Here is a 72,089-nt window from a genome sequence, read left to right as displayed (position 1 = left end):
AAAGATTAGACAGCCTGTCCTTTCCTCTTGCATGAACCACAAGGGGTTTGACCAGGCTGAACTAAGCACTCACAACCCATCTTCAAAATGGGGTTTTTCCACAAGTTTGCCAGCTTGTCCTGTTCCAGTCCCAGCTGCTGCTGCTGACTGTAGAACTGCAAAACTGATCTCTATCTCCCTCTCTCTCTCTCTCTCTCTCTCTCTTTCAGAGAAAAAGTTGTTCAACTCTCTCTGCTTGCAAAATCCACATACAAATCCACATCCACTTAGAACAGCAACCTGCACTCCCAGACAGCCTACAGCTCCCAACTACTCCTCTGATCTCTTTCATCTGTTGCTTTTCAAAACAACAATCCATTAGTGAAGACTCTTGGGCACTCCCCGAAGCTTTTGCAAAGGTCCCCAGGTGCCGCCCTGTCTGGCTTGAGCAGAGTTCCAGTATTTTAAATGAGATTTGTTTTGAAGTGTTTATATGTGACCTACTCCAACAAATATTTCCCAATTTATCTCCCAAAAACATATCTATATACAATACAAACACAACATAATCTGTTGCAATACTTTCTCTGGCACATCTGGAAGCCTTGTTGAGAAACCATGGGGACATGCCTAATTTCCTTCAGCTTCTGAGAAAGTGAAATCTTGGATGTGGTTGGACTAGGAAACTTGCAACATGCAAATTTGGTCAGATTCAGATGTCTTCGACGTTTGTTTCTATAGTAAGACAGACTTTTGTCTTTATTCTTGGATAATGGGCCATTGTCTTGTCCTGCAACTGAGAAAAATATAAGACACAAAAGGTTATACACACATAATTAGGGTGATTTACAATTTGTTTCATTGAAGTGTTAAACCATCTTGTCCTAATGCTGGTGGCTTCGTACAGGCTGTAAATGGCCTATTAGAGGAGCTGATGGTGCTTTTAAACTAAAATCCTGTGCCTAGAATGGTGGAACCCTGTTCTGGGCAGCAGCCACGGGGAGTTGCGGACTCCAGGGGAGCAGCAGGCAGCAACAGGGCACCATTACTGGGGAGAACACCCTCCATTGAAAAGAAGCATGGGAGATGACTGTACAGGATGGTGACTGCGGCATCAGGCCAATGGCTGAGGAACCCACATGGGCTGCAGGCAACTTGTGGCGGGAGGACCGCACAGCCTGCGGTCTGCTGGAGACTGGCTCATGTTGATCAGGCACCGGAGCTGGGATTTGAGAAGATGCTGAGGGCAATAGGGGCTTCGGGCACTGAAGGATTGCCGATCATGTTGGAGGTTTGCATCTGGAGTTCAAGTTGCCGACGGATCGAAGGGGTCTTTGCAGCTATAGAGGCTGTGGGTATGCTAGAGGTGAATGCATGGGCACACAGTGAATTGGAAAGTACTCTCACTTGCTTTTCTTTTGCCCGGAGCTTATGGGTCGCTGAGCGACTCTAATGGTGACTTCGCCTTACAGCCGGCAGAAGGCAATTTCAGGTAATATTAGGCATTCTGTATTTTTACGTGACAATAAAGGAATCTTCAAAGCAAGTCACAATATATAGTCAACATTCTCACCACTGGGGGCAGACCATGACCTGTGAATTGGATATTCGGCACAAAGTCTGAAGGAAGCATAAAGATGGGATTGATCTATGAAGAAAGGTAACCGATGCAAGGCTTATAAAGATTGGATGGAAGTGAAAGAGGACCGATCATATGGAGTTAAGTGATTAATAAGTAGAATAGAAAATTAAACCTGGAGCAATATTTCAACTCAAAATAGGATTTATTTTTCCCTGGTGACTTCACGATTCCATTGCTCTACAAGTCAACTTTTCATCATCCATCTTCCGTATACCTTCCAAATAAATGCTCACATTGGAAACAGTGTTCCTGACTTTGCTCTGTTCCTGATTCACCCTGCACTCATTGGGCTGACCTGATTCCTGGTGTAAAAACACTGCATTTTAAAACTTCCCATCATGGTTTCAGTAACATTCATTTCTGTCCTAATACTCCCTCTACCAGTGGGCAAGTGGTGTATTCAATTATATCACATACAACCCTGAAATTCTGTTTTCCTGCGGGCCAGGTAGAATTACTACTTATTGGTCGTGCAAAAAAAAAAAACAACTGTACACATGTTGGTTGTGATATACTATATATACTGATTCTCAAGCAATCGGCAAATACACATATCTGGCATATTCCAATACCCAAAGGAGCTGGATAATGGGCTTTTGCTGTAAATGCTTTAGGCAAAAAATATAAGTGAAATGATTGCAGACAACACAAAGGTGACAATAGTTTCCCTTCCTCAAAGCCTCACAAACCCCTACAACTCCCGCAAGGGTTGCGAAGGTTAGGCTTTCATCTGGCTGACTGGGGAGAAGGCTTGTTAGGTTCTGAGAAGCAGCTTAGCATTTGAAATAATTTGTACACCCATCAGCCAGTGCACAGACTCAAACCAAACGGTGGGGGGGGGGGGGGGGGTGGGAAGTAACTCAGCAGGAAACAGAGAATATGAGAATATATATCTTGGAGATCAACGGCCACACACAAAGCGTGCTCATGAAAGGTTAGTTTCAACAACTATTTATACAGGATGATGTAAGGCTGGTGCTCTGCACTCCTGTTATGAGTGTAACTCCATCTTCAGATTGTTATTATGCCCTTTACCTTAAGTTTATATTTAATAGAAGAGGAGAAGGAATCGTCAAAAAATATTTCTCACTGACAATCTGGTTTCCATTTTAAAACTTCACGAAGCAAACTTTGAAAAATGGTTTTCCTTTTAGATAATAATGCAAACATCACTTTGAACTGGGATCTTTATTGAGATGGTTATTTTTATTAATGTGCAATAGTTCACACTGTGTCCATACCCCGTACTATCTGGCTGCATCACACTGTGGGTAGGGTTGATGTAGAGCATCAATCCACAAGGCCATAAGAGCGGCAGAGAGGATCACTGGGGTCTCCCTCCTCATCCCCCCCCCCTCCAGGCCATCATTTGAAGAGGGCACACAAAATCATTGAGGACCCCTACCACCCTGCACGCAGCATCTTCCAGCTACTCCCATCGGGCTGTCTGAGAAACAGCTTCTTCCCACAGGCAGGGAGACGGATGAACGATTGATGAACTGCTCAGACTAACCCTCCAAAGCTCTACTATTTATTTTACAATATTTATTTATTTCACATAAGTATATTCATACTGCATATATATTGCCCATCTGCATGTGTGTTATGTCTGTATGTATGTTTGCATGCTTTTGCACCAAGGACCGAAGAACACGGTCTCATCGGGTTGTAATTGTACAATTGGATGATAATAAATTTGAACTTGATACCAAGTTGCGTTGCTTGGAATATACAATAAACTGGATGTATGTAGAGAACCTTTCAATGTTGCAATGTGAGGTTAGCGCAACTCTGTTACAGAGCCAGTAACTGGGGTTAGAATCTGGTGCTATCTCTAAAGAGTTTATAGATTCTTCCCGAGTCTGTGTGGGTTTCCTCCCACCCTTCAAAAATGCTCCAGGTTATAGGTCAATGGGGTGTAGGTCAATTGGGTGCAATTGGCAGCATGGGCTCAAGGGCTAAAATGGCCTGATACCGTGCCGTATATCTAAATTTAAATTTGATTTAAGATATAATTCTGCTCTGTGTGGTTGAGAGATATTATTTGTTGCTGCAACTAGGAGAGCATGTGTCAAAGCATCTAGATGCAAAATAATGGAAAGAGTAATGGAAGGAAAGATTGGGCCAACTGTTTGCATCCAGATGTCAATGGTGTCGGAAGGTATCTGTTGTATGTGAAGTACTCTGGTAGGCAATGAGAATCAGGCTCTGGGGATTGGTTTCAGTAAAGTACATACCTTCATTTATTTCCTAGTTGCAAAAGTTAAGATAATATAACACCTATGGCCTTGACACAGCTCAATATGTATCAGGGGAAGTGGTTCTCAACCATTTTTCTCCAACAGACCACCTTAAGTATTCCTTGCTTGCTATAAACCACCCACCATAGATCCATGGACCACAGGTTGAGAAATATTGTGTTTGAGCAATGAAGATATTGTAATAAAGCGTGAATAATAAACAATCACAGCAGGATCTCACAAGGAGTTGTGGAATATTGATTATATCATCAACTCCTATGATATTGATTGAGGCATAAAAACTGGAAATTGGTGATAACACCCTTGCATTTGCGTCATGAGAAATTTCACGTTCACCTGCAACATCTGAAACATAGCATTCTCCTAATTCAGCATCCAATTAATTACCAGCTTGGATATTTGAGCTCAAAAAGAACGCAATTTCGACCCATTCAGGCAATGCTCTTCAACGCCAGTGAAGTTCAAGAATGCATTTAGGTAGCTTTCAAAAATGCTGGCTAGACACTGCAAGGGCAGCATGGTTAGTGCTGGGCTAATGATCTGGGATCAAATCTGGTGCTGTACGTAAGGAGTTTGAATGTTCTCTACCTTGGTTTCCTTCCGGGTTCTCCAGTTTCCTTCCACATTTCAAAGAAGTCCAAGGCAAGTAGGAAGTCAAGTCAAGTTGATTTTCAGATGATTGTACAAGTACAACCCGACAAAACATCATTCTCTGGTCCTCGCTCAAATGGGTGTAACTAGGCAGCGCTGGCTCATGGGCTGAAAGGACCTGTTAATGTGCTTTATCTATAAATGAAAACAAAATCTTTCCTTTTAGCTCAGTGAGAGCTGTGAAGCATCATGGTGGAGAAATAGCAAGATACACAGAACAGGAGGAACTCATTAGAATACATGAACTTGCTTTGGCTTGTTAGATGTCAGGTCTGAAAACCAGTTGGTGCTGAAGATCTTTGAAGGTGGTCCTGAATAATTAGGGACTAGCCATGATTGGAGAAGGGGAATGGAGGTCATGGTATGGAGGGCATGAGCAATTGGAAATGGAGAAGTGACACCTTACCACTCAAAATGCTCGACACCATCTTGGACAACGCATCCAGTGTAATGACACTCCATTTAGCAAATTAAGCATTTACCTCCCCCCCGCCTAAATTCATAGGGGTTACAGAGCAGGGAAAACATCTACAACATCTCCCAAACCTGCAACCTGGAGAGACATGGGCAGCAAGTGCATGGAAAGACCACCAATCTCTTAGAACATAGAACCTAGTACATTCCAACACAGTACAGGCTTTTCAGCCCATTGTGTTGTGCTGACCTATGTATACCTACCCCCGAAAATAAACCCTCCCAACCTCACAAGCCTCTATTTTTCTTTCATCCATGCACCTGACTAAGATATCTTAAATCCCCTTATTGTTCCAGCCTCCACCACCATCTTGGTAATGATTCCAGACACACACAACTCTCTGTGTAAAAACTTACCCCTGATGTCTCCCTTAAATTTTCCTCCCCTCACTTTGTGCAGATATCCTCTGGTGTTTGCTGTTCCTGCTCTGGGAAAAAGGTACTGGCTGTCTGCCCTATCTTGGAATCTTGCAGACCTAAATAAAGTCACCTCTCATCCTTCTTTGCTCCAGAGAGAAAAGTCCCAGCCTCATAAGACATATTTTCCTATCCAGGCAACATCCTGGTAAATCTCCTCTGCAGCCATATCCTTTCTGCAATGAGGTGATCAGAGTTGAACACACTATTCATTAACATGAATTGAAATCTATCAGCATTCCTTCATTAATGTCCTAGACTGGTGCGGTTAGGGTAGTGGTTAGTACAATGCTACTCAAGCACCAGCAACTCGGGTTTTGATCCACCACTGTCTGTAAGGAGTTTGTTCGTTCTCGATGAGTGATCCAGTTCCTCCCACCCTCCAAAATGTACAGGATTGCTAGGTAAATTGGGTGGCACGGATTTCATGGGCAGAAGGTCCTTTACAATGCTGTATCATTAAAGTTAAATTTTAAATGTTTTAAAATCACAGATCTCTACAGCATGGAAACAGACACTTTGACTCAACTCGTCCATGCTGACCCAGATGGCCATCGAAGTGTGGTGATGCAAGTATGTGTATATGTGACTGTCAATGGGTAGCTGACCTGTCCCCCACTGGTGACTCACTCCCTGGTAACTCCTCCCCTTGTGACCCTGGAATAAAGGTCGACCTCCCTCTCCCTGTCCTCGGTTGAGCATTTGGAATCGGGCCAGCCCCCAGACTAAAGGGTAATAAAGCCTATTGTTCCTCACTCAACAACTTTCGTGCCATTGATAGAGCATATCACTGAGCTAATCCCAATTGTTTGTGTCCACGTTTAACCCATATCACTTTAAACCTTCCTATGCCTGTCCCAATGTATTTTACCTGCATCTTCCACTTCCTCTGCAGCTCATCCATATTCCTACCACCTCTCTCTTTTACATTTTTTCCTCAACTTAAACTTATGCCTTCTGGTTTTAAACTCTCCTTCTCAGGAAAAGACTGTGACCATCCACAGCCTCCATTACTCCAGGGAAAGGTCCCAGCCTTTCCAGTCTCCCCTGATAACTCTCACCTTACAGTCCCAATAATATCCTTGTGCATCTTCCCCACATCCTCTCTGGCTTAATGATATCCTTCTCGAAGTGTTCTCGGAAACTGCACACAATAGACCAGGTGCAGCATGACATCCCAACTATCGCTTCATCTGATGAAGGCATGCGTGCCATACGCCTCGTAGACCATCCTGCCTAACTATGTGCCTGTTTCCCTTTCTACAGATATTGCTGAGGGTGTCCAACATTTTCTATTTTTATTTTTTCTCGGGTCAGACATCATCGAAAGAGAAATTTCACGGTTGTGTTCTTTCACCACAATTGTCCTCTGGCCGCCCCATCTATTTTCTTTCTTGATTTGTCAGGTGAATGCTTCATGTTACTGTACTTTGAGGCAAAGGGCATTTCCTCCTTTCACGACACTGCATCAGTCCCCTCCTGTTCACGTTACTGACCCACAACTACATGGCCAGGTCCAGCTCCAACAGTGTCATCAAGTTTGCAGATGACACTACAGTCGTCGGCCTCATCAGCAACAATGATGAGTCATATGACAGAGAAGAGGTGGAAAATCTCGGGATACAACAAGAGTTTCAACATGGGCAAGACGGAGATGATTGTGGATGTCAGGAGCACCAGGAACGACCATCCTCCTGTACACATCAACGACAGAGAATGCTGAAGGATCAAAGGAACTGCTCACATTAACCAACTGAGACTCTATTCACAAAATAATTATTTATTTGTATATATGAATGCTTGCCCTACCTGTGTATTGTTTGTCTGTACGTGTGTTATGTCTGGTTGTGTGTCTGCATGTTTTGCACTGAGGACTGGAGAACGCTGTTTGGTCAGGTTGTAGTCATGCAATCAGAAGACAATAAACTTGAGTTGACTTGTAACACTGCTTTCTCTGTGCTGCCATATTCGCTGGTTCTGTGCATGATCTTTAATACAATGCTTGGCAGTGTAGGTTCAGTAACTGGAACCATGGATCCCCGAGGGCAGTAATCACCAAGAGTGGAGATTAGATCGTGTCCAGCCCAGTATTATTTGGCCTTCAGTCATCAGCAGGGAACAATTAATATGCCCCTCTGATATTCAAATTAGTGCATCACTTCAAGACCCGCTGGTCAGCAGATGCTTGGATCGTGGCATTTATGGGATTCAGTTCCTTTTTTTGTAATTCAGTCATTTCCCTCCTTCATCTACAACAGTTTGTTCATTTGAAACTGGGGCTTATTAGTAGGAAGTCTTGGGTCAATGAGGTAGTCTTAAGTGTTTCTTAGACAGCAATGTTGGAAAAAACTGTGAAACTTTTAACATAAATAAACATAATTACTCACCTTGTGGTCGTTCACACTGCACCATTTAATTTTCTGTGCGGGTTAGTCCCGGTGCTTTTACATGGAGCCACGTGGGCCGAATCATCAGCTGGACGTCGAATTCATGAGCTGAGTTTTGCGGTGCAATTTAGGTTTCCCCTGAAAAGTAAAAGGGGTCCTGCAGGATAAATCGCGGTGCAGGAATTGACTTAAAATTCCTGTACTTTCCTTTTTAGACATAGAAACATAGAAACGGAAACATAGAAGATAGGAGCAGGAGTAGGTCATTCGACCCTTTGAACCTGCTCCGCCATTCAACGAGATCATGGCTGATCTTAAAGTTCAGTACCCCGTCCCCACCTTCTCTCCGTAACCTTTAATACCCTTATACTGAAGAAATATATCTAATTCCCTCTTAATGAACCTGCCTCTACTGCCCTCTGTGGCAATGAATTCCACAGATTCACCACCCTCTGGGTAAAGAAATTCCTCCTCATCTCGGTCCTAAATGGTTTGCCTATTATCCTCAAACCATGGACCCGGGTTCTGGATTTTCCCATCATCGGAAACATCCCATCTGCATGCATTCTGTCCAGTCCTGCCAGAATTTTATACGTCTCTATGAGATCCCCTCTCAATCTTCTAAACTCCAGCGAGTACAATCCCAATTTGCGCAATCTTTCCTCATAAGTCATTCCTGCCATTCCAGGTATCAGCCTGGTGAATCGCCTCTGCACTCCCACCATTGCAAGAACATGCTTCCTTAGATAAGGTGACTAAAACTGCACACAATACTCCAGGTGGGGTCTCACCAAGACCCTGTACAGCTGCAGTAAGGTATCCTTGTTCCTAGACTCAAACCCTCTTGATATGAAGGCCATTTGCCTTTTTAACCGCCTGCTGTACCTGCATGCTCGCCTTCAGAGACTGGTGTACAAGTACCCCTAGGTCTCTCTGCACTTCCCCATCTCTTAATCTATTGCCATTCAAATATTAATCTGCCCTCCGGTTTGTATTACCAAAGTGGATAACCTCACATTTATCCACATTGTATTGCATTTGCCATGTATCTGCCCAGTCCCTCAATTTATCCAAATCACACTGGAGCTTCCTGACCCCCTCTTCCGTGCACACAACCCCTCCTAGCTTAGTGTCATCTGCAAATTTGGAGATATTACATCCAATCCCCTCATCCAGATCATTAATGTAAATTGTGAACAGCTGGGGTCCCAGTACAGATCCCTGTGGCACCCCACTGGTCACCGCCTGCCACTCAGAAAATGAGCCATTTATCCCAACTCTCTGCCTTCTACCTGCCAGCCAGTTCTCAATCCACATCAATACTTTGCCCCCAATCCCATGAGCCTTGATTTTGGAAGCCAGTCATTTATGCGGGACCTTATCGAAAGCCTTTTGGAAGTCCAGGTACACCACATCCACTGGCTCTCCCACATCTATTTTACCTGTCACCATCTCAGACTGCCCATGTAGCAGCAGATTTTGCTGAATGTGTCGTTACGTGCCTGCAGTCTTAAAACCCTAATAGCGACAGAGTTGGCCAGCAATAAAACACGACTTTCATGCTGACCTGTTGCACTCATCCAGACTCCCCAGTTGTCCCTGTTAGAATTCTCTCCTCCTATACTTTGGAAATATAAGGGTAGTCTCGACACTTCATAAGATCTCAAGATCACAAGATAAAGGAACAGGAGCAGGCCACTAGGCCCATCAGGTCTGTTCCATGACTCTGCACTAAGCTAAACTAAACTCACCCCTAGTTCTAATTACCAGCCTTTTCCCCACATCCCTTGATACCTTTACTAATGAGATACCTATCCATTTCCTGTTTAAATACTCCCAGTGATCTGGCCTCCACTGCTTTGTGCGGCAGTGAGTTCCACAGATCCACAACCCTCGACTATAGAAGTTCTTCCTCCTCTCTGTTTTAATTGGATAACTTCTAATTGTAAGACTATGACCCCTTGTCCTTGACTCACCCATTAAGGTAAACATCTTATCCGCATTCACTCTATCAAAGCCTTTCAATATTTAAAATGTCTCCATGAGATCCCCCGTCATTCTCCTATACTCCAACGAGTACAACCCAAGAGCTGCCAAATGCTCCCCATACGACAGCCTTTGTATTCCAGGAATCATCCTGCTAAATCTCCTCTGCACCCTCTCCAGCAACATCACATCTTTTCTAAGATAGGGGGCCCAAAATTTCACACACTTCTCCAAATGGGGTCTCACCAGTGCCACATAGAATCTCATTAACACCTCTCTAATCATTATTCCTCTCAAAATGAATGCTAGCGTAGCATTCACCTTCTTCACGACCAATTCTACCTGGGCATTAACTTTTAGATTATTCTGCACAAGGACGCCCAGGTCTCTTTGCACCTCCAAGGAGTGAATATTCTCCCCATCCTGTTCATTTCCATGGCCAAAATGTAGAACCGAACACTTCTCCACATTGTACTTCATCTGCCATATTTTTGCCCCGTCTCCCAATCTGTCTAAATCCCTCTGCGATTTTACGGTTTCTTCAACAGTTCCTGCTCCACCACCTTTCTTATTGTCATTTGCAAATTTGGCCACAAAACTACTTAGTCCACAATCAAAATCATGAATATAAATTGTAAATGGCAGCAGTGACCACTGCAGAACACCAATCATTACTGAACGGGATCCCTTAATTTCAACCCTTTGCTTTCTTCCTATCAGCCAATTTTCTATCCAGTCTAATAGCGTCCCTGTAATTCCATGGTCCTTCACTTTATTTATCAGCCTAACATGCGGTATCTTATTGAAAGCCTTTTGAAAATCCAAGTAAATAACATTCACAGCCTCACCTTTGTCTATCCTACCTGAGATTTCTTCAAAAAAAGTCTTCCATGTTGTGAGAATCTCTTCTTCCACCTCAGGCAGACTCCCATTCTCTGGGTGAAAACAATTCCTCATCAGATCGCCTCTAAAGCTCCGACATCTATCTTAAGCAAAACACTGAAATGCTGGAGGAACTCAGCTGGTCTCATATCGTCCATAGGAGGTAAAGATAGATTCCCGAAGTTTCAAGCCTGAGCCCTTCCTCAAGGTGTGAGTGAAAGTAGACAAGTGTCTAAATTAAAGACTGGGGAAAGAAAGGGGGAAGATGGGGAAGGGGAGAAATCCATACCAACAGGCAAAAGATGTTAATTGGATATGATAAGAGGAAAGGTGAGAATTAAATATGGCTCCGTGAAAGGAGACAGAGGAAAAAGGGAAGAGAGAGAGAGAGATAGAGAGAGACAGATAGACAGATAGACAGAGACAGAGAGAGAGGGAGAGAGAGCTAAACGAAAGGAGATATGGGGAAGAAGGTGACGAGGGGGGTGGGTTTCAACAGAAACCAGAGAATTCGACGTTAATGCCATCCGGTTCCAACATGCCTCCAGCATGTTAGGCACTCTAGCATGGGAAAGAAAAAGATTCTTACTATCCATCTCTCCATAAGGAGAAGAAAGGGTTAGAGAGGCAGCCGTTTAGGATTTCAGGGTTGATGGAGTACAATATGGGGAAACATTAGTTGATTCACTTTGGCAGGAAGAACTGAAATGCAGAATATTGTTTAGGTGGAGAAATTCTGCAGGATGCCTTCTTACATGAATCACGGGAAGTTCAGCAAGTAATTAGGGAGACGAATGGAATGTTGAACATTTCTTTAGATATACAGCACAGTAACAGGTCCTTCAAGCCCATATAGCTGTGCTGCCCGATTACACACAATTGACATACACCCCCTGCACATTTTGAAGGGTGGGAGAAAAATGGAGCACCTGGAGGAAACCCACACAGGCATGGGGAGAACATTCAAACGCCTTACAGACAGCACCGGATTCGGACCCTGGCACTGTTACAGCATTGCGCTAGCAGTCTCGCTAAACATGCTGCCCCTACACTAAATCTGCCTCCCCCTATGGTATCCATGCTGCCCCATAATTGCAAGACGGAGGGAGTACCTGCATGGAATAGCCATCCCATAACTGTACAGGGTGTGGCTGATGACTTACTGTATCTGGAGTACCATATCTATTCAATCTCAATGCTTCAGAAAGGATGCCCTTACATTATAGTTGTTTGAAACAGCTTCCCCAAGAAAGAGAATTGTCTTATGAGGAAAGATTAGACAGGCTGAGGTGATGTTCTTCATGATCTGGCAGAGTGACCTTATTGAAACATATCCTACTCTAAGCAGAGTTGGCCAGGTGGGTGTTCACATCATGAGGGACATTAACACTGGAGCTGTAGTTTGAAATAGGACGTTGCTCATCTCAGACAGGGATGAGGATGAATTTCCTCTTTCTTATTAACCCATGGAGTCTGAATCATTAAATCTATTCAAGGCTAAGGACGACAGATTATTGGACTGTAAAAGGACTAAGGATTTCAGGGAACAGGCATGAAGGATCAGTCCTGGTCCAGTTGAATGACAGGAAGACTAGAGTGGATTGAATTGCCAGCAATAGAAAGATAAAATGCAGGAATATCACTGAACAATTTTATTTCAAAATGCTTTTATCCTGAAAAAAAAATTGGGGATTATGATAGACAACTTCAAGTTGAACACAAAAATAATTTCAGATTTGCTGTATCGTGTAGAAACACTACATGAACCTTCATCGAATGTTTAATCGCATAATGATTCTGATACATCGCATTAGTTCAACCCACCTAAAAATGTTTTGTCACTGATTTTCATTTGTACTCAGCATCTGATGCCTCGCGTGTTAGCGTCCAACAATAGCCGGCCAGCACTGATGGATTCCATTCGCCCTGATACCCCATTACCATTGTTGAAATGACCTGGTGAAAACTTCATCACCGACTGCACCAAGATCAGCAGGGAAGAAGTCCAAATGCGAATGCAGAACACAAATTTTCAACGACATGTTGCCCTTCATGGTTTTGTATCCACAATGTAGACTTAAAATATGGCAGTAAAATCACAAAAATAGTTTAGATCTAAACCACAGTACTGATAGGAAAATGTTAAGGTACTTTTTGTGATCAGCAGCCCAAAATCCATAAAATGCACTCAATAGTGTTCAGAAAGAAAAATCTTTGTTGTCCAGTGTAATTAAAGCATTAGAATTGGAGGAACTCAGTAATTTATGAGGATCGAAGAGATGGAAAAAGATGAGGCCATAAGTGAAATGAGCGTGATCATGGTTGCATTTGCTACTAGCAAGGTCTTAAGGATATATTTCCTGTTTGATTATACTTGGCTGCCAGCAGGGGCAGAGGAGAGATGTAATGGAGACTTGCTGCCTCATGGCCTCATGGGCTGTTTACAACAACTTTAAAGTAAAGAAGCTTTTCCTTCATCCTTGTGTTGCCTAAGAGCTCACACATATGAATACAAGATGAAACATGGTGTCATAAGTGGGATGAAGGAAATTAAAAGGAAATACTTTAAAGGGAAAATCTAAAGTCAGCAACTGACCAGTGAAGAGAAGTTAACAAAGTGAAAAATGGAAGGATTACACCCAGCAGCGAAACTTTGGCTGACAGGTAATGTGGCTGAAAATTGGAACAGATTTTAACAATGTTTTGGATTGTATTAAGTGGCAGTCAGAGCTAATGAGAAAAGTGATAAAGTGAAAATGTCAGTTTTCTTACATGTCATGTGTGATGAAGCCCTGTACATGTATAATAACTTTACATTTGCTGCTGAAGGAGACAAAATGAAAATGGAAAAAATAATGGAAAATTTGAGGCATACTGCATACCTAAATGTAACATGACATTTGAGAGGCACAGATTTTTCACATGCACAGAAAATGGAAGAAAGTATTGATCAGTATGAGACTGAATTGAGAAACAAAAGCAGAACATGTGAATTTGGTGGACTGAATGACTCACTGATAAAAGACAGAAGTGTGTGGTATTCAAGGTAATTGTCTAAGGGAAAGATTGCTAAGAGAGCAAATTCTAGACTCGAAAAAGCCATAGCACTCTGTAGGGCTACAGAAACTGCAAAATTGCAGGCAAAAGAACTGTTCAGTGAAACTATCTGCAATGTAGATTCAATGAGCAAGAACAGATATCAAAAAGAGTGTCAAAGTGGAAAGAGGGGCATGGCCAGTGAACAAAATTGAAAGGGACAGTCAAAACCCATATCATCGATGCAGAATAGAACAACTAACAAAAAAGTGTCCAGCATATGGTTAAAGCATGCTATATGTGCAACAAAAGCAATCATTATGCCCATTGCTGTCGGAACCAGTACAACAAAGCAAGGTTCATGCAGTAGATGAAAGGGAGATAGAAGAATTCTATGTAGAGGTTGTGACTGAAAACAAGAAAGAAAATAGAGACTGGTTGTTAAATTAAAAGTGAATGAAGTATAGTGTAACCTTGTTAGGATGCAGAATCGAATACAGGGTAGGTGTCTGTGGACCGCAAACTGCTAAGGGATGGACTGATGACTATCAGCAGGTGACCCAACTCACCGTGCTTGACAGACCCCTCTCCACTGCCTGACAGCCCACCTCCCCATGCATGACAGCCCCCTCTCCACTTCCCCTGCTCCCTACTCTGGGACGGTGAGGCAGGGGCTGCTGGCACAGGACATCAGGACAGGGGCGGCCAGCACGGGATTTCAGGGTGGGGTGGTTGGCATGGGACGTCGGGTCAGGGGTAGCCATTGCAGGATGTCGAGGCAGGGGCGTCCCGCACTGGGAGCCCCTACCCCAACGTCCTGCGCTGGCAGCCCCGGACTCTGACATATATGCATCTGTTCTGTGACTTGGCTGTAACGTGGTATGAAATCTTGGACCCCAACTTCCACATTCTAACGAGGTTTTACCATATACATTTCAGTTAAGTTGGATATTGGAGCACACATTAATGTAATATCAGGTACTGATTTGAAGATTAGACCCAGACCAAAGATGTAATGAATGTAAGTAAAGGTGACAGGATATTCAGGTACCAATATACCAGTGCAAGGAGAATCCAAGGTCAAAGTGAAACACAACAAAACAAGAGTACGTACTAGCATTCATCGTGGTACCAAAGGATGTACAGGCCATACTAGGTTTAACAGCCTGTGAGAAACTGAACCTTGTAAAAAGAGTCTTCATTGTGGAAAGTGAAGAAGAGACAGTCTATGATGAACTCATGGAAGAGTACCTTCATGGAAGGCTACCTCATGGAAGGCTACCTTCCAGGAGAACACTCGATCAGAGTGGATAAACATGCCACTGATAATGCATCCATGCAGAAAAATTCCATTTGCATTTCAAAAGCAACTAAAAGCAGAGTTGGACAGGTTGAAAAGCCTGAACATAATTCAAAAGTTAGATGAGCCAACGGATTGGGTGAGTTCGCATGTCATTATGGACAAAAAGAATGGAAAGCTTAAAATTTGCCTGGATCCAAGAGATCTAAACAGAGCGATAAGGAGAGAACACTTCAAGCTTCTGACGCATGAAGAAATCATGTCATAGTTTGAAAATTCAAAGTTTTTCAGCAAGTTAAATGCATCATCAGGATTTGGGGAGTTAAAATTGGATGAAACAAGTTCAAGACTGTGCATGTTCAATAGTCCACTTAGCAGATACAGATTCCTCGGTTTACCATTCGGAATTTCCTCAGCTCCTGAAGTGTATCACAAAACTATCCATATGGTCTATCAGCAACTGGATGGAGTTGATATCTTAATGGATGACATCATAGTATAGGGACCACAAGAATGGAGCACAATGAGAGACTAAGGAAAGTGCTGGAAGCAAAAAGGACAGCAAACCTGAAGCTGAATAGAGAGAAATGCCAGCTCAGGGGTGACAGAAGTAACATTTGAGGGAGATATTATTGGCAGTGAGGGCATCAGACCAGATCCCAGAAAGGTTTCTGCTATTGGGAAGATGCCAAGGCCGCAATGCAAAAAGGACGTACAGAGGTTTAATGGAATGGTCAACTATATGGGTAAATTCATATCCAACCTCTCAGAAAAGACGGCTCCATTGAGAAGACTAACAGAAAAGAACATTGAATGAGAGTAGGATCATGAGTATGAAAAGTCACAGAGGGAACTAAAGAAACTGCTCACAGAGGAACCAGTTCTGAGGATTTACGACCCAGCGAAACCCATCATGGTATCATCTGATGCATTGCCTCGTGGGCTCTGTGCAGTTCTTCTGTAAAAATATGATGACTGGCGACCCATTGCATATGCATCACACTCAATGAGAGACGCGGAGACGTGATGTGCTCAAATTGAAAAGGAGCTGCTCAGCATCACATATGCCTGTGAAAGATTTCATCAGTTGGTGTCAGGACAAGCAATCAGTGCAGAGACTGACCATAAGCCCTTGGTTGCATTGTTACAAAAGCCATTAAATGAATGTCCACTTAGAATACTAAGAATGATGATTAGGCTGCAATGCTATACACTGAATGTGCCGTACACTCCAGGTAAGCTAATGTACACAGCAGACACGTTGTCTACTGTTGACACGAGAGAGCCCCAAACACCAAAATAGATGAAGACGTGAACATCTTTGTGGACCTGATCACAAGCGCACTGTCCATGTGAGAAGCAAAATGGAGTTCATAAAGTCAGAGACAAATAAAGAAGAAACACAGACCACTGAGAAAAAAACATCTTGGATGGATGGCCCAACATGAAGCAGGACAGTTCAGATGACATTTCAGAGTACTCGAACTGCAGGGCGGAATGACCAGAGGTTAAAGACATCAGCTACAAAGGACGCAAAGTCCTTATCCTATAGAGTCTGAGAAAAGAGATGCTAAATTGGATCAATGGAGGACATCTCGGAATCGAAAAGTGTAAGAAAAGTCCTGCGCCTGCCGCCCCAGCCCCACCATCCCGCAGTGAGGGGCAGCAGAGAGAGGGGCAGTCAGGTGTGGGGAGGAGGTCTGTCAGGCAGTGGGGAGGGGTCCATCAGGCACGGGAAGTTGGGTCGCTGGCTGATAGTCACTAACTTCTACTGTAAAAAATGAGAGGTGATGTACTGGCCAAGAATCAACAATAATATAACAAATGATGTGTAAAACTGTACAATATGCCAGAAATATTCAACAAGCAATCCTGAAGAACCACCAAAGCCACACCCAATACCATACAGATCTTACCAGAAGGTAGGGGCTGGCCTATTCTAATGTCAAGGGAAGAACTATCTGGTAGTCACAGAATATTACTCCTTGTATCTAGAGGGGTGTAAACTGACAACCCCACTGCAGATGCTCTAATAACAAGTATGAAAGCCATATTCTCCATACATGGTGTGGCAAGCAAGGTCTTCACAGACAATGGACCCCAGTTTTGCAATTCAGTTAGCAAAAGAGTGAGACTTTGTACACACCACGTCAAGTCCTCATTTTGCACAGTCCAATGGACTAGTGGAAAAATCAGTACAGACAGTGAAAAGACTGATGAACAAGGCAAAAGACAGTGGAACAGTCTTCTACCAGAGCATGCTAATATACTGCAAAATGCCACTCAAGTGTGGTATGTCACCAGCACCGCTCCTTATGGGACGTAGGCTAAGATCAAGCCAACCCATTCAGGAGAACCTCCTAAAAACAAAAGAGAGGGGAAAACTGAGGAACTTCAAAGAACAACAGAATGAAAAGCAAAAGTATTACTTTGACAGAGGAACAAAAAACCTATTGGAACTCCACACTGGTGACCAAGTAAGGCTAAAAGACAAAATAAACTTATGGATTCAGAAGGGAACTGTCCTTAGTAAAGTCCAACCAGGATCATACACAATTCAGACAGATGAAAGTGCTGTTCTGTGAAGAAATTGTCAAGATCTTCAAATGGGGCCAGCCACAGTAGATGGGAAGATGGATACTGTTGAACAACCTGAATACACAGCTGAGAAGACAAAGTCTGAGGCAACAACTCAGATTCAAGGACAATCAATCAGGAGATCATCAAGACACATGAATCCTCCTAAGAGACTCACTGAGAAAGTTTAAAGACACCTGTTATAGAATGAAGTAGTGCTATTTTCAAGTTTTAGTGTATGTAAATGTGAACACACAAAACAAGTTTTAAAAATGTTAACAATGTTGATAATAATGAAAATGTAACTTTCTGCTGTTAAAGTTAAAATTGCAGTTATACAAAGAAAACATGTTAGTTAAAAATAAGCTACTTTTGTTTTAAAAAAGATGTAATGATACTGATCGTGGTTCCATTTGCTACTAGCAAGGTCTTAAGGATCATAGTTCCTGTTTGATTGTACTTGGCTGCCAGCAGGGGCTGACACTGAGAAGAGACTGCTGTATGAAAGATCGGTAATGGAGGCTTGCAGCCTCATGGCATGCCTCATGGACTGTTTATATTGACTTTAAAGTAAAGAATATTTTCCATCATCCAGGTGTTGCCTAAGAACTCACACATGCGAATACAAGATGAAACAATAAGGATATGAATATAATTTGAGAATTGAGATCAAAGTAGGTCAGTGTTGCCCAATCCTATCAGGTACATAGAACCATAGAGCCATAGCTAATTCCCCCACAGATAATTTTGAAATGAGTCACGATTTCATCCTCTGTAAAAAGATAGATGACAATTTGGACCCTGTGATAAAAGGCTATTAGTTGCTAGAAAAACTGCTTCTTTACACTTGGTAGGTTGACATGTCTCTTGTTACATGATTAGGAGCAGGCTGACAAATCAGTTAAAAGATGACCATTACAATTAAAGGCTGTTTCTTGCTGATGCTCTGGGTATATTTGAGCAAATGAGTGAGTGACATTTCACCCCATTTCAAAAGAACCCACGTGGATTGCAGATCCATGATATTAGGTACTGTTTCCAACTATTCAGCAATCCCTAACACAGGTTACCTTTTGATTATTGGCTTTCTTGGATAATACTTTCGTTCCCTTACTTCAAGGGCAGGCATACCTTGAAAGCAAGGACTCAGTATAATCCTAATCCTCCTTGTCTGGTAATTAAAGGCTGAGTACGTTTCTCATTCAGAATCGAGGAGCTTTGAGTCGTGATTTTTCCTGAACTCGATTAGCTTTCTTTTTGATGTTTCTCTTATTGGGGGTGGGTTTTGGTGTCTGCTTATTCAGAGAATAAAAATGAATCCTGGGCATTTGAAATTAGTATCAGAACACAGTGTCATAAGAATGGCCCATTGGATGTAGGTTAAACTTTGCTGCTCATCTGACAGAGGAGATTAATGACAGGAGCAACTAATCCTTAAAGCCCACAGTCAAGATAAATGGAAGGTTTGGGTATTAATACAAGCTGAATGACAGGTTGACATTGGTAGAGTTATTAAGAGTCCTGTGAACAGACCACTCTGAGCCATGTGCTTCCAATCATGTTGAAAGTGTGTGAACTTCAGTTCACAATTCCCCTGTGGTGGAAATGTCTTCTCTAAATCTACGCTGCCTTGTCTGGAAGTTCATAGGCAATGACACAAACTGTACTCAAGACAATGAAATTTCTTATTTCAAGGGAATTCCATTTTGCAGTCAGTAGCCTTGAGGATAGATGCTTGTTTTTCGCAAAGTAATCCAATTAACTCCAACATATTAATTTTGTTGAACTTGCTCTGAAATATTTGAGGTGCATCTTCAGACATGCAATTTCATCTTTGAGATCGGCATTGTACTTAACTCCGGAGATTTAAACCCAGAGCTTTACAAAGCTAACTCCTGTCTCAAGTTCACTTCATAAAGTCAATTCCCCAATAGCCAAATGTCTTGGAGAAAGGAACCTGTCTCAATAATAAAACTGCAGTTGGAAGCAATGACAGAATGTACCAATAACCCAGAATTGGTCCAGTATTTTGAAGCTGATGAGCTTCTTCTGCAGTCCATGAAATGAGTGAAAGAATTGTAAACTAATCTGCCATTTTATTACTTCAGATTAGGAGATCATTTTGTTGAGCACCTTCGCTCCATCCACCCCAATGTCAAGGACCTCCCAGTGCCCAGCTACTTTAATTCTACTTTCCATTCCCACACTGACATCTCTCAAGTCCTACTCTACTCTCATGTTGAGGCCACACACAAATTGGAGGAACAACACCTTGTATCATCATGGCAGTTTCCAAACAGACAGCATCATCATTTACTTCTCTAATTTCTGGTTACCTCTCCTCTTGCTTTCAAAACCACCCCCCATTGCTTTGCTTAATCTTTCACCTTCCATTCCTCCTTTTCCTTTGCTTTTCTTTCCCTTTCCCCACCCCTTCTACTTCCCCGTCACCCACACCTTCCTTCCTTCAGCTCCCCACCCTCCCCTTCCCATCCTTCCGTCCTTCCATCCGAGTGCATCTCCCTCTGTCCCTTCCTCCTACCACCTCCGAGTGTTTATTTTTCCCATTTCTTCCCCCTCCCACCTATATGCACCTATCAGCCCTTTCCCCTCTCCCTCTGCCCCCAACCCTTGTATTCAGGCCTCTGGCCTTTTCTTGCTCTTTGTGACAAAGCGTCCATGGAACCTGCCTGACTTGTTGAGTTCCTCCACCATTTTGGTCAGGTCTGGTCTTTGATGCAATGCTATGTGTGATGGTCCATGACTTTGAAACTTTTACTCAATAAAATGCTGATCTTTGTCTTAAAAATCTCCGCTGAATGTGCATCTATAGCCTTCTAAGGGAGATAACAACAGATTTCCATTAATATTTGTCTGAGAGAGAGCTTCCTGATTTGGTTGTTCAACATGCCAGCTACTAATGTTACATTTCCTGAGATTTAGTGGGGAAATTGTACTCTCGATCAGTGGTTCTCAACCTTTTACTTTCCACTCACATCCCACTTGAAGTAATCCCTATACCATTGGTGCTCAGTGATTAGTAAGGATTGCTTCAGATGGGATGTGAGTGGGAAGGGAAGTTGAGAATCACCGCTCTAGACTCCAATTGTTACTGAAATATTTTGCTTGAGAAAAATTGTCGTTGGCCCATTTCCTTTTTGAGTTATGAACCCGTGCACATAACGAGTACGATTAATTCCACCCACATCCCACCTTCAGCAATCCCTTTCTAATCACAGAGCACCTGTGGCATAAGGAATACTTAAAGTGGTAGGTTAGTGGAAAGAAAAAGGTCTAAATGAAATCTAATCAATGTTCTTGACGACCAAAGAATTGTCAAGCCAATTGTGTTATTGATTTGGTAATAGAACACAGAACAGTACAGCACCTAAGCAGGCCCTTCAGCCCATGATGTCTGTGCTGAACATTATGCCCTAATTATTCTAAGAATCTGCTGCTTGCATGTGATATGTACCCTTCTTTTGCCTGCATATCCATGAGCCTGTCAATAAGCCCCTTAAATGCTCCACAGCCCCAATCGAAATTTGAAAATGCACCTACCTCTCCCGCTGCTTTTGAACTAATTTTAAACTGTTTGCTGTTTCTCACACTCAGCCCTGTTCCCACATCTTTGTCACCTCCTCAAAAAATAACTCAAATTAAATTTGTAAGACCTGACCAGGCCCCTCACAAAGCCATGTTGACTGTCCCTAATCTGACTATGCCTTTCCAAATATGTAGCCTCCCCAGTAGTTTCTGTTTTTTATATCCTGGATTATATTCCTTTTTCCCCTCTTCAACAAATGAACATTGGCAACCTTGCAGACCTCCAGTGGTGAGCGACTGCCTCACACCATCAGTGATCTGGTTCAGTCCTCCCCTCTGATACTGACCTTCCATTAATTGTGTGGGGATGCCCCATATCCTCCAACCAATATGGTTGGCCTAGTGGTTGACGCAATCCTAAAACTGCTCCAGTTACCCAGGCACGAACCCACCTCTGTCTGTAAGGAGTTCTCCCCATGTCTGTGTGGGTTTCCTCCGGGTGCTCTGGCTTCCTCCCACATTTCAAAATGTACGCTAATTAGTGGTCACGGGATCATAGGAACGAAGGGCCTGTTACCATGCTGAATGTAAAATTCCTTTCACGTCCTAAAAATGTGCAGGTTGGTATAGCAATTGGCTCTGTAAAAGTGTGGGCAGATGAGTGTTGGAATCTGGGGGAATTGATGAGAATGTGGGAAAAATAAAAAAAACACAATGAATGTGGGATTACAGTAAAAGGACTGGAGATGGTCAGCACAGACTCAATGAGCCAAATGGACTGTTTCCTCCCTGTGACTCCATGCCTATAACTGTAAACAACACCCTGTTATTGTAACTGTATGCAACACTCAACGACTCCCACCCAGTCGCACTAACTTCTACGGTAACAAAATGCTCTGAGAGGCTGGTCATGGCCAGAATTAACACGTACCTAAGCAAAGGTCTGGACCCACTGCAATTCGCCTACCGTCACAATCGCAATATCGCTGGCTATCCACTCAGCTCTGGATCACCTACAGCTCAGCCTTCAACACCATTATTCCTTCAGTGCTGGTTAAGAAGCTACAAACTCTGAGTCTCTGTAACCCCCACCCCCACAACTGGATCGTTGACATTCTCATCAGAAGACCAGTCAGTATTGATTGGAGACAACATCTCCTCCTCACTGATTATCAACACAGGTACACCTCAAAGATGCATACTTAGCCCACTGCTCTACTCATTATACATCCATGACTGTGTGACCAGGCACAATTCCAATGCTATCTACAAGATGACACCACAGTTGTTGGCAGAATCTCAAACGACAATGAGGAAGCGTACAGGAGGGAGATAGATCAGCTCGTTGAATGGTGTAACGACAACAATCTTGTGCTCAACATTAGCAAAACCAAGATGATTGTGAACTTCAGCAGGAAGTCAGGGGTATACAACCCAGTCCTTATTGAGGGCTCAGTAGTGGAGAGGGTCAAGAACTTCAAATTCCTTGGTGCAACATCTCCGAGGAGCCTCCATCTTGATGCAATCATGAAGATGGCTCGCCAGTGGCTATTCTTTGTGGGGTGTTTGAGGAGATTTGGTACATCACCGAAGACTCTCAAAAACTTCTACAGGTGAACTGTGGAGAGCATTTTGGCTGGTAGCATCACTGCCTGGTATGGAGGCGCCAGCTCTCAGGGAAAGAATAAACTCCAGAATGTTGTTAACTCGGCCTACGACATCACAGGCACCAGGCCTCACTCGATTGAGGACATCTACATGAGGTGGTGTCTTAAAAAAGCAGCATCTATCCTCAAAGACACCCACCACCCAGGCTATGTCCTCTTCACTCTGATACCATCTGGAAAAAGGTACAGGAGCTTAAAGACAGCACAAGGACGGCTTCTTCCCCGCAGCCATCAGATTCCTGAATAATCAATGAACAAAAGACACTGCCTTACTTTTCATGCACTTTTTAAAAAAATATTGTTGTAAAATGGTTTATATTATGAATGTTTGCACGATGACACTGCCACAAAACTCCAAATTTTGTGTCTTGTTCATGACAATAAATTCTGATTCTGATTCTGTCTCTCATAATCTCCTCTCCAATTGGATCCAGAAGGTGCTGTTTTAAGAATCCTTCCTAAAAACTCACAATAAACTCTTAATCAGGGCTACCTCTGACATCTGATGTTTCCACTTAATGGGTAGATATCGCAATTATAGCTGAACTTTTCTAATAAACCCCACATCCCTCCCCAAAACTATTTTTGGGATCCTGCATATCATTCCCTTATGTAGTAAGGGTTTATTAGATTTAAAGTTCAAGGATCCTTTTATTGTCATGCAATAATCCAAAAAATGTAAAGGGGAATTATATATGTAAATATTTGCCTGGCGTAAAGGCAAAGAAGTCGCCCTAATAATAAGAGCAGGAGAAGCAAATCAGAGTCCCTCCAGAACAGAGTGTCTGTGGATTCACCTCCGCAGCTCCCGCAGCTTCTGCGGCCTCACAGACTCCTCTTAAATCCATTGGCAACCCAGCACCAGATCCAAACCTCTCATACGATGAGGAAGTTTATAAAACTGAAGGCTTCTCAAGAACCTTTCAGGCCCTCAGCACCCTCTCATATCTTGGTTCCAATACCTGGTTCCTATGAGCGGTCCACAGCCTGTACGAGTCCTTCAACAGTAAGTCACCCACACCCCGCAGCTTGTGTGGGTCCTTCAACCACAAGTTGCTAACAGCCCACAGCCCATGTGGATCCTTCAGCCGCTGAGCCCCTCACTGGTCTGCAGCCATCGTCATCTTCCCTGCAGGGTTGACTCCCATGCTTCTCCTTCTCAAAGGGTGGGGGATTGTTCCTCCATTTCTGGTGCCCTGAGCCAGTCCACTGCTCCCCCGAAGTCTGCAACCCCTCCTGGTATTGATGGCATTCATGGGAAAATGAATCATTGGATTTTAATTATCTTCGGTTCAACAGGAGAACTGTGACCTTGGAATGAGAAAGTTGTGGGTCTAAGTAATATGTCTATGGTCTTGTAGACAAAACCTGGGCTGATAGTTTAGTATAATACTAAAAGAGTGTGGCATTGTCATTAGCTTTCTTTAAAAATTATTTTTACTGAGTTTTATCAGAAAAACAAACAGAAAAGCAATAAATCAATTGCAATGAAACCTTTGCAGATTTACAAATAATAACATATGGTACAGTAGCAATACGACTTAATTCTAAATCCAATAAAATGATAATACATGCAATATTGTGAGCGATAAGTAAGGAAAAATGAAAATAAAAAAAGAAAAAAAAATCAAACCCACAGCAATCCAGGTTAAATTCATATTAGTGATAAATTCGAACAAGCAGCCTCAGGGGATCCAACAAGCAGGCCCAGAAACATTCATCATTGCACCTCATTAGTCCAATTATGGGAGTGAGCTCTAAATGGGCCCCAAGTCTCACCAAAAGAGATCTTGATTTTTGTGACAATATGCCTAATTTTCTCCAGATTTAAAAAGGATATAATATCTTATCACCTTTGATTATGTGTAGGTGGGAACTCATCTTTCCATTTTAACAGAATTTCTCTTCTTGCTAATCAAGTGGAAATGCTCCAACCTGTCTTTGATTAGAAGATAAAATAATATTTATATCTTTAGAAAAAACAAATAGTACAATTACTGGACATGGATCTAAAGCGACCCTAAGAGGGTTGAAAAAGGTCTAAAAATGTCGGTCCGATATTTTTGCTAATTAGGGCAAGTCCAAAACATGTGTAACAAACAGGTGTCGAATATTTTGGACGTGTCACAAAGTGAACTAATATCAAAATAAATTTGAGCAAGTTTGACTTTAGAGAAATGGACATGATGTAGCACTTTGAATTGAATAAGGCTCTGCCCAGCGCACAATGAGGAATCGTAAATCAGGCCCAAAATTGAAGTCCAATCTTCCTCTGAGAAAGTGAGATTCAGATCATTCTCCCGTTCAGTTTTAATTCCACTTAAGGAAATTGCTTTCATATTCAATCATTTATGATATGAAGCAGATATAATGCCTATGAGTAAATTGTAACTCAAAGTTCATCAATAAAATTTGGGTCAGGAAGAATTGGAAATGTTAAAAGCTTAGAGCAAATAAAAATGTAAAATTTGATAGCATCTGAAATAATGTCTATTTGATAGGTTAAATATCGTCCACAATTGTTAGAGATATAAAATGTTGTATAAAAAGATCTATATAATTATTAATACCTAACAAATTCCATTCTTGAAAACCATGTTGAAATAAATAATAAGATATTATAGGACTTTTAACTATAAATCCCGTAAGTCCAAAATATTTTCTGAATTGATTCCAGATCTTCAATCTATGGGTCATTATTAAATTCTTCATCAATTTTTGAATAGAGATAGGTAAAGATGACCCCAATACCACCCATAGGGAGGTATTTCTGAGGGATTTCAACTCCATCTCATTCCAATTACGATATTCATCTGTCTTTTCACATTGCAACAATAGTAACATATTTCTTATGTTTATAGCCCAGTAGTAAAACGGGAAATTAGGTAGGGACAATCCCCCATTACTACTAGGGTTCTGAACATAACTTTTATTCAACCTAGGTTTCTTGTTTTGACATAATAATTGATTCAAAATTGCCAAAAAGAAGGATTTAGGAATAAATATCGACAGCGATTGAAAGAGGTATGAACATTTTGGTAGAATATTCATTTTAACTGAATTAATACAACCTAGCAATGAGAGTGGTGACCATGCTGTAAGATTGATTTGGTTTGGTTGACTAAAAGTACAAAGTTTTCTTTAAAAAGATTTTTAAAATTCTTAGTTAAAATAATGCCTAAGCATTTAAATTGTTCATTCAATATTTTGAATGGATATTTAGAATAAAATTCCGGTGCACTCTTCAGTGGTAGTAATTCAGTCTTAGGAAGATTGATCTTATAACCAGCAAATCTACTAAAATGAGAAAGTAATGACAGTATTTTTGGATAACTTGGGGTTGGAAATTAACAATAAAAGGATATCCACTTAAAGAGATGACCTATGTTCAGTAGTTCCACTAAACCAGTGGTTCTCAACCTTTTTCTTTACACTCCCATATCACTTTAAGTAACACCTATGCCATCAGTGCTCTGTGATTATTAAGGGATTGCTTAAGGTGGTATGGGAGTGCAAAGGGAAGGTTGAGAATCACTGCTCTAGAGCCAATTGTTACTGAAATATTTTGCTTGAGAAAAATTGTCAATGGCCCACTTCCTTTGGAGTTCTGAGTCAATTAGGTACAATTAAAACAGTGGTTTTCAAACTTTTTCTTTCCACCCACATGCCTCCTTAAGTAATCCCTTACTAATCACAGAGCACCTGTGGCATAGGGAATACTTAAAGTGGAATGTGAATGGAAAGAAAAAGGTTAAGGACCACTGCTCTAAACAAATCAGTAAAATCAGGATTAGCAAAGGGTTCTAGTACTAAGTCCAAAAGCAATGGGCTCAGAGGACAGCCTTGTCTCCTGCCTTGATGTAATTTATAAAAGCTTGGGTTGCTGGGAATTGGTACAAATTGAGGCCATTGAAGATGTATATAAAAATTTTATCCAATGTGTAAAAGCTGGGCCAAAATTAAATTTTACTCGGGTGGCAAATAAATATTACCATTGTACTCTATTGAACACTTTTTCAGCTTCTAAGGATAAAATACATTAATTAATATGTGTCAAAGGTGTTTCCATTATATTCAGTAATCTATGGATATTATAATAAGAATGACTATTTTTAATGAAATCTTTTTGATCCAAGTTTATTATACCTTGTAAGACATTCTCCAATTGATACACTAAAATGTTAGATAAAATCTTAACATTCACATTTAGTAAGGGGATTGGTCTGTAAGATGCACAATCCTCTGAGACTTTGCCCTTCTATTAAGATCACCAAAGTAGCTGCTTCATTAAAAGAAGGAGGTAATTTTCTATTTCAGAAAGAGTCATTTAATACCAGTTTAAATGTGGAAGTAAATGTTCAGAAAATGTTTTGTAAAACTCAACCGGATAACCATCTGACTCTGGAGCTTTACTTGATTGTAATGAAAATACTGTATTATGCAATTCTTCTTGTGAAATTGGAGCTTCTAGACATTCTTTATTTTCCTGGGAAATTATTGGTATGTTTCAATGGTTTAAAAACTCATTAATTCAATTGTGCTCGTTATTAAATTCAGAGGAATATAAATTAGTATAGAAATCTTTTAAAATATTATTTATTTTGGATTGATTGGTAGTGGTAGCACCATCAGGAAGATGTATCTTATTAATTTCCTTATTAGCTGACAAGGCTTCCAATTGGTTAGCCAACAGTTTTCCTGGACTTCTCTCCATGAATATAAAATTGCCCTTTATTTCTTAAAATCCGTTATTCAATTGGGTGTGTAGAAAGAAAGTCAAATTTAGATTTTAGTTCAGTTCTTCTTCTGAATAGTTCCAAGTCTCTATTTTGGGCAAGGTTTAAATCAATTTGCTTAATCTGATTAATTGAATCTAATCTTTCTTCCTTAGCCTTTTTGTTTTATTGGCTGCATAAGAAATAATTTGGCCACGTAGGTAGGCTATCATAATATCCCAGACCACTAAATTTGAAACATCTGGGGTTGAATTGACATCAAAGAAAAATTGAATTTGGTTCTCTAAAAAAGTTTTTAAAAACTTTATTATTAAATAATAGAGTATTAAGAAGCCATTGTTTTTAAATACTCAGAGTTTTTGGGAATTCCAAATGTAAATAAACTGGAGTGTGATCTGAGATGACTAAACTTTGATACTGACGAGCTTTAACCAAGGTAATTAACTGGTTGTCTATTAAAAAATGATCAATCCTGGTATAGGCTTTATGAATGGTTGAGAAAAAAGAGTAATCCCTAGAGATAGGATTCAAAGATCTCTATACCTCAGACACTCCCATATTACATAAGAAAGAGTGTATTGTTAAATTTGTTTTCAAGAGATTAATCTTTTTTTTTCGAAGAACCATCTAAAATTGTGTTCAAACCACAATTAAAATCTCCACCTAAAATTAGTGAGTATTTGGAAAGGTCGGGTAAAAGATCATAAACCATTTCAAAAAAATGTTGGATCATTCACATTTGGAGCATAAATATTGGCTAAAACCACCAGTTTATTCTGTAGTGTCCCAGTAAGAATAATATTTATCCATTGTACTATTATGCACTATAAATGGTACATTTTGTTGTATTAAAATGGAGATGCCCCTAGTTTTGGCTTCAGAAGTTGAGTGATAACATTGACCCTTCCATTTAAACATTGGTCTGTCTTTTGAATATGTGTTTCTTGGAAATATGTAATATCTGCCTTTACATGTTTATAATGCTTGAAAATCCTTCTCTGCTTTATGGGTCTGTCATTGTCAACGTAAGCCAAGGGCTCTTATCAGGTGCATATATCCCATAGCACCATCTGAATGACCTTCCTGTCTTCTCAGAATTTTGGGTTCTTGCATATCTTGAGACAAGCGTTGGATGCAAGTGGCAGTAATGGATAATGATTCAGACTTTCCAATCCCTGATTAATTGCAAAATGAAACTCCTGATTTGGGAGTGTCTGTAATATTCAAAATATGGTGTAGTGTAACATAATTATGAGAGTAATAGATCGGGTGAATGAATAGCCATTCGCCCGGAGGAGGGGAATCGGTAACCAGAGGTTTAAGGGGTAGGGAGACACTTAACAAGAATCTGAGGGGTAACATTTTTACACAGAGGGCGGGGGATATAGGAAACAGGCTGTCGGAGGAGGTGGTTGAGGCAGGTACTGTTGCAATGTATAAGAAATATTTGGACAGATACATGGATGGGATAGGTTTAGAAGGATATGGACCAAATGCTGGCAGGTGTTTAGGAGGTCTGATGGTGGAGAGGTAGCAGACTGGGAGATCACTTCATTGAGCATCCCGGCTCTGTCTGCCGCAATTGCTGGAATCTTCCAGTGGCTACCCATTTCAATTCCCCGCCCCATTCTCTCACCGATGTCTGCCTGTGGTCTCCTCCACTGGCAGACTGAGACCACCCTCAAGTTGGAGGAATAACACTTCATATTCCATCTGAGCACCCTTCAACCAGATGGCATTAACATTGACTTCTCCGTTTCTGTTAGCCACCTCCTCCCTCACCCAGGTCTCATTTCCTGTAGGTCTTTCTTTCTTCCTTTATCGCTCTGTCTCCTTTATCCCTGTTCTGCATTCACAGAGCCATCCAGCCCCTCCCCAAATCAATTCTCACCTTTCCTCTCTCCAAGCCTCTTATCTTTAACTCCTGTGGATGCTGCCAGTCCTGTTGAGTTCTTCCAGCGTTTCTGTGACTTTTGTCTCTAACTAAGATAGCCTATTCCATTGTTATACACCAGGCTCATTGAATTCATGGCATAAATTTAGAGGCTATGGCTTCCAGTTTTGAAATTATAAGAAAAAATAAAATGATTGGCTTCAGAATAGCCCTGATTCTCACTAACACCATTGCAGGTTTGACTGCTGTATGTAGTCATATACAAAGGATGCAATCAGAGATGCAAACTGAGGACAATAGCAGGTTGACCATTCTGAGCTTGGGTTTCAGTACTAGAACTTGGCTGAATGGTGCACAAACAACCTTGCATTCAATGTCACCAAAATTAAGGAGCTGATTGTTGACTTCAGGAAAAGCAAACCAGAGGTTTACAATCCAGTGATCATTGGGGGATCAGAGGTGGAGAGGGTGAGCAAATTTAAATTCTTGGGAGTCACTATTTCGGAGGATCTTTCCTGGATCCAACACACCAATGACACCATGACGAAAGCGCGTCAGCGCCTCTACTTCCTCAGGAGTTTGCAGAGGTACGGTATGACACCAGAAACCATGGCCAATTTCTACAAAGGTGTGGTGGAAAATGTGCTGATCGTCTGCATCACAGTCTGGTATGGGGACATCCTGAATGTAAGGCCCTCCAAAAGGTAATGGACACAGCCCAGGACATCCCACTATTGAATACATCTTCAGGGAACGCTTCAGCAGCAATCATAAAAGACCCTCACTACCCAGCACACGCTCTGTTCACGTTGCTACCATCAGGAAAAAGGTGTAGATGCCACAAGATTCGCACCATCAGGTTCAGGAACAGCTGCTACCCCTCTACCATCTGACTCCTCAACAACAAACTCAATCAGAGACTATTTAAGGACTCTTAGCACATTATTTGCGATTAAATATTTTTTTTCTGTATTGCAAAGTCAGTTTATTCATATTTCTTTCTTTATTTACATTTCTCTCTTTTGCATACCTTTCTTTTTCTTGAGTACAGTGTTTTACACTACTGATAAATCTATATTCCGCCTGGCCTGCAGGGAAAAGAATCTCAGGGTTAGATGTAGCAGTTAACGTAAAGCCTTTACAATAAATCTGAGTTTTGAACTTTGAATGACAGCAAAAGTTAAATTGCATGGTCCCGACTTTAAGTGAGATGCGCTACTGCTCCACTAGGTTTCAAAAATCACTTCACATCGCTCGGATCACAAATGTTCACATGCTGTTGATGTTAAGTGGCCCTTGATGTTTATTCTACTTTGTAGATTCATGTGCGAGAGAAAGGCTGTGCAATCATCCAAGAATTTAACAGAAAGAGCCATAAGGTTGAAACAGAACTTCTTTTCATTTCAACTTTCTTTGCAAGCATCTTTTGTGGATATTAGCAACCTCTTGCTTATTACTAAAATATTTAACAGATACCTATGTCATCTAACCACCACACTCATGCCTTCTTTAATATCTTAATCCCTTAATAAACGGTTTCTTGTCTAGCCACCTAAAAATGGAAAATGATAATCAAAAAAATCTTTGAAAAAAAGGCGAGTCAGCAGGAGTCACATTTGATCTCATTCTATGCTGGGTTAACTGATCTTTATGAAGGGTTCATTTCAGATGCCAATATTATCCAAGGCTGGGATGAGGGAAATGAATCTTTGCAATTCTCAAGTCTATTGTCAACTGATTGTACAAGTGTAACCTGATGAAACAGCGTTCTCCAGTCCTTGGTGCAAAACATGCAGACATACAACCTGACTTAACACACAGACAAACAACACATATGCAAGACAAGTATTTATCTATATAAATAAATAACATTTCACGAATATGAGAGTCACATTTCGATAGTGTGAGCAGCTCCTTTGGTCGTTCAGCATTCTCATTGTCCACGGGAAGAAGCTGTTCATCAGCCTGGTGGTGTTGGCTCTGATACTCCCATATCTCTTCCCCGATGGGAGACGCTGAAAGATGCTGTTTTCAGGATGGAAGGGGTCCTCATTGATTTTCCACATCCTCTTCAGACAACGATTATGGAAGATCACATTGATGGCGGGGAGGGAGACTCCAGTGATGCTCCTTGCTATTCTTACAGTCCCGTGGATTAACTTCTCTGCAGCAACTGTACCACACTGTGATGCAGCCGGCCAGGATGCTCTTGGTAGCGCTCCTATAGAAGGTTGACATAAGGGTGGCCGGTAGCCTTGCCTGCTTCAGTCTTCTCAGGAAGTGCAGTCACTGTTGCACCTTCCTGACAAGTGAAGAGATGTTGAGAGTTCTCAATAGGCCACTAGTTAAGTGAACTTCAAGGAACTTGGTGCTCTCCACTCTCTCTACTACAGAGATGTTGATGTGTGATGGAGGGTGGTCTTTCCCGCTCCTCCTGAAGACTCTGATCATCTCCTTCATCTTGTCCACATTTAGACTCGGGTTGTTACCCTTGTACCACTTTGCGAGATTTTCCACCTCTTCTCTGTAGTGCGACTCATCGTTATTGCTAATGAGGCCAATGACTGTTCTGTTATCTGCAAACTTGATGACTCTGTTGCAGCTGGATCTGGGCGATGCAGTTGTGGGTCAATTGCGTGAACAGGAGTAGCTGAGCACACAGCCCTGAGGTGCGCCAGTGCTCAGCGTGAATGTGCTTGACGTTTTGCTACTGACCTGGACAGACTGTGGTCTTTCCGTTAGGAAGTCCAGGATCTAGTTACAGAGAAGGGTGTGGAGTCCTTCTCCACCAGCCTCTGGGGGATGATCATATTGAATGCTGAGCTGAAATCCATGAACAGCAGCCTGGCCTATGAGGCATCATCTTCCAGGTGGGTCAGGAGGGAGTGAAGTGACAAGGCTATGGCATCGTCTGTGGAACGATTTCTTCTGCAGGCAAATTGAAATGTGTCCTGTGTCCCTGGGAGGTGTATTTTAATATGTTCCATCAAAGCATTTCATAATGGTGCCACAGAGCGGTAGTCCTGTTATTGTCGCCCTCCTGGGTTCTGGGATGTTGGTTGCTGTCTTGACCCTGTGGGAAGAATGGAGGGCAGCAGTGAAGTGCTAAAGATGCCCATGAAAATCTCCATTAATTAGTCTGCGCAGTCCTTCAGTTCGCTGTCTGGTTCTCCCACCTTGTGTGGCTTCACCTTGGATAGGGTTCTCCTCACCTCAGCTGTGGTTATGCAGGGGGTACGTTCATCAGGGGGACACGGAGCTTTCCTTGACGTCATCCTGTTCTTCTCATCACACCTTGCATAGAAGATGTTCATTATCTATCCAAACACACTGTGAAGCTTCAATCGCTAAGTATATTCAGACTGGATATTGATAATTTATCAGATATTAAGGAGAGTGGGAGATATGGGGTTAACAAGGAGAGAATTGCAAAGATAAAAGATCAGCCATGGAATGGTCCAGCAGGTATGTGGGCTGAATGGCCTACTTCTATTTCTTATATTATGATCTAAGGTTTTTGAAATAATGTACTGTGAACTGTATTTGAAAGTTTAAAGGGCACACTTCCCAATAATTGTTATCATTAGTTCTTCAGTCAGATTTATTGACTTGCAAAATGAATAAACCTTTAAAATTTATTGTTTAATTCCATCTTGAGGCAAATCCCTATTTATTGTTTGCTGGCTACACAAAGTTACTTTCTTTTAGCTGCACAAGGAAAATGTCTGTGGCCTTTCTCTTTGATGGCCAATGCAAATACTTCCAAGTACTTTCGGAAAGATAGGTCAGAGCCTCGGGCTGCTGTGCCCTGCTGGAGTAAAAGGAAAAATGTTGCAATGAGTGATCGTGACTGTTTCAGCTTGATAATGGAATGACACAGCTCAGAAGGAGACTATTTGACCTATTGTGTCAACTCTTTGAAGCCCTCCAATTAGTCCCACTCCTACTGCTCTTTGCCTGTGGCCCTAAAATCTCTTTTTCAACTATAAATCTACCGTATGAACTCATGTAATCATGGATCCCATGTGATAGTCAACTCACTTTTATGGCCCAAAATTTTTTAGCCCTGACTGTCTGCCCATCCGAGCTCCTGATGCCCCAGCCGCCTGCCCACTGGAGCTCCCAACACCCTGACAGTGGATCCTCGCCCCGGCTGCCCACCCCTCCTATCTCCCAATGCCCCAACACCCCAACCCACCAGAGCTCCTGATGCCCCTGACGCCCGCCCACTGGAGCTCCTGATGCCCCAACCATAGGCCATTGTCCTGGCCACCTGCCCATCAGAGCTCCTGATGCTTTGAATGACACAGGCCAAATATATGACCCTGTGTAAAAGTCCATCGCTCAAATTTGATCCAAAAAATTGGTCCCAAAAACTTGACTAATACATGAGAATATGATGTAATTTTTAAAAATGTTATCAAATGATCTGCATCCAACAGATACTGTGTATTGGCGACAACAAGAAGATTATGGCAACTACATGATTTTTAAAGTTAAAAATCAAACATATTTAATTTGAAATAATATGAATGCCTGGGAACACATGAGAGACTGCAGATGCTTGAATCTGAAATGAAAAACAATCTGCTGGAGATATTTAGGGGGTTGAGCACACTTCCCTTCTGACACCATCATTTTCACATTCCAAGGCCTTTCTAATCGTCTTAAATTTAACCCTAAAAACCTTCGATCTCTCATCTCCATTCATCCCCTGCACCATTGTTGCCCTGACAACAGTGTCTAATCCTGCCAGACGCTCCCATCACCATGACTATAGGCCATGACTGATTCATAATCCTCCAGCTAAAAGTTGCACTTGACTTTCCATTGTTGCCGGTTGCTGGCAGACCTACAATTCCAGGTTCCTGTCCAAAGTTCTTCAAGGTGCATTTCTCTCTCAAATCCATGTATATCTTTTCACAATTCCACATTGTTCATTTCATCAGATTCGAGAACAAAATGTTACAAGCCCAGAGGACCCCAAAACCCAGCAGCAAAACAAATGGTTACTTAAACAAAAGTTGCTTTTAAGGAAAATGGTATCACACTTTAACTTATCGCTATTGACTTAACTAACCTAGCTTAACCCCCTTCTAATTCTAAATGCACGTGTATGTAATATGTGTGTAAGTTCAGAAAAGTTATTTGATTCACAGTCCAATCTCACTTCTCATTCCTCCAAGTTCACTGGTTGCAGGCAATTCTTATAATGAGCACAGAATTTAACATTTATAAGTTCACCAGGCTTTGATGATTGAAAGGTAAATGGTTACCGCTCAGGAAGGTTCTTGTTGGTTTTCAGAGAGAGGTTTGTTGTTCCAGGGCATCCACAACTAATTCCTTTGTAATCAGCCACTTCAGTGTCTTGCTGATGAAACTTGTCCCCTTCAGGATTCTCCAGATGATAACCTCTTTCTTTCAGGTCAACATAGAGTGCCTTTTTGTTTCTTTTATTCCAAGTGAAACATTAGACAGCCAGTCCTCTCCTCTTGCATGAACCACAAGGGCTTTGACAAGGCTAAACTAAGCACTCACAACCTGTCTTCCAAATGGGGTTTTCCACAAGCTTTCAAGCTTGTCCTATTCTAGTCCCAGCTGCTGCTGCTGACTGTAAAATTACAGAACTGATCTCTGATCTCTCTCTCTCTCTCTCTCTCTCTCTCTCTCTCTCTCTCTCTCTCTCTCTCTCCTTTCTCTCCCTCTCTCAGAGAGAAAATCTGTTTGACTCTCTCTGCTTGTAGAACCACATGACCCTCTTAGAACAGCAAGTTGCCTTTCAGACAGAATGTGGCTCCAACAAGTTCTTTCATCTGTTGTCTTTTGTAAACAACAATCCATTAGTGAAGTCTCTTGGACACTCTCCAAAGCTTTTGCAAAGACTCTGGGGCCCTGACATGTCTAGCATTAGCAGAGCTCCAGTATTTTAAATAAGATCTATTTCAAAGTGTTTGTATGTGACCTACACTAACAAACCTGCCCCAATTTATCTCCCAAAAACATATCTATATCCTGTCACACTATTAAGGTGACAAAAAAAACTCTTTGGCCAACCTAGTAGAATTCTCCTTCTATCCACACCTTTGTTGACTGCCTAGCAAGTTTTGACAGAATTAACCATGCCATTGTCTCCAATAACGTTCCTGAAAAGGTGAAGTGAATAGCATTGCTATTACTTTCCTTTTGTCCCTGATCTACCTTATCAAGAGAATCTCGAATAATGGTTGTCTTCAAGTTCATGTTCAAATTTATTAATCATCCAATTGCTCAAGTACAACCCAACAAAACAGCGTTCTCCGGTCCTTGGTGTAAAACACACAGACACACAGCCAGACACATACAGATGAGCAATACACGCGCAGGACAAACATACATATAATAATAAATAAATATTGTTTAATAAATATTAGTGTCTCAGATGGTTAGTGCGAGCAGTTCATTCAGTCGTTCAGTACTCTCACTGGCCGTGGGAAGAAACTGTTTCTCATCCTGGTGGTGCTGGATCTGATATTCCTGTATCTCTTTCCCAACAAGAGCAGCTGAAAGATGATGTGCGTGGAGAGGAAGGGGTCCTCAACGAGTTTGCGTGCCCTCTTCAGACAACAATCCTGGTAAATCAGGTTGATGGGGTGGGGGGGGGGGGGGGGAGGGAGACTCCTTCTGCCACTCTTGTGGTCCTGTGGATTGACCTCTGATCCATTTCTCTGCAGTAGCCGTACTAATTGTTCAGTTCTTGATGAGCTGAAGTGTCTTCTGATTTAATGGTGGTGAGGTCACCACAATAGCCTTTGATCTCCTTTCCTGAACTCAATTCCATTCCCTGCTTGGCCAGATTGCTGTGTACAGCAGTTTTTGATGGCACTGCCCAAGAACATTGAATATAGAATGGTGCAACACAGGACAAGTCCTGTTGCCCACTATACCCAAACTGAAGTAAACTAAATCTCTGCTGTTTGCACATCCTTCTATTCTCCACATATTTCCCGAAACCTCTGAAGGATAGCCATCCTATCTCCTTCCATCACCTCCACTGGCAGCCCATTCCAAGCACCTACCACTCTGCATGTAAAATACTTGCCCTGCACATCTCTTTTAAACTCCCTCCCCACCCTTACTTTCAATGCACATCCTTTTGTATGTGACATCTTCACCCTGGGGAAAAAACTATTTGAGGAGTTATCCATCAGGGACTTCTGACCACTTGCACAATCATACATCCTTGCTTAATCCGTCTGATGCTGTGCTCTAAGGTTCCCCAGATCAGGCTCAATCGTCAACAAACTCTCCTGTTTGCAAGCCCGACCCTGCTACCCCCTTCACTCTGTGGCTCCCAAATTGGTTGGCGGATCTTTAAACAGCATGGCTTCAAATCTCTTCAACCAATCAGTCTCCACTCCATCAAGGACATCCACAAGAGATGGCATCTTAAGAAAGCAGCCTCTATCCTCAAGAACCCCTAGGCCATGCCCTCTTCACAATGCCTCCATCGGGAAAGAGGTGCAGGAGAATGAAGACAAGCCCCCAGTGGCACAAGGACAGTTTTTAATTTTAATGTAGCCCTTATGGCCCATGAATCCATGCCGCCCAATTACATCCTTGGTACACCCAGAGAAAACTCATGCAGACACGGGAATTACATACAAACTCCTAACAGACAGCATGGGATTTGAACCCCCTTCCCAATTGTTGGCACTGTAACAGTGATGTGCTGACCACGGTTGGCATAGCTGTTAGCGTAAAGCCTTTAGAGCACCAGCGATCGTAACCCTAGTTTGAATTCCGCACTGTATGTAAGGAGGTCACACGTTCTCGCTGTATCTGTGTGGGTTTCCCCCAGGGGCTCCAGTTTCCACCCACCAATGAAAACGTACTGGGGATATAGGAAAATAAAGTCAGAGCTAGTGGAAAGGAGGCGGGGATAGGGGAAGAGGAGAGATGGGGTGGAGGCGGGTGCGGGCCAGAGGAAACAGGAGTAGTCGATGTTAATGCCATCTGCTTGGAGCGTGCCCAGGTGGAATGCAAGTTCATAGTACTTTTTGTTGCCTCTTACCTTGTTGGTGTGATCCTTCTCTGTGATCAGTAAAGGCTCAAATTACCGAAAATTCAAGTTGGTAACATGAGCTGTTGACTTTGTTCTCCCTTCTCTGCCACTTCATGACCTTCTGTTCAGCATTTTTTTTTTTAACCGATTCCCAGCAGCTGCCTTTTATGTGCTTTTAAAGTCAAGTGACAAAGAAAATCCTATGATATGAGAGTTTATTGTCATACACATAAGTGCCATGTAGAGATGCACCGAAATTCCTATTTGTGGCAGCCACATTGGTATGTAAGATACACTGGGTGCAATACTATACATTAAACGCCAATACCCCTGAGCCTAAAGTCCTGCAAAAGCTAGTGGACACAGCCCAAGACATTACAGGCAAACCCCTCCCCACCATTGAGAACATCTACAGGGAATGCTGCCTTCTGAGAGCAGCAGCGATCATCCATGATCCACACCACCCAGCCCACGCTCTATTCTCGCTGCTGCCATTAGGAAAGAGTTATAGGTGCCACAAGACCCACACCACCAGGTTCAGAAAGGGCTGCTATCCCTCCGCCGTCAGTCCCCTCAATAACAAACTCAGTCAGGAACTCATTTAGTGCAAAAGTAAGAGTCCTTAAATTTCAGATTTCAGGTGAATTGTCAGAGAACATTTACATGACATCACATACAAGCCTGAAAAATGAATCTGAAATCTGAAATCTCAATTACCATAATGCACTATTACAGGAAAGAGATAATAAATATAAAAGAATAGATGAATAAACATTTACTATTGCAGCAAGTGCAAAAAAAAACATTTCAATCACAACTAGATCTTTGGGTGTTCCTGAAGTAATTTATGGTTAGTGTTGGTCAGAGTCTAATAGCAATTGGAGAAACACTTTTCTAGATCCTGGAAGTGCTGGACTATTGGCTTCTGGATCTTTTGCCTGAACTTAGCAGTGAGAAGCATTTGTGTTCAGGGTGATTGCATGGATGCCTGGAATGCCTTCCCAGGGGTGGTGGTGGAGGCTGAAACATTAGGGGCATTTAAGAGATATTTGGACAGGCACACGGATGGAAGAAAAGTAGAGGGTTACAAGGTTGGAAGGATTTAATTTTTGTGGGGGGGAGTAATATATACTGTAGGTCGACACAAAGGGTCTGTCCTGTGCTGTAATGTTCTATGTTCTATGATTGGGATTGTGGCGGCACACATCTCTGCGAGCGAACCGGCCCCGATTGTACCGCCGCGCTGGCTGGGCAGCTGCAGAAGATGGCGCCATCAGGGCTCACTCACTGCCTTGCGGCTTAGGCCACTGCTCGCGCCCCAGGCCACGTGATGATGTCACCGCTGCATGGGGCGGGACTCCCGTTGGCCTTAAAGGGGCGCGCGCGAAATTCAAATAAACAGTTCTACTGGAAACCCCACCGAGTCTAGTGGTGTTTTCTGTGTGTAGCAGCCGCTACAGGATCCTTTATGACAGTGATTCTCAACCCTTTTCTTTCCACTCACATACCACTTTAAGTATTTCTTATGCCATAGGTGCTCTGTGATTAGTAAGGGATTGCTTAATGTGGGATGTGGGTGGAATTAATCATACCTATTTGACTCTTTATGTGCTTGGTCTCATAACACCAAAGGAAGCAAAATATTTCAGTAAAAATTTTGGTCTAGAACAGTGATTCTCAACTTTCTCTTAAGTAACCCCTTACTAATCACAGAGCATTGATGGCATAGGGATTACTTAGAGTGGTATGTGAGTGGAAAGGAAAAGGTTGAGAACCACTGCTTTATGACATCCGCTGCTTCCTTGAGGCGGCCTGTCGCCGCCCACGTTGGACTTGGCTAGATCTGCAACATTCTGCAGCCATTTGCGTTCCAGGGTATTCGAGTTCCCAAACAAATGCAAAGTAGAATATTGCAGATGTTAAAACTTGGAAATAAAAAAAGGGATGCTCTGGAAATACTCAGAGGTTAGGGTGAGGAGTAAGAAAAACTGAGTGTTTCTTGGTCACAACCTTCCTTCAAAAATTTCAGGCTTTCTGTTCTAATTAAAAACATTCCACATAAAAATTCCATGATCATTTCCTAACTGGAGAGCCATGGTAGTGGATGATTGCTTCTCATACTGGAAGTCAGTGACTAGTGGTGTGCCTAAGGGATCAGTGCTGGGACCATTGCTGTTTGTCATCGATCAGTGATCTGGATGATAATGTGGTCAATTGGATCAGCAAGTTTGCAGGTGACGCAAAGTTTGGAGGTGTTGTGAACAGCAAGGAAGGCTTTCAAAGCTTGCAGAGGGATCTGGACCAACTGGAAAAATGGGCTGAAAAATGGCAGATGGAATTTAATGCAGACAAGTGTGAGGTGTTGCATTTTGGAAGGACAAAACAAGAAAGGACGAGCAGTGTGCCTCAGGGATCGGGTTGGGTCCTTTGTTGTTCGTCAATTGTATTCATGATTTGGATGACGGGGAGGTAAATTGAGTGAGTAAATATGTGGACGATATAAAAATAGGGAGAGTTGTGGATAGTGAGGAGGGGTTTCATGGACTGCAGAAGGATTTGGACTGTTCGGAGAGGTGGGCTGAAAGGTGGCAGATGGCGTTTAATGTAGATAAGTGTGAGGTGCTTCATTGTGGGAGGAATAACCAAAATAGGCATATGCAGTGAAGGGGAGGGCATTGAGGAATGCAGAGGAACAGAGGGATCTTGGAATAACGGTTCAACATTCCTTGAAAGTGGATTCTCGTGTAGATAGGGTGGTGAAGAAGGCTTTTGGTATGCAGGCCTTTATAAATCATAGCATAGAATATAGGAACTGGGAGGTGATGTTAAGACTGTTTAAGACTTTGGTGAGGCTACGTTTGGAGTATTGTGTGCAATTCTGGTCTCCAATTTATAGGAAGGATATCAATATGGTAGAGAGGGTGCAGAGAAGATTTACTAAAATGTTGCAGTATCTAGAATACAGAGAAAGATTGAGTAGACTGGGTCTTTATTCATTGGAGCAAAGAAGGTTGATGGAGGGATTTTATAGAGGTATATAAAATTATATGGGGAATAAATAGAGTAGATGTGAAAAGGCTCTTCACCCTTGAGGATAGGAGAGATTGGGACGAGGGGGCATGTTAAGGGTTAGGGGGAAAAACTTTAGAAGTAACATAAGAGGAAGCTTCTTCACTCAGAGAGGGGTGGCTGAGTGGACTGACCTTCTGGAAGAGGTGGTTGTAGCAAGGTCAATGTTATCATTTAAGAGGAGGTTGGATGAGTACATGGATGTGAAGGTTATGGACAAGGAACAGGTAGGTGGTACTAGTAGAGTTCCACTTAAATTAGTATGGACTAAAAGGGCCGAGATGGCCTGCTTCAGTACTGTAATTTGTATATGGTTATAAATCATAAACTGACCTACAATATTTTCTTCCAAAGAGGATGAATTTAATTAACCAACATGGTACTTCAGACCCTTGCCCACTCAGTATATATCTCCGTGGACTCTCTGCATCCTCTACACAATGGTTAGTGTGGGGGTTAAGTGCGACACTATTGCAGAATCAACCATATAACCATATAACCATATAGCCATTTACGGAGCGGAAACAGGCCATGTTGGCCTTTCGAGTCCACACCAGTTCACTAGAACAACTCCCTTCTGTGTGTTTGAATAAAGAATCAGTTCTCTGGTATTTGGTAATCTCCCCTGGGATTTCCCCACTTTATAATTTTTTAGCATAGTTTGAATGTTTAACCTATATCTTTTCTTTAATTCCTTTTTTTGCCCTTTGATTTTATTTCAGTGTTAAATATAATAAAGGGAAAGGGCTGCAATTTTTTCTTTGCTTTTTCTCCTTTTTTTCCTCTTTTTGTGTTTAAATATAATATACTACAGAATATGATTTATGGATGTGTTTTTCAATTTATATATCTTTACTTGTGTAGAGCTCGTCGAAAGAATCAAAGACTTGTTGATCCATACCAAGGCTTTTATTAGCAAAAGACAGGAGCTCTTAACAGGTGCCCGACCAGTCCGGAATGATCCGACCTGGCTAGGGACACAACCCTTTAAGACCCAGACAGTAGGCGTGGCTAAGGTCTCAGCCAATCGCTGTAAGCACAGTCTAGATACTGTAACTATATACACTATATACATTGGTGATAGATCTGTACTATCACAACTTGTCTTAATATACTGAATGTACTTCATAATGGGTTTTCATTATATTTTTAAATTTCTTGTTTAAAATGAATAAAAATAATTTAAAAAGCATAAAGGGGAGAGGTAAAGGGCAGATCATGACTGGCACTGTCTGTAAGGAGTTTGTAGTTCTTCCCAAATCTGAGTGGGTTTTGCCCAGGTGCTCTTGCTTCCTCCAACCCTCCAAAACCTATGGGGTTGTATGTTTAGTGGTGAAATTGGGCTGCACAGGTCTCAATGGCTAGAAACGGCTTCTACTGTGTTGCGAGTAAAATAACATTTTAATTTTCAAAATGTATTTTTCCACTCAATTTAGTGTCATTGACAAATGTAGACATGTTACACTTAGTCCTTCTTCCAAATTGTTAAGGCCTATCGTGAACAGATGCGGGCCCAGCATTGATCCCAGAGGCACTCTTCTCACCAGTGATTGTAATTCAGAGAAATGTCCATTTATCCCAACTCTCTGCCTTCCATTGGTTAACTCCCAATTCCATACATCCTCATCTTATGGATACGACCAGCATCATGAGGGGGTGTGGACCACACTGGATGGCACTATCAGAGGGGTGACACCAAAATGACTGTCTATAAAGTTTTTGTGTGGTGTTTCAGGAGAAATTTATTATTTTTTATAAAAATATCTCTGTAGTTAGTTACAACAACAAAAATGTTTTTGTATAAGCCCATCTGACATGTATCAATATACCTACAAGGCTACAGCTCGATGCTAATTTACTTTTTGAACCTTCTAAAGCACTCCAGTCAGAGCTGTCATTATTACCCAATTACAATGATGCTTCGAATCACGTGATTTCATCTCTACGCGCCACAAGCATGCGCTGTTGTTTTTGTTGCTGCTGGTGTTTTTATAGTCGCTGCTCTGGTCAAATTTTCTGGTGTTTTAGCTGCAATGTTGTGGTAATTAGTATTTGTGAACCTACATCAATAATTATTTTGAGAATGAAGTAGTATGATGTTGTAATTGAAAGGTGTACATTTAATTTTGCGAGCTGTTTATCTCACTACTATTGCCGTTGCATTCAGCGATCTACGGGAATTACCATTTACGAGTAACATTAGTACAAAAAACATTACTCAGGATTCTGTATGGTCTAGTACGGGAGGGGGTCGATGGGGGGGGGGGGGGAGGAGGAGACGGTGACACCGTGAGTTACCGCACTGAGTGACACCAACACTCGTGACACCACTGACGGATACGTCTTTTATTCAGCACCTTATTGAACGCCTTCTGAAATTTTACATCCACCTGCTCCCCTCTATCCACTGCAGTCATTATATCCTAGAACTCCAGTAAATTTGCCAAACAAAACCTTTCTTTCCTGGATCCATGTTGTATGTGCCTGGTAGAATAATTTCTATCCAGGTGTCTTGCTGTTTCTTCCCTAATAATTGCTTCAAACATTTTCCCACCTGCAAATATTAAGCTTACTGTCCGATAGCTACTTGCCTTTTACCAGTATCCTTTTTTAAATATTTATGCCTTTCAATCTGCCTATATATATTTATTAGGTCCTGCAACAGCTGAGAGATGCCAGCATGGTCCACATCTACAAGAGGAAAGGCAACCGCCAGTCTCGCGACAACCACCGAGGCATTTCCCTCTTGTCCATTGCGGGGAAGATTTTGGCCTGTGTCCTGCTCAACCGCCTTGTCCAACATCTTGAGGAAGGTCTGCTCCCAGAAAGTCAGTGCAGCTTTCGTGCTGAATGTGGGACCGCGACCATGGTTTTTGGTGTGCATCAACTCCAGGATAAATGCCAGGAGCAACACAGTGACGTCTTCATGACCTTTGTCAATCTAATCAAGGCTTTCAATACGGTCAGCAGAGAAGGCTTGTGGAAGATCATGGAGAAGTTTGGCTGTCCCATCAAGTTCATCACAATCATCCGGCAGTTCCACGATGGTGAAAGTTCTGGATGACGGCGACGAATCGGTGGCTTTCCCAGTAGCTTCAAACAAGGCTGCGTTCTCGCCCCGACTCTGTTCAGTATGGTATTCTCTGCCATGCTGACATATGCCTTCTGTAACTACGAAGAAGGAATCCCCATCAGGTATAGGACTGATGGCAGGTTGTTCCACCTCAGGCACCTGCAGGCAGTTACAAAGGTGCAGGAGACTGTCATCAGAGACTTCTTGTTTGTTTATGACTGCGCACTCAATGCCAGCACAGAGCAGAAGATGCAGCGTGAAATACACTGTTTCTCACAAACCTGCGACAACTTTGGTCTCACTATAAGCACCTAAAAGACTGAAGTTATGTACCAGCCTGCCCCAGGAAAGCCATGCCAGAAGCCACGCATCACGGTAAAGGGCTAGAACCTCCAGGCAGTCGACAACTTCACCTACCTGGGCAGCATATTCTCTCATGCAGTGAACATAGATGCTGAGGTCAACAACAGGATAGCCAAAGCCAGCGCCACCTTTGGGAGACTCCGTGAGAATGTCTGGGAGCTTAACCTTACCACTAAGCTGAAGGTCTACTGTGCAGTGATCCTTACCACCCTCCTTTACGCTAGCGAGACCTGGACTGTCTACAGCAGACACGCCAAACAGTTCAATCACTTTCACCTGAGCTGTCTCAGCAGACTCCTCCACATCAGGTGACAGGACAAAGTCCCCAACACGGAAATCCTGGAATGAGCTGGGCTCTGCAGCATCTACACCCTCCTGCTGAAAGCCCAAGCCTGGTGGGCTGGACATGTGGTCAGAATGCCAGACAGCCGATTGCCTAAGCAGCTGCTTTATGGAGAACTGTGTCAGGGCAAGCGCTCAGTCGGGGGGGGTGGGGGGGCAGAAGAAACATTACAAAGTGTCCTTCAAAGGCCTGACATCAACACGTGGGAGACCTTTGCCCTCAACCGTCCAGCTTGGCGCAGCAAGTTCACCACAGGAGCCCGTGCAGCTGAAGTCAGACGCATCATCGAGGCACAATGAAAGCGTGCTGTGTTCAAGGCCTGAGCAGCATCCACTGCCACCACAGCACCCACCCACTTGTGTCCCACATGTGGGCGAGCCTTCAGGGCCTGGATTGGCCTCACCAGTCACTTCCGGACCAATCTCCCATTTGAGTTTGAAGTCATGGCCATCTTCTACTATGAAGGACAAACGACAACAACATATATTTATTTATGACTCTAGGACTCTAAGGATTTGGCTTGAATAAAGTGCATTCTGCTGCAGTTATTAGAATTCCTTAAAGGAAGATTTGATTATTAATTTGCACATTTCTCTGACTGACTGTTGGAAGTTCTTAAAATGAGTATTTACATTGAATACTTGTTGAAAGTGTGAAATATATTATATATGACCCATGAAATCACAGTTAGCAAGGTTAGTGTGGAGGTTAGCACAATGCCAGTGATCTGGGTTCAAATCAGTCTTTAATGAGTTTGTACATTCTCCTCATGACAATGTGGGTTTTCTTCGAGGTGCTCTGGTTTCTTCCCACGTTTCAAAGATGTACGGGGTTAATAATTGGGCAGTGCAGCCTCGTGAGCCGGAAGGACCTGATACCGTGCGATATTTTAAAATATAAAATAAGAACAAACTCCAAATTGCTGGTTGAACATTCAAGAAGAAATGCATTGTGCATGACAAACTGTGCATGAAGGAGCAACCATTGCTACCCCATTACAGCTGCTGTTGGCACAACACAGCATAAAATAACCTTCTTAAGTTTGCCACATCATCAATAATCTAAACTAAGACTTGCCTTGTAGTTGTTTACCTGGCCTCAGGGCTCACACGGCAGCTGTGATAGTGTAAGCAAGGGTGGAGAGGAGGAGAGGTTATTAGGTTACAAGGATACAATATCAGGAAATTGATTGCATTCTTCAGACGGAAATCTCAAGGTGCAGCCAGCAACCCGAACTTGCTGGTCACACACTCCATTCTCCGGCACATTTGCGTGACCTGCTGGGTTTCTCCAGCATGTTGGTGTAGCCAACCATTTTACTTCCACACATCAATCCCACACCAGCACATCCATTCATGACCTCATGCCCTGCCAAACTGAGGCTACTGGAAGAACAACACCCAATATTCTGTCTGGGCTATCTCCATCCAGATGGCATTAACATCAGTTTCTCTATGTTCCATTAAACCCTCCCATCTCTCTTTTTCTGTTTCCCTACCCCTATGTTCCCTTTTCTCCAGCTCCCATCCCTTTCCTTTCTTTCTCCTATCAGAGAGCTACCCTCTCCTTCCATCACTTCTCAGCTTCTTTCTCGTCTACCCTTCCACCTGTATCCACTTATGTTATCCTGTGGTCCTCAACCTCCCCCTTCTTTCTTTTCTCCTCTTTTCCCCTCCACCCCCTTCCCTTCCACCATTTTATTTGGGTGCCTGCCTGTTATACTTATACCCATGGAAAGGCCCAGGCCCAAAATGCTGGTTACATGCTACAGCTATAGCACAACCTGCTGAGTATCTCCAGCATGTTTGTGTGCAATGATTGTGGAAGCTGTTTCCAGAGAGGAGGCCAACCCCCAGCTGATTGGCCCAGCCGTGTGCAATGCATGGCCTTCCTAACTGTACAGGGCTACTAACAACTTTGACAGACTCACTGGTTGTTACAGTGAGAGTTCCTATACCTGAACAACACTTGGCCCGTTCAGCAACTTCGGTGGTGTTCATGCCCTTTATGTAACAACCTCTTCATTCCTCTAGTTCCATGTGGAAAATTGCTCAGCGGGACAAAATAATTGAACGTTATTTCTCCTGAGCCCAGGATTCTGGCATATGACCTGCAGAAATATGGGTCTGAGGCTAAAACTCTCTATAGCCTAAGCCCAGGGCACTCTTTGTTCTGAGATTTGGACATGCTACCAGGTCTAGTGTAGCATGGGCCCAAGGCCAGGATGCTTGGGAGTAAGCGCAGGATTTCTGAGCCTCGGTGGCCAAGACTAGAGAAAGACTATATAGGATGGATGCACTCAAATAGTATCCATGGAGCAAGAAACAGAGATGACATTACACATCCGTGATCCTGCACCAGAACTCAGGATTAAGGAGTTAAACAAGAAAATCTGCTGACACTAGGGTCGAGTGCACTACACAAATGTACTGGAGAAACTCATCAGGTCGCACAAGCATCTCTAGGAAGTAAAGGGTAACCAACGTTCTGGGGCAGTTTCCTGACAAAGTTGCCCAGGCCTGGAACGTTGGTTACCCTTTACTTCCCAAGGATCCCGTGTGACCTGCTGAGTTTCACCACCACGTTTATGTATCTTAATGTGTTTCTTGCTTGCTGTAGCTACACAGGTATACAATATAAAGCACATCAATGAATAATAAGGACATTACATTCACACAGTGTGTCATGAGAGAGGTACAAAATAATGTAAGAGGGTAGATAAATATTCACAGTTGCAATAGTACTGTGGTGATATGTTTATTCCATTGTATATAGTTATTGACAACTACTGTATATATGGAGTAGGCCCACCCACTGATGAGTCCTCCTCCCCCCCATGGTGCTGGGCCATAAAGGTCGAGCCACCTCTCCCTTCCCTCCATTCCTATACCTGGATCCGGGCCAGCAAGGTTCTTCTGTGTATTAAAGCCTATCATTCCCTCAGCCTAGTCTCTGTGGTTACTGGTAGTGCAACAGCGCAGATGGATCTGTTGGTGGTCCTGGAGAAGTGTCATGTTTGGGCCAACTTGATGCTTTTTTTTTTCCCAGGAGCACAAGGGAGAGGGTCCTGTCTGGCTGCATCATTGTGTGGCACGTCAGTTGCTGATCACGGGACTGAGTCAATAATGAGGATTATCAAAATGGCTGAGGAGATCACTGGGGTCTCCCTTTCCTCCATTGACAACGTTCACCGGGAACTTTGCTTAAATAGAGCTCAAAGAATTATAGAAGGTGTGATCATTATGTGCTGATTGTTGCGTGTGTGAATAGGATCAGATTCTGCAGAAGAAGAAGGATTAAACTGCCAGTCGCTTTCTGCCCACCTGTCTTAATCCAAAAGGGAGACGATGTTTCCTCTCATGTTGGACGTTCATTGCCTTTCCATGGTGACTGCCTGATCCAGGCTTGAGAAATTGCTCAATGAGAACCAAATGGAACCGACTTGCCACAATGTGCAGCGTACAAGACTGTCCAGGGCAACTGCGGCAATCAAATGCTTTGTTTCAAACATCCACAACATTCCGGCAATTCTAATTTGATTGTTGGTCCAGCCCGTTCACAATGATCTTGGAATTGTCTCAATGGAACACAATGTGTAGTCTGTCCACCCCTAATATTGCCTTATCATCTCTGATCAATGGAACATAGGGAAGATGAGGTTATTTCCTCAAGGCAATTATTTCCATCTGTTTCAGTTTTAAACATGCAGTCAATAAAAAAATAGTTTAAGAATGACTTAATAAAATTATTGCAGGGTTTACAGGTAACCTCTTTCAATGCAGAAGTAAAGATTTGCATCGAGGCTGTTAACTGTACATCATATGCATTGTTGCTCTCATATACACACTACTATTTTGGAAAAAGATGCTTCATTAACCAAGCAAACCTGCATTCACCATCATGGGAGAGAGATATTCAGTCAGTACTAATGGGAGCCTACAGGAAAGTGTCCATGGCAGTGGACCATTGAGGGGCTCAGCAGCTGAAGGACCCGCGCAGGCTGCGAGCTGCTGGCGACTTGAGGCTGAAGGGCTCACATGGGCTGCAGCGTGTTGTAGACTTGCGGTCCAAGGACCCACACAGGCCACAGGCTGCTGGAGACTGGCTCGTGGGAACCAGGTATCGGATTTGCGATTCAAGAGGGTGCTGAGAGCAAGAAGGTCTCTCGAAGGGCCCCTTGGGCACTGAAAGTTTCCTGGTTTGGATCTGGAGCTCGGGTTGCCGATGGTTTATGAGGACTGCAGGAGCACTGAAGGCAAATCCACAATCAGTAACTCTGAAGGGACTCTCTTTTCCCTCTTTTTCTCTTGTTAATGGGCTGCCGAGCAATGCTAATGGCAACTGTTTGCCTTACGGCAAAGTATATCATGCATATTACATTTTTACGTATAGTTGCATGACAATAAACCCTATAAAGTGCCCAGATAGGGAAGCTTTAGAGGCAATGTGGAGAATATATGAACTGGCTTATCTTAGCCAACTGAAAAAGTAGACGTCGGAAAGTAATTCCATTCCCCAGGAGAGATCCTCGTGAAGACCTGGAGAGAATTTGATTTCAAAGCAGCTAGAAGAGAAACGGGACCATTTGTTTTCAATTCAGTGAAAATGAGTGGATAGCCTCAATTTTTTTTCCTCGCAGTGAAATATAACTCATCTCAGCTGGCTGTATGGCAAGATCAAATGACAGACAATTTTGCTTGAAGCCCTGGGTGTCCTTCTGGCAGCCACAAACTTGGAACATCCTTAAAAATTCGTTTTTCATTTGGATGGAAGCAGACTACTTACCAAACAAACCTTATCATTGCCAGATGTTAGCTTGCAGGCTTCCCTATACAACCAGACACTCAAGCAACAACAAAATAACAGATAAATGCTTGTTTTGATACACTGTATCGCTAAAAGTTTCATTGCATTTATATTCCTCGAGACAGCGAGCCTCTTGGTTTGACAATGGTTTGATTTGAAGGAAGTTATTTCAAGCCAAAATTGCCTGACTCAAAAAAATCTGTGTCCCAACATTTAAGTCTGTCTAAATTGCAGTCTGCTCCCACATTATCATGGAAGATCAGCTCAGTTTTTCCAACATTTTCTGGTTTTAATTTGAAGTTTCCAACATCAACAGTATCTTTAGTTTGACCCAGCAATAGCGTTGTTTTTTTTTTCCCCTGAAATTAAGCATTTATCGATTTTAGACCACATCGGCTAAAATGAGTGGGAAATTAATGAAATTAGAAAGAACTAATGAAGCCAACATTCTTTGAGAGCATGAAGGTTTCAGACAACAGAGGAAGTGAAGTCTATGAGTCTGTCAGTTACCGGAGACAAATGTCAATTCCACAGAATTTAATTTGGGAAACTACAGCAGCAGGACGATTGCGCTGGGATAAAGCCCCAAAGCTCAAATTTTAAATTTTTTAATTTAAATTTTAAATGTTTTAAAATTTAAATTTAGACATACAGCACAGTAACAGGTCATTTCGGCCCACGAGTCCGTGCCACCCAATTTGTACCCAATTACCCTACAGCCCCGGTACATTTTGAATGGTGGTAGGAAACCAGGCCCCCAGGAAAAACCCACACAGACATGGGGTGAACGTACAAACTCCTTATAGGCAGCATGGGATTCGGACCCAGGTCCTGATACCTGGCACTGTAAAGGCATTGCACTAACTGCTATGCCACCTGTGCCATTCCATGTATGGATTCAACCACCGAGTTTTTAATTTTCCAGTTGCACTGTGCCATGTTACTGAATTCCAAGGAGATACAATCTCCAACTTGTGGCTGAAGAACAATAAGACCTGGAAAGGGCATCAAGTCATCAATGTCCTTGTACTTAAATGTGGGCTGTACCCGACAAGGTGTACCAGGAGCCACGGCAGGCCTTCTGCAATCAAGACCTGCAGAAGGTGTCGGACGTTCAATGAAACGTTGGCACACATCTCAGGATGGTGCCTGAGCATGAAGAATGCCAGAATTAAATGCCACAATAAGATCGTGAACGTTTTGAAAGATAAGGCCAAGAAGTGTGGATGGACGCCGTTCATTGAACCATACCTGCATGCAGGCGATGGGTCGTTACGGAAGCCGGACCTGATGCACTGGGTGTAAGGTTTTACTGGTGGCTGTGGACTAACGCCACCTCCTCACCCTTCACTCTCCCCATAAGCGTGATTGGAAGCAGCAACAAGGGGTTGCAGACTCTGGGGAAGCAGAGGACCGGTGCAGGGCACCAGAAAACAGGGAGAACATATCCCGTTTGAGAAGGAGAAGCAGAGGTGAGGACCCATGGGATTTTGGCTGTGTCGGAGGACCACTGAGGGGTACAGCGGCTGAAGGAAACACAGGCGTCAGGACGCTGGCAACTCGAGGCAAGGAACCTGCGGAGGCTGTGGGCTGCTGGCCTCTGTGGTCAAGGAGTTCACACCAGGTGGTGGGCAGCTGGAGAATGGCTTGAGACTGGCTGAAGGGGTACCAGGTACTGGAAATGGGATGCGAGTGGGCGCCGGGGGCACTGAAGGTTTCCTGATTGTGTCAGAGGTTCAAGCTGATGATCATTTGAATTGGACTGTGTCTGGGCTACAGGGGCTGCGGCAACATTGGAGACGAGCCCATGGACACTTGGTGACTCTGGGGGTCTCTCTTTTGCTTCTCTTTCTCTGACCATAAGAGGCACTTCAGGCAATTTCTGCTGATGGCAAATCTGTTTGCATTATGGCAGAGAAAGCAAATTCCATGCAATATTGCACAGTTGTAGCTGCACACTACTTGAAAGAAGACACATACACGTAGTGAAGTCAGGTTAAACTGAGTTTTATTGGGGCTCATGTCCGACTTTTATACTTGCACTGTTCCCGCCGTGGCCTCCCCTTGGCTGACGTCACAACATGAATATCAAAAGTGAGATTCCCGCGCGCGGGTGCTTTCCTGCATAACAATGTCTCTTTCCTATGTGCTACCCCATCTATTGGCTGCGCAGCAAAGCTAGCGCCATTTTGGGGTTGTTGGCCTTTAAGCTACCATTGCTCTTCACCTGCCAGTTCGCTTGTTGATGCTGCGTGGGCTGCTGGCCTTTGGTTGCACTCACAGTCTGGAGCGCCGGCTCGATCGCCGCCATGACAGGCCACCACATGACTCTTCCCCCCCCCCCCCCCCCCCCCCAGAACTGGCAGTATTGTCCTTGTTTCTTGGAGGCAATGTCTCTGCAGCCTGCGGTGGCCTGCCTCTTCGGCATGATGCTGGTGTCTCGACCAGGTGTGCTGGGTCCAAGTGTGCTGGCTTCAGCTTGTCTGTGGTGAAATCCTCCATCTTTCCTCCAACCTCCAGCTCGGACATGGCCCCGTTTATGCGGGTGACACAGAATGGACACTCATACATCCTCTGAAGTGGTGGACGATGTGGATCCCTGCAAAGGAAAATATACTCACAAACTTGCAGGTCTTTGGGTACATTCGTCCTCACGTGTCCATGCCTGGAAGGTGGAATTAGGGCCAAGTTGCCGTCTCTTTCCCTTAGTCTGCTGAGGAACTCTGCAAAGTTGTCCTGTTGTCCACCTGTGGATGGTACGAATTCTCCCGGGACCACCAGTGAAGCTCTATAGACGATTTCGGCCAACAAGGTGTTGAGGTGCTAGTGCTGCTCTGGTGGATTTAAACTAGATTTTCAGGGGGAGGGGACCAGACAGCTAGTGTAGATAGAGGAGTGGAGGAAGGAAAAGATGATGTCAAATTGAATGCACCGTTATAAGTCAACATGTTGAACATGGTGGAAATGCTTTCAGATGCATCTATTGAAGGAAAGGTGGTCAAGCCTAGAGCCTGGATTGGCACGTGGAATTATGACATTGTGGCATTAGTGAGACGGCTGCAGGAGGGGCAGCTCAATGTTCCAGGCTTCCATTGCTTTAGGTGTAATAGAAAGGCGGGAAGGGGGGGAGGTCAAAGTGGGAAGAGTAGAATTGCTCATCATGGTAAATATCACAGTTGTGCTCAGGCAGGACAGACAAGAGGGCTTGTCTACTGAGGCTATATGGGTGGAGATGAGGAATAGGAAAGATATGACCACACTCATGGGGTTGTATTGTCAATCGCCCAATATTCAATGGGAATTGGAGGAACAAATCTGTAGAGAGATAACAGACAGCTACAGGAAATATAGGTTTGTGATAGTAGGAGACTTTAATTTTCCAATATTGACGGGGATTCCCATACTGTAAAATAGCTGGATGGCTTGAAGTTTGTTTAATGTGTTCAGGAATGTTTTCTAAATCAATATAGAGAGGTATCAACTAGAGACAGTACAATACTGGATCTCCTATTAGGGATTGAGACAGGACAGGTGACAGAAGTATGTGTAGGGCAACATTTTTGGTCCAGTGATCATGCCATTAGTTTCAAGTAGATTATGGAGTAGGATAGGTCTAGGCCTCGGGTTGAGATTCTAAATTGGAGAAAAAACAATTATGAGAAAATTAAAAAGGATCTAGAATGCATGGATTCGGATAAATTGCTTTCGGGCAAGGAAATGTGAAGGAAATGGAGGGCATTCAAAGGTGAAATTTTGAGAGGTCAGAGTTTATATGTTCCTGTCAGGATCAAAGGCAAAGTTAGAAGGAATAGGGAACCTTGATTTTTTAGGGATATTGGGGATCTGGTTCAGAAGAAGAGAGAGGAGTATTGCAGGTATAGGCAACATGGAGCAAATGAACTACTTGAGGAATATTTTTAAAATGCAAGATAAATCAGGAAGGCTAAAAGAAGACATGAGGTTGCTTTGGCAGACAATGTGAAGGAAAATCCCAAGGGTTTCTGTAGGTATGTTGATAAAAAAGATGGTAAGGTACAAAATTGGTCCCCTTGAAGATCAGGGTCGTCAGTTTTGTATGGGAGAGGTCCGAAATTTTTTTTTAATCAGTATTCACTCAGAAAAAGGGCACAGAGTCATGGGAAGTAAGGAAAACAAGCAGATTAAAGAGGAGGAAGTCCTTGCTGTCTTCAAGCAAATAAATCCCCAGGGCCTGACAGGGTATTCCTTGGACCTTGAGGGAGGCTAGTGTAGAAATTGCAGGGGCTCCTCCAGAAATATTTAAAATGTCCTTAGCCACAGATGTGGTGCCAGAGGATTGGAGGGGAGCTCACATTGTTCCATTGTTTAAAAATGAACTCCAAGTAACCATGGAAATTATAGGCCGGTAAGCCTGACGTCAGTAGTAGGTAAATTACTGGAAGGTGTTCTAAGAGATCGGATATTCAATTGTTTGAATACCCAAGGGCTGATTAGAGGTAATGAACATTGCTTTGCATGTGCTAGGTTGCGTTTAACCAATCTTATAGAATTTTTTTGAGAAGGTTACCAGGAAAGTTGACAAAGGAAAGGCTGTGGATGTTGTCTACATGTACTGTAGTAAAGCCTTTGACAAGGCCCTGCATAGGAGGCCAGTTAGGAAGGTTCAGATACTAGGTATTTATGGTAAAGTAGTGAACTGGATTCGACAATGGCTGGACAGGAGAAGCCAGAGAGTAGTGGTGGATGATTGTTTCTCAGATTGAAGGCCTGTGATTAGTGATGTGCCTCAGGGATTGGTGCTGGGAACATAGATGTTTGTCATCTCTATCAATGATCTTGGTGGAAATGTGGTAAATTGGATTAGCTAGTTTGCAGATGACACAAAAATTGGAGGCATTGTGGACAGCGAAGAAGGTTTTTAAATCTTGCAATCTTGCAAAGGGATCTGGACCAGCTGGTAAAATGGGCTAAAAAATGGCAGATGGAATTTAATGCAGACAAGTGTAAGGTTCTGCATTTTGGAAGAACAAACCAAGAAAGGACATACATGGTAAATGATAGGACACTGAGGAGTGTGGTAGAATAGAGGGATCTGGGAATACAGATACATAATTCCCTGAAAGTGGCATCACAGATGCATAGGGTTGTAAAGAGAGCTTTAGGGACATTGTCCTTCATAAATCAAAGTATTGAATATCGGAGTTGGGATGTTATGGCAAGGTTGTATAAGACATTGGTGAGGCCAAATTTGGAGTATTGTGTGCAGGTTTGGTCATCTTACTAGAGGAAATATATCAATAAGATAGAAAGAGTGCAGAGATGAATTAGTAGGATGTTGCCTGGACTTCAGGAACTGAGTTACAGGGAAAGGTTAAACATGTAAGGATTTTATTCCCTGGACCATAGAAGAATGAGGGGAGATTTGATAGAGGTATTTAAAATTATAAGAGGGTTATATAGATACGCTTTTTCCACTGAGGGTAGGTGAGATACAAAACAGAGGACATGGGTTAAGAGTGAAAGGAGGAAAGATTATAGAGAACATCTTCATACAGGGAATGGTGGGAGTGTGGAACAAGCTGAAGTGGTGAATGCAGGCTCAATTTTACATTTAAGAAGAATTTGGACAGGTACATGGATGGGAGAGGTATGGAGGGCTATGGAGATTGCATATCACTGGGACTAGGCAAGAAAAATGGTTCAGCACAAACCAGAAGAGCCAAAGAGGTCTGTTTCTGTGCTGTAATGTTCTATGGTTCTCTGGAGACATCAGGGGTAAGTTTTTTACTCAGAGAGTTGTGGGCATCTGGAATCCCTTGCTATGGGTGCAGATAGAGGCTGGAATATAGGAGCATTTCAAAGACTCCTTGTCAGGCACATGGATGAAAGTGAAATAGAAGTGTACGACTTAGGGAGGGTTTTGTTCTTTTTTTGGTAGGAATATATAGGTCAAAACAACATGGTGGGCTGAAAGGCCTGTACTGTCCTGTAATGTTCTACGTTTTAGACCAATAGACAAAATGTATTAATTGGATATGATAACAGGAAAGATGAGAACTGAATTTGGCTCTGTGAAAGGAAACAGAAGTAAGAGACAGAAAGACAGAGCTCGAGAAAAGGAGACAGGGGATGAAGATGGGTGGAGGTATTGCAAAGGAAATTGGAGAAATTGATGTTAATTCCATCTGGTTGGAGGGTTCCCAGATGGAAGATGAGGTGCTGTTCCTCCAATTTGCGGGTGGTCTCAGACTGGCAGTGCATGAGACTCATAGTCAGCAAGGGAATAGAGTGGGGTATTGAAATGATCGGCCACTGGGAGGTCCATGTTATTGCGCCAGATAGAGCCAAGGTTCTTCCATGGCATGACTAGTCAAATGCCTCCTCAAGCCAGTGATTGCATCTAACTTCACCACCACTTCCTCTCTCTAGCACTGTACTCCAGATATCATCCATTCATTGTTTTTTGACCATCTAACTATGAATCTTATAATTGTATGTACTTCATTAGGTCACCTCTCAGCTTCCTTCACTCAAAGGAAAAACAAGCACACCCTGTCCTATCTCTCCCCAGAATGAAATTCCTCCAACCCAGGTATCATCTCCTCTGCCATGTGTCCACTGGAATTGTATTCTGCCTATCGTGTGGCAACCAGAACCAATCATGTTATCACAACTCTTATATTCTATGCCCGGACCAAATGACCTTCTTCACTGCCCAATCTACCTCAGATTACAGATTTATTGTACATACATGACATCTCATACAACCCTGTGGGTGAAGCAGAATTACCACTAATTGGTAGTGCAACAAAACTGTACTCAACATAGAGATATAAAGAAATAAAGAAATGTGAACAACTGACTGTGCAATACAAAGAGGAAAACATTTAATAAGTGCAAGAGATAGAGTCCTTAAATGAGTCCCAGATTGAATTTATTGTTGAGGAGTCTGATGGTAGAGGGATAGCAGCTCTTCCTGAACCTGGTGGTGCGAGTCAGGAGGCATATATGCCTCTTTCCTGATGGTAGCAGCAAGAACAGAGCGTGTGCTGGGTGGTGAGGGTCTTTTGTGATTGCTGCTGAAGTGTTCCCTGCAGATGTACTCAATAGTGGGATGTCCTGGGCTGTGTCCACTACCTTTTGCAAGGCCTTACATTCAGGGTGTCCCCATACCAGACTGTGATGCAGACGGTCAGCACATTTTCCACCACACCTTTGTGAAATTGGCCAGGGTTTCTGGTGTCATACCGAACCTCCGCCATCTCTTGAGGAAGTAGAGTCGCTGACGTGCTTTCTTCACGATGTCATTGGTGTGTTGGATCCAGGAACGATCCTCCAAAATAGTGACTCCCATGAATTTAAGTTTGCTCACCCTCTCCACCTCTGATCCCCCAATGATCACTGGATTGTAAACCTCTGGTTTGCTTTTCCTGAAGTCAACAGTCAGCTCCTTAATTTTGGTGACATTGAGTGCAAGGTTGCTGTCTGTAAACCATTGAGCCAAATTTTCAATCTCCCTCCTGTATACAACCCCTTTTTATACAACCTATGCTGACAGTTTCAGAGAACTATTGTCTTGAACCTTAAGGTCTCTCTGTTTCTCAATCTGCCATCGATCATGTACTGCATGTCCTACCAAGATTTGACCCCAAAATCCATCACCTCACACTTGTTGGGATGAGATTTCATCTGCAGTGCTCCACACTAATTTCTATCTGATTCGTATCCTCCTGTGGAATTGGGCAACCATCCTTGTCTTTAACAACAGCACCAGCTTCCATGTCAATACAATAATCATTCCTGCAATATTCACATCCAAATCATTAATATGTATCACAATCAACAATGGTTCCAGCATTTATCTCTGTGATACACCTCCGATCATAGACTTCCAATCAGTAGAACACCCCTTCATTGCCACCCTCTAGGCAATTTTTGATCTAATTAACTCTCTTGTCTTAGAACGCATATGTCTTATCCATGTTGGACTTTGCATTACTAAAGTCCATATATTCAATGCTGATTATCCTGCCTTCCTCAATCTTCATAAGAACCCCAGTAGTCACATGATCAGTTCACCTGACATAATTCAGGGCAAAGAGAAACCTTTTGATTCTTCCTGGACCAAGCCAAGCAGAATGGAGCTGAATTCCAAGCAGTTTACTTCTTGTTTCCTGTTCACTGCTATTTTTAGTGGAAGCAAATCAAAATAAACTGTAGATGCCAGAACTCTAAAGTAAAAACAGAACATTCTGGGAACACTTGGCATGTTAGAAAAGAGAAACAGAGTCAAGGTTTCGGACCCGAGACCTCTGTCTGAACAGGGACATTGAGAAAACAAGTTATTTTTCAGTTGCAGAAAAGTTGGGGGGCCCAGACACGGTCAGTTCTGGCAGGAGCAGTGGCGAGGAGCCCAGACATGGCGAGGCCCAGCAAGACCTGCGAGGGGTCCGGACGTGGGCATGGCCTGACGGGAGCAGTGGTGAGGGGTCTGGACACAGTGAGGCCCAATGGGAGCAGCGATGAATTTTGATGTTAATTATTAGAATAGGTCTTGCTGGAAATGTATCACAAATTTCAGTGATCTCTTGGAGCTCTGCTTAATCGCCATTAGGGAGTCAGGGAGGAATTTCCCAAAGTTTGTCCTGGAATTGACCACAGGCTTTTTCTTAGGGTTTTCACCTTCCCCAGGAGCCACAGTACCAACATAGTAGGCAAAGAGGGGTAGTAAATCCAAAAGGAGCAGTGGCAATTGATAGAAAGAAATAGAGATAGAGAGTGATAGATAGAGAGAGATACTGATAGAGATAAGATCTTTGAATTTAAATTGGGAGGAATTCATGGAGTCAGCGTCAGGGCAGTCGAGTGCTCCGATTGCAAGATGTGGGAAATCTGGGACAGCACAATTGTCCCTGATGATTACATTAGCAAAAGGTGCATCCAGTTGCAGTTCCTGGGAGAGCTGGAGCAGGAGCTGGATGAACTCAGGGTCATTTAAGAAGCCAAGGCAGATAACTAGGTTACTGTTAGGAGAGGGAAGGGGAATAGGCAGATTTTGCAGAGTACCCCTGTGGCCATTCCCGTCAGTAATGTATACTGCTTTAGATACTGTTGGGGGTAATGATCTACATGCCTCTGGTGTGGGGGATGGCCCCTCAGCTCAGAAAGGAAGGGGGGGAAAGAAAAGAGCTACAGTAAATGAGTGCCCTTTTGTTAGGAGAGCAAATAGGAGTTTGGTGTATGAGATTGAGGCTCCTGGATGGTATGTTGCCTCCAAGGTGGCAGGGTTAGGACGTCTCTGATCAAGTTCCTGGCACTCTGGTGAGGGAGGGTGAGCAGCCAGATGTTGTGGTCCATGTGGGGACCAATAACATAGATAGGAGTAGAGATGAAGTCCTGAAGAGGGAATATATAGAGATAGGAAAGAAGTTAAAAAGCAGGACCTCAAGGATGGTAATCTCAGGAATGCTGCCTGTGCCACGTGTTAAAGAAGGTAGGAAGAGGAAATTGTGGCAGATGAATTTGTGGCTGAAGAGTTGGTGCCATGGGCAGGGGTTCAGATTTGTGAATCATTAGGATCTCTTCTGGGGGAAGGTCTGACCTGTACAAAAGAACAAGCTGCACCTGAACTGGAGGGGAACCAATATCCTAGCAAGCAGATTTTCTAGAGCTGTTGGAGAGCGTTTGAACTAGTTTGGCAGGGGGTAGGAATCCGAATGTGAGCGCAGAGATTAGGATAGAAGGACAAAAACATGAAGCTATATGTTCTGAGTTGGTGATGAAGGACAGGCAGGGGACAAAACATAAATGTAGCCAGTTAGGGGGGTTGAAATGTCTCTATTTCAACAGTAGGAGTATTAGGGATAAAGGGGATGAACTTAGATCATGGATCAGAACATGGAATTACGATATTGAGACCGTTACAGAAACCTGGCTGGATTATGGGCAGGATTGGCTGATCCAGGTACTGGGGTTTAAGTGTCTTAAAAGGTATAGGATGGGAGGTAGAAAAGGAGGAGGAGAAGCATTACTGATCAGGGATAGTATCCCGGCTATAGAAAGGGAGGACACTGCAGAGGGAGTGTCCACTGAGTCAGTATGGGTAGAAATCAAAAATAGGAAGGAAGCTATCACTGTGCTGGAAGTAATCTATAGACCCCCAAATAGCCCTTGGGACACCGAGGATTAGATAAGCAGGCAGATTTTGGAATGGTTCAGGAAATACAGAGTTGTAGTTATGGGTGATTTCAACTTCCCTAATATTGACTGGCACTTCTTGACTGCAAGAGGGATAGATGGGGTTGAATTTGTCAGGTGTGTTCAAGAAGGATTCCTGACACAATCTGTGGACTGGTCGACGGGAGGAGAGGCCACACTGGATCTGGTTCTAGTTCTGGGTATGAACCTGGTCAGGTGGCGGAACTCCCGGTGGGGGAGCATTTTGGTGAGGGTGACCACAACTCTCTGAGCTTCAGCATCGCTATGGAAAAAGGACAAAATAGGAAAATGCTTAACTGGGTAAGGGATAATTACGAAGGGATGAGGCAGGAACTAGCGAGAGTAAATTGGAAACTGATGTTCAAAGTTGAAAGCAAAGAAGTAATGTGGAGGAAGTTTATGGACCACTTGTGCAGGGTTCAAGATAGGTTTGTCCCACTGGGACAAGGAAAAGGGAACCATGGCTGATGAAACAGGTGAGGCAACAAGAGGGAATATATGCTAGATCTAGGAATCACGAAACAATAAGGGCTCATGAGAAATATATGGTCGCCAGGAAGGAGCTCAAAAAAAAGACTTAGGAGAGCTAGAAGGTGGCAGGAGAAAGCCTTGGCTTGCAGGATTAAGGAGAAACCCTATGCATTTGTGAAGAACAGAAGGATGACGAGAATAAGGGTGGGGCCGCTGAAGGAGGTGAAATGTGCCTGGAAGTGGAGGAGGTTGGGAAGGTCCTAAATAATTACTTTTCTTCAGTGTTCACAAAATAAAAGGACCTTGATCAGGGTGAGATTGGAATGGATCAAGCTCGTATGCTGGACAATGTGGAGATTAAAAAAGAGGAAGTGTTGGATCTTCTTAGAAACATCAAGATTGATAAGTCACCAGGGTCAGACGTGATTTACCCCAGATTGCTGGTGCAGTAGTGATGATTTTTTAGTCCTTTTTGGACACAGGGTATGTGAGAATGGCCTATGTAGCCCCCTTGTTTAAAAAAGGTAATAGAGAGAATCTTGGAAATTATAGATTAGTGAGCCTAACATCTGTGGTGTGCAAACTATTGGAGAGGATTCTTAAAGATGGGATCTGTCAGCATTTGGAGCAGTAGTGACAGGAAAGTATTTTGCCTGGAAGTCGACGACTAGTGGAGTGCTGCAGGAATCTGTTCTGGGAACCTGGATTTTTATAAATGACCTGGATGAAGAGGTGAAAGGATGGGTCAGTAAGTTTGCAGATGACACAAAGGTTGGATGGAGCTGAGGGTAGTTGAGGTTACAAGAGGATATAGACAGGATGCAGAGTTGGTCAGAAAAGTGGCAGATGGATTTCAATCTGGTTAAGTGTGGGGCGATGCATTTTGGAAGGCCTAACCAGAAGGCTGAGTACAGGGTTAATGGTCAGATATTTAGGAGTGTGGATGAACAGAGGGATCTGGGGATGCAAATCCATACATCTCTCAAGGTCACCACACAGATTGGTAGGATAGATAAGAAGGTTCATGGGATGCTGGGATTCATTAATAGGGGGAATGAATTTAGGAGGAGAGAGTATTGTGTTCAGTTCTGGTCACCTCATTATAGGCAGGATGTGGAAGCTATGGAGAGAATATTTATCAGCATGCTGCCTGGATTGGGAAACAAGTTTTATGAGGCAAGAGTAACAGAGCTGAGCCTTTTAATTTTGGAGACTTGATAGAGGTCTACAAGATTATGAGAGGCATATATAGGGTGAACAGCTAGCACCTGTTTCCCAGAGAAGAATCAGAAAATACCAGAGGACATATGTACAAAGTTAAGGGAGGAAGGTTTTGGGGAGACATCAGGGGTAAGTTTTTTTTTAACACTAATAGTTGTTGGTGCCTGATATGCCTTGGTGGGGATGGTGGTGGAGGCTGAAATATTGGGGGCATTTAAGAGACTCTGAGATGGACACATGGCTGAAATAAAAATAGAGGGTTACAGGGTAGGGAGGTTTTAGTACTTTTTTTTAGGTAGGAATATATGGGTCAGCAAAACATCAATGCCCGAAGGGCTGTACTGTGCTGTGTTATTTTATGTTCTAAGTAAAGTCTACTCAAGGATTTGACAAGGTCTCCCATGAGAGACTCGACCAGAAAATCATGAGGCTCAGGATCAGTGGAATCTTAGCTGTGTGGAAAAAAATTGGCTTGTAGAAAGAAAGCAGAGACTAGTAGAGGAAGGAAAATATTCTGTCTGGAGGTTGGTAACTAGTGGAGTTCCACAAGGATCTGTTCTGGGACCCCTGTTCTTTGTGGCTTTTTATAAATGTCCTGGATGAAGAGGCAGAAGGATGGGTCAGTAGGTTTGTGGATGACATGATGGTTGGAGGAATTGTGGATGGAGCTGTAGGTTGTTGAAGGTTACAGGACAATATAGACATGATGCAGAGTTGCGCAGAAAAGTGGCAGATGGAGTTCAAGCCGAACAATTGTGAGGTGATACTTTTTGAAAGGACAAACCAGAAGCCAGAGTATGGGGTTAATGGTTGGTTGTTTAGGAGTGTGGATGGACCATGGGGCTCATATCCATACATCCCTCAAGTTTGCCACACAGGTTGATAGGATAGTTAAGAAGGCCTATGGAATGCTGGGATTCATTAATAGGGGGACTAAGTTCAGGAATAGAGAGGTCATGTTACAACTCTACAAATCTCTGATGAGACCACACTTGGAATATTGTGTTCAGTTCTGGTCACCTCATTAAAGGCATTATAGGAAGCATGAAGAAGCCATGCAGAGGGTGCAAAGGAGATTTACAATGACGTTGGCTGGATTGGCAAGGTTAGCAGAGCTGGGCATAGAAGGATGAGAGGAGACTTAATAGAGGTTCACAAGATTATAAAACAGCCAACACCTGTTTCCTAGGGCAGGATCAGTAAACACCAGAGGACATATGCACAAAGTTAGGTGAGGTAAGTTTAGGGGAGACATCATGGGTAACTTTTTTTACACAGAGAATTGTGGGTAGGTGGAATTTGTTGCCTGGAATAGAGGTGGAGGCAGAAACATTAGGGGCATTTAAGAGTATCTTAGACAGGCACATAGATGAAAGAAAAATAGGTTACAGGTTAGGGTTGGTTTAGTATATTTTTTAAGAGATATATGGGTCAGCACAACATTGAGGGTCGAAGGGCCTGTACTCTGCAATAGTAAAATAAATTGGTTTAAAAAAAACCCAGAGGTTTAAAACTGGTGTTGCCATCCAAGCAACATGCAATCTCAAGCAACTGGAGAATTCACTTATCCGGCATCTACCCAAATACCAGGGTTTTGCTGTATTACTCATTAGCTGAGCAATTTGCTGCCTTTGGACTCCATTTCAAATTCTCTGATCTTGGGTCTCTTGTTCTTTCTTTCAGCTCACTTCAGAACTTGCCTTTCATTCCTCCATGATTTGGCTCAATTGCCCCATGGTCCCAAATATAGGCATGCCCGAATTTCTAAATCTCCAATTTTGACGCATTTTCTTCCTCTCTTTAATTAGACCCTCCTGACGGACATCACCACTTTGTTGGGGCACATTTTCCCAAACATCATTCTTGGGGGGAGAATATTGGGTGAAACTAGTATTCTGCACACATCATTGGGGAAGGATGCTTTTATTCCAATACGTGAATTGGAGGATTTCACACATTCCCAAGAATTTCTAAGCTGAGCATAATGAGTAAATTATCTGCAAATGCAACCACTACGCTATTGAAAATTGTGCCAAGAAAGGATTACTTTAAAAGTGCTGAACATTTACTTAGTCATGTCTGTTAGAAATATTTGTATCCACTTGGACATTCTTAATGTAAACAGTTTCTTCCAGGCTTCACGCAGGATGAGAATCTATACAAGCTGCAGCGATCAGTCATTATTTTTTTGGAGAGGAAGACCAGCCTCAAAATAAACATTGCACTTTCAAATAAACTTGCAAAATGGAAAATTGTGGAATGGCATTGAGTTTGGAAATAGGACAAAGAAGGAAGCCAATCTCCAACGCCTAGTCCAAAGCTAAACATTGCCTTTAAATAGCTCTGGTTCAGAGATACAAAAATCCATTTTGATTGATACTTTCCCACTGCTTCAAGATCCTTTGAAGTTGGCTTTGGTTCAGTGCTCTGGAGTCAGTGTATCTGGTCCCACTGAAGGCACACCAGAACAGAAAATCTGTGCTGAACCTCCACTGGGGTATTGAGGGAGTGCTGCGCTGTTGGAAGTGCCGCCTTCTGCTTTCCTCATTACTCCTGTGGAAACTCACTGTGCGCAATTTCGCTGCCTGGTTTGCTTTAAATATTTATGAGATCCCATTAGCAAAACTTGTGTTTATTGCCCTTCCTGAGCTGTTCTGGTTGCTTTCTTGCAGACTCTCTGGGTCTGCAGTCCAGAAGTACTCTTAGGAAGGAGCTTCACAATCGCTAGGAAAGATTTGCATTACATTTCCAATCCAGGATGGCGTGGTTGTGTCCGCATTATACCTGCTTCCCTAGCTCTGTGTGGTACCGACTGCAGATTTGAGGAGCGTATTGAAAGGTCAGGAACACCAGTGAAGCTGGTGAGGCAGGTGCCAATCAATTGGGCTATTTATTGCAAGATGGCTTTGCATTCCCTCCGTGGAGTGCAATCTTCTAGGCCAGTGAGGAATATTCTATTCCATGACTAGTAGGTGGTGAAAAGGTGTTGGGATGACAGCGTTAACAGCACTTGACTGTAAAAAGTGAACATCAGGTTTGATGGTGGGGTCTCAATGATGGTGGGTGGTTAGTTTCTCTTTTGTTGGACACAGTCATTGTCTCAATTTGAGTGGCATGAACGTTACATCTCAATTTTTAGCTTATGCTCAAATATTGTCTGCATGAACCACTCTGTTTTACACCCATACCTTGCTGCTTGCAGACATGGACTTCTCTGTTTTACACCCTGAAGCGTGACTAAAAGCTCTCACAACTGGTGAGAGAACTTAAGTTTTTATTAGCTTATAATTGAGGGTAGGGTCTTACAGTAGTCTTCAGAGGAGCTCAGGGTTTAGGTGGGAAACTAGGTAGATGGGGGCAGAGCTGGGAGGTGGAGGCAGTCATCTCTATAGCACACCACCAGTGAATCTCAGTTCACTGCATTCACCCCTTCCTGCAGAATTTAGGGTTTGTGGATAAAGACAGAGAACATTCAATCAGAATTTTTTTTTAAATATACAATTATTTACAAATTGAAGTGGTCTGGAGATCCTGGTGGAGGGCTTTGGACTCCTTGAGTCTCCTAGTCCCCTTGTGGGGGATTAGTGGCTAGCGGGGTCTCTGGAACAATGGTGGAGGGGTATGCACTTTCCTCCTGAACTGGATTCCCTAAGGCCCTGACTGGGGGTGGTGGGAATTAGCTCTATGTCTAGCAGGGCACTTGAGGTGACAGACCCTCTGTTCCGGTGGGTGCCAGGTCCCTGATGGAGACATCAGTGTTCTCCCTGCCATCCGGATACTCCACATAGGCATACGTAGGATTGGCATGGAGCAGTTTCACCCTTTCCACTGGAGGGTCAGTCTTGCTTCTCCTCACTTGCTTCCTGAGAGGACTGAACCAGGAGTTGTAAACTAGTTTGGGAGTGTAGTTCCTGATGCCGAACTTCTTTCAAAATTGAATAGGAGCTTGTGAGGAGTATCACTGGTTGCTGTACATAGTAGCAACTGGATGGAATGGAGCACCATAGGAAGGACAATTATGCCATTTTCTGCCACGTAACCAAGCATAGGTTGATTATGTAACCAAGTGCAAAAAATGTATATATTAGTATCATATACATTTCAAATTAACTTTCAATATCATTATACTATAAGATACTAAATAATTTTCAATTTTTCCTCCTACCTCCCACCTTCTCTGATCCCTACAGATAGAAAAAAGAAGAAAGAAAGAACACATTCATAATAACATAATTACATTTATAATGCCATAATATATTTCTTGATGTAAATACCATATTTTCATGGGGGGATTAGATTAGAAGATCTGGATTAATCTATATCTATAAATCTCATATATGCTCCCATATTTGATAAAATTTGCCATAATCGTCTCTTATATTATGTGATTTTTTTCTAATGGTAGACAATATTTTATTTCATTAAGCCATTCTTCTATCTTTACGTTACTATCCATTTTCCACCTTTTAGCTACACACTTTCTCATTACTACTGTTGCTAAACTCAAAAAATTCTTTTTATATTTGTTTAGACCCAACTTAATATCTTTATCATATATGTTATTGGATCTAATTTATTCTTTACTTTTAATGTATTCTCTAGCACAACACATAATTCTTTCCAAAAAATCTTCTATCTTTTCACACAACCATACTGAATGCAAAAAATTGCCAAACTTTTTTTTACATCTAGAACATTGAATATGAAAATTAGGATTAAATTTATTCAACTTAAATGGTGTATAATACATTTGATATAGAAAAATTATACTGAACCATTTCATATCTAACATTAATTGTATCAGTTACACTGTCTCTACATAATTTCGTCCTTGAAGTCCTGCTCCCATTTCAATGTAGTTTTATACGGATCTTTTTTCTCCTTTGTTTCTTGTAATTTATTATACATAGTGGTTATAAACATTTGAATAATAGAAGTATCTGTTATGACATATTCAAATTGACTATGCTCCAATAGACAATAGACAATAGACAATAGGAGCTGGAGTAGGCCATTTGGCCCGTCGGGCCAGCACCGCCATTTTAGATCATGGCTGATCATTACCATCAGTACCCCTTTCCAGCTTTATCCCCATAACCCTTAACTCCGTTACCCACAAGAGTCTTATCTAACTCTCTTTTGAACATAGTCAGCGAATCCGCCTCTACCACCTTCTGTGGCAGAGCATTCCACAGATTCACACTTCTCTGGGTAAAAAAATGCTTTCTCATCTCCGTCCTAAAGGGCCTACCCTGTATTCTTAAACTATGCCCTCTAGTCCTCGTCTCCCCCATCATTGGGAACAAGTAATCAGTCTTCACCCTGTCTATCCCCTTGATGATTTTGTATACCTCAATCATGTCCCCCCTCATCCTTCTAAACTCCAATGGATTCAAGTCCAGTTTTTCTAGCCTTGCTGCATATGACAACCCTGCCATCCCTGGAACTAACCTTGTAAATCTGCGCTGCACACCCTCTATAGCTAGTATGTCCTTCCTCAAGTTTGGAGACCAGAACTGGATGCAATACTCCAGGTGGGGTCTCACCAGGGCCCTGTATAACTGCAGAAGGGCGTCTCTGTTCCTATACTCCAATCCCCTCTTTATGAAAGCCAACATTCCATTTGCCTTCTTCACAGCTTTCTGAACCTGCATGCTAGCCTTCAGTGACCGGTGAACAAGTACACCCAGATCCATTTGCACTTCCCCACTCCCTAGCTTGTCTCCATTTAAATAATACTCAGCTTTCCTATTACTTCCCCCAAAATGAATAACCTCACATTTGTTCACATTGAAATTCATCTTCCATTTAGCCGCCCACTCCTCCAGCCTGTCTCATTTCTGTTCCTATTTTCAGGTCTCATTTCTGTTCCTATTTTCTTTTTCAAATATAATCTTAATTGATAATATATAAATATTGTATTTTGCAATAGCCCATATTTCTCTTTAAATGGATTAAGTGTTATGAAAATTGAACCTCTAAAACAATCTCGAATTCTCTGTATACCTTGTTCATACAAAATATCAAATAAAGATTTATTCATTGTAAATGGAAGAAGTTGATTTTGTCTTAGAGTCAAATGAGCCAACTGATAATATCTTATACCTCTTTCTACATGTATCCCATTCCATATTCAAAACAAGTGGTTTAAAATTGGTATTTCTTCCTACCTTTAAAAACTTAATAATTCCATTTGCTCTGGAATTTCTTCACCTATATTATTCATCTCAATTTATACCCATGGTACTTTTCCCCCTCTTTGATATCAAGAAGAGAAAAATCCCAATCGAACTGCCTTATAATAATTTGGTAACCTAAAACCTCATTGATCTTTTTTCCATGTTAACTTTTCCATACTTATGCTTGTTGATTTTCCTCTCCTTTAAAAACTCTCTAATACTTTTATTTCATTGTCTAAAAAACATTTCAGGCAGGCACCTGGTAAGAGGTGCCTGCAATAGGTTTGCAGTCTGAGGACAGATTCGGGAAGAGAGGTGGAGGGTCGATGGTTAGTGTGGAGAGGTTGCATGTGGGTTCTGATTTTAGGGGCCCTCCTTTCTGAACCGTTACAGGGAGGGAAGGGACCAGAATAGAACAAGAAGGGAAGGGAACAGCACCAGAGCACACAATTCATCAAGAACATACAGGCGTATCTTACAAAATTTCCCCCCATTCAAATGACAGATATACTATACAATGTTGTTGAATACATGTAGAATGTGAATGAGACACAAGGAAAATGTGATAATTGGAAGGATACATCTTTAGGTTATATTTTTGCACAGTCCGTGAGTCTATGAAGCTTTTAGTAGAGCCCATGTCGATTAGACATTTAGTGGAATGTCCGTTTACTTTCACAGTAACTATGGAGTTGCTAAGCTGGTGAGGTCTATCCTGATCTAGGACCATCGAGGCAAGGACCCCGGAGACTCCATACTCCTCACTCAAGAGGCCTCCACTGTTCTGGGTTGCCCGTGGGTAAGATGGCGTCGACCTCGTGGCGCGGCAAGATGGCCGTCCTCCTTCTGCTCTGATGATGGTGGCGCCGAGTTTGAATTTGAGTTGTGGCAAGATGGGCCGCCGAGCCTTTTCGCGCCGTTTCCTCACTGCCACCCTCCGTCTGCATGTAGCAGAGTAAGTGGGTTCAAATGAATTCAGGGCAGATGGCTTGGGGCTGAAATTGGATCCAGCAACGATGCAGGCCCGGGCTTCCCCTCACATGGCAAACCCTCACCCAATGCCCTTTCTTGCCACAGCTGGAACACACGGAGTCTTTAGCTGGGCAATGAGATCAAGGATGCTGGTTCTTAATGCAGGAAAAGCACTCCCTAGCATGGGAACGGTGCATAGCATGGGAAGTGGCGGCCGTTAGGGCTGGGGTAGTGGGAGTAGCCGGTCCTTCGAAGGCGTCACCTGGGTGAGCGAGCTCGGTGGCTTCGAGGTTCTCGAGCATGGCCTGTTCCAACGATTTGGACAGTTCAACATGGGTAGCCAGGTCCTTCTTACCCGACACGAGCAATCGTTGTCTCGTGTACCTCGAGCGGACCCCCGTGACGAGAGTGTCCTGGATCTGTTCTTCTTCATGAACATGGCCCATAGTCATTTTGTACCTGCACTTCTTGGCAAGTGTCCACAGATCCAACAGGTAGATATCGATGGTCTCTCCTGGCCGTTGACGACGTAGAGTGAGTCGGTGCCTCACTAGGACCTCGTTTTGTGACTTCGGGTACTGAGCCTTCAAAGCATCAATGGCGGCGTCATATGTAGTGCAGTCCCTGATGAGCGCATACCCTTTCGTTCCTACCCTCGAAATGAGTGCAGACCTCCTGAGTTCATCAGTGTGGAAGACATCTTTGGTCGCATTCAGATAGGCCTGGAAGCAGTCTAGCCCGTGTATGAACTCTTCAGCCGCGTCAGGGGACACAGGGTCCATCAGCAGCGTACCTGGCTTGAGTAGAACTTCCATCGTATATGGAATATGCTGGTAAAATTGTAGTGTGAATAAAAGCTCTCACGACTGGAGGGAGAAAAAATGCTTTTATTAGCTTATAACTGAGGGTAGGGTCTTACATTAGTCTTCAGAAAGGTTCTGGGCTTAGACGGGAAACCAGGGTTATATATGGGTAGATGGGGGAGGAGCCAGCCATCAGTATTACACACCACCTGAGAATCTCAGTTCACTGCACACCCAAACCTTGCTGCTTGCAGGCACGGACCTCTCTGTTTCACACCAATACCTTGCTGCTTGCACACATGCACCTTTCTGTTTCACACCCATACCTTGCTGCTTGCAGGCACGGACCTCTCTGTTTTATGAAATGTTTAAATAGCTACCATAACTTCCAAGTGCTCTCTTGACTTTAGAGCACTCTCGAATATCCTGCTGTCTTGAAAAATTTGATGTAAATATAAATCTTACTTTTCTTTCTGTTATTTGCTACATTAGTTAAAAAAAGATCAACACAATTTTAAAACCTTCAGGGTAAATTATTCAGTAACATATGCAAAACCAGCACTTAATTAAGCTCAGAGCCGTATGCTCACTTCAAGATTTGATTCAAGATTCTGCTATTGTCGTGTTCTAATACACAAATCACAGTGCATCAATTTTTGCCTGGCGTAAGTCAATGAGATCCCATGAGCATTGGCCGATGCCCCAACCATGAAGAAAGAGAAGAAAGAGACGTTCCCCCAGAGACGCCGAGTGTCTGAAGATTTTCCTCCACACTGCCACATCGTCTGAGCCTCACAGACCACTCATCAATCCATTGGCAAATTGAGCTCCAGATGTAAACCTCCACTACAATCAGGTGCCCTTCTTGATATTTGCACCCCGTTGAATCCTGGTTCTGATACCTGGCTCCCATGAGCCAGTCGCCAGCAGCCTGGTGTGAGCCCGACCTCAAGTTGCCAACGGCCCACAGCCTGTGTGGGTCCTCCAGTCGCTGAGCCCCTCATTGGTCTGCTGCCGTGATCATCTTCCCTGGAGGGTCATCTCCCAGGCTTCTTGACCTGGGGTGTTCTCCCATTTCTGGTGTCCTGTGCCAGTCCACTGCTCCCTTTGAGTCTGCAACCCCTTATACTCCACTGCCAAGCACAGGGACTATCACCTTGGGCTCAGACCTCCATGGTTACAGGATGTGAAATAAACATTGTTGGCTCCTCGAACAGGCTGTTTAAAGCCTGCATGGAACCATCATCGTCAGGACCCAGTAATAGGACCCTGAGGGGAAGCACTGAGTCTCTGCTCCCCACTCTCCCGCGTCCACACTATAGGCAAACAGTAGCTCTAACAGCACCACTATTTTGATTAAACTTAAGATTTTGAGTAAGCTTTAATTATGAATCAAAACTCCAAAATCAAATACAAAATTAACTCTAATGTAATGGCATATTGTCAACGTAAGAATACAAGGCATGAGAACATCATAGAAGCAGGGGTAGGCCATATGATCAGCCAATCATGTCCTATTGTTCAACAAGATGATCATTGAAAAACCTTTTTACTATTTCTTGATTTCTTTAAAATGCAGGAATCTATTTGTCTCAGGTTTGAATGCAAATGGCTGACTCTCTGCTGTCACTAGGTATGGGCTGGCCCACCCCTGAACCTGTGACTCCTCCCTTCCAGATATCCCCATAAAGGCTGTTGTGCCTGTTTCATCTTGTATACATGGTGAATTCTTAGACAACACATGGATGAAGGAAAAGGTTCTTTCAAGTTGTTGTAAGCTTCCACCATGATGTATGCCATGAGGCTGCAAGCCTCCATTACAGACCTCTCATACAACAGTCTCTCTGTCTGTGTGAGCCCCCTGCTGGCACCCAAATCTAATCTAACAGGAACTATGATACTTAAGACATTGCTAGTGGCCATGCAAACATGATCACTCTCTTTACATCTCCCTTTCTTAAAACAAAAGTAGCTTACGTTTAACTAGCATGTTTTCTTTGTATAACTGCAATTTTAACTTTAACAGCAGGAAGTTACATTTTCATTATTATCAACATTGTTAACATTTTTAAAACTTGTTTTGGTGTTCACATTTACATACTCTAAAACTTGAAGAGTGAATAAGATAGCACTACTTCATTCTATAACAGGAGTCTTTAAATTTGCTCACTGAGTCTCTTAGGAGGATTCACATGTCTTGACGATCTCCTTATTGATTGTCCTTGAATCTGAGTGGTTGCCTCAGACTTTGTCTTCTCAGATGTGCATTCAGGTTGTTCAACAGTATCTGTCTTTCCATCTACTGTGGCTGGCCCCATTTGAAGATCTTGACGATTTCTTCACAAAAAAGCACCTTCATCTGTCTGAATGGTGTATGATCTTGGTTGGACTTCACTAAGAACAGTTTCCTTCTATGTCCATAAGTTTGTTTTGTCTTTTAGCCTTACTTTGTTCACCAGTGTAGAGTTCCAGTAGGTTTTTTGTTCCTCTGTCAAAGTAATACTTTTGCTTTTCTTTCTGTTGTTCTTTGAAGTTCCTCAATTTTTTCCCCTCTTGTTTTTAACAGGTTCTTGTAAATGGGTAGGTTTGATCTTAGCCTACGTCCCATAAGGAGTTGTGCTGGTGACATACCACACTCGAGCGGCATTGTGTGGTATACTAGCATGCTCTGGTAGAAGACCGTTCCACTGTCTTTTGCCTTGTACATCAGTCTTTTCACTGTCTGTACTGATTTTTCCACTAGACCATTGGACTGTGGAAAATAAGGATTTGACATGGTGTGTACAAAGTCTCACTCTTTGGCAAAATGTCAGAACTTTGAATTAAAAAACTGGGATCCATTGTCTGTGAAGACCTCGCATGCCACTCCATGTCTGGAGAATATGGCTTTCATACCTGTGGTGGTGTTCAGTTTACACACCTCTGGATACAGGGAGTAATAGTCTGTGTCTACAAGATGGTCCTTCCCTTGACATTCGAATAGGTCAGCGCCTACATTCTGGTAAGGTCTGTATAGAGCTGGGTATGGCTTTAGTGGTTCTGCAGGATCATTTGCTTGATATTTCTGGCATATTGTACAGTTTGACACTTCATTTGTTATATCATAGTTGATTCTT

General features: G+C 42.8%; 2 long non-coding RNA genes across 2 annotated transcripts in view; both read right to left on the bottom strand.

The window, feature by feature from the left end:
* The window catches only part of LOC138755791 (uncharacterized), an 11,150-nt gene extending 401 nt beyond the window's left edge, over positions 1-10,749 (bottom strand). The window contains exons 1-3 of the long non-coding RNA XR_011352560.1: positions 7,812-10,749; positions 4,471-4,668; positions 1-775 (exon numbers count right to left, since the gene is read on the bottom strand). The exon at positions 1-775 is cut by the window's left edge and continues 401 nt beyond it. This is a non-coding gene — a long non-coding RNA (uncharacterized lncRNA). The remainder of the gene's footprint in view (positions 776-4,470; positions 4,669-7,811) is intronic.
* Positions 10,750-30,420: 19,671 nt separating this feature from the next.
* Positions 30,421-47,814, bottom strand: LOC138752823 (uncharacterized). Its single transcript, XR_011350977.1, has 3 exons — positions 47,648-47,814; positions 37,486-37,648; positions 30,421-30,523 (listed from the first exon to the last, which is right to left on the bottom strand). It is a non-coding gene; the product is annotated as an uncharacterized lncRNA (long non-coding RNA).
* Positions 47,815-72,089: the final 24,275 nt, after the last annotated feature.

Source organism: Narcine bancroftii, chromosome 2 (genome assembly GCF_036971445.1).
Source record: "Narcine bancroftii isolate sNarBan1 chromosome 2, sNarBan1.hap1, whole genome shotgun sequence".
NCBI lineage: Eukaryota > Metazoa > Chordata > Chondrichthyes > Torpediniformes > Narcinidae > Narcine > Narcine bancroftii.
The sequence above is the reverse complement of the archived record's forward strand: the minus strand, read 5'-3'. Positions and strand labels throughout refer to the sequence as shown.